This window comes from Nerophis lumbriciformis, linkage group LG26, assembly GCF_033978685.3.
Source record: "Nerophis lumbriciformis linkage group LG26, RoL_Nlum_v2.1, whole genome shotgun sequence".
In the NCBI taxonomy this organism is placed as follows: domain Eukaryota; kingdom Metazoa; phylum Chordata; class Actinopteri; order Syngnathiformes; family Syngnathidae; genus Nerophis; species Nerophis lumbriciformis.
This window is the reverse complement of record NC_084573.2, coordinates 39528336-39600424: the sequence shown is the minus strand read 5'-3', so window position 1 is coordinate 39600424 and position 72089 is coordinate 39528336. Positions and strand designations below refer to the sequence as shown.

Genomic DNA, 72089 nt, shown 5'->3' with positions numbered 1-72089 from the left:
ACTACACTACTGTATTTAATGTTGTCATTATGGTGGTACTTAATGAATACTTAGGTCTACTACACTACTGTATTTTAATGTTGTCATTATGGTGGTACTTAATGAATACTTAGGTCTACTACACTACTGTATTTAATGTCATGATGGTGGTACTTAATGAATACTTAGGTCTACTACACTACTGTATTTAATGTTGTCAATATGGTGGTACTTAATGAATACTTAGATCTACTACACTACAGGTACAGGTAAGAAGGATTTCGGTTCACTTTCTGGAGGAAAAGGGACATTTGTTGGCTAATGGAGTAATTTGGTTTTCTATTTAGTTGCTTTTTCCAGTATGTGCTAAGTGATGTTGCCAGTGTTATGCAGCGACCAACAGACTTCTGTGGCAAAACGCACAAAATTGACAATGAACCGAATATTAAGAAAGGCATATGAAGCCAACAGATGGACAAATATGCTTTAAATGGAACATTTATTTACCTTAGCGAGGACGCTGACTCTCTCCACTTGTCGCCGGTTGATTCTTGACCTTACGCCAGCTTCCTGCATGGAACACAATGCATTCTGGGTATTGTAGTACATATTGACAGTGGTCGTTCATAAGCAAATGTGCAGGCTTACGTTTGAAAATAAACCTTGATGTGACTTATTGATTTAATCATTTAGTGTTATATTTATGTTATGTAACTGTATATATCACTTATTTTAACAGCCTGTTATTAAAAAATGTTCGAAAAAACTACAATCATGGCGACGTGTGACGTTTAATATATGCGCCGACACCAGCTGTTCGTTACGAGACGAGCGAAATAGTAGCCGTGTCCAACTTCGTCAGCTGCATCCTTCCACGGACCCAGCCCACGCGTGGGCCCCGTGGGCCCCCGGACGGACCCAGACCACTCGTGGGCCCCCGGACGCAGTCCTCCCGCTGCGGCAAGAGAGCGACGAGATTTGTCGCGGTCTCGCCTTCGCAACACTTCCTGGTTGTGTCACGTGGTCACATTCTCGCGCTTGCGCTGTGGCGGGCAGGCCCGAAAAAGTGGAGGACAGAAAGACGTGGTCAGCCAGCAAAATATGAAATTATGAATCAAAAGTTGTTTTAGATGCATCAACAGTAAATCTTATATTTCCAAACATTAAATAGTACAATATTTTTAAAATCACTTAGTAATTACTTACCTATTTTGTAAAGCACTCTCGCCAACTTTTTTATTATGAAAATTGGCTTTAAATGTCAGCAATAATAGATTGTTACATTTTAATGTATTATTTTGCATTAATTAATTCTTGTTCCGAACTGGCCAGACCATGGTTCTCTTCATAAAGCAATTATAAATGTTTTTAATATATTAGGACTATTGTTCTATAGTTATGACTTAAATGCAAACGAGGGTTTGTAGTTAGAAGAACATAGTGTAGTCGACTTAAATATTCATTAAGTACCACCATAATGACAACAATACAGTAGTATAGTAGACCTAAGTATTCATTAAGTACCACTATCATGACATTAAATACAGTAGTGTAGTAGACCTAAGTATTCATTAAGTACCACCATGATGACAACATTAAATACAGTAGTGTAGTAGACCTAAGTATTCATTAAGTACCACCATAAAGACAACATTAAATAAAGTAGTGTAGCAGACCTAAGTATTCATTAAGTACCACCATAATGACAACATTAAATACAGTAGTGTAGTAGACCTAAGTATTCATTAAGTACCACCATAATGACAACATTAAATACAGTAGTGTAGTAGACCTAAGTATTCATTAAGTACCACCATAATGACAACATTAAATACAGTAGTGTAGTAGACCTAAGTATTCATTAAGTACCAACATAATGACAACATTAAATACAGTAGTGTAGTAGACCTAAGTATTCATTAAGTACCACCATAATGTCAACAATACAGTAGTATAGTAGACCTAAGTATTCATTAAGTACCACCATAATGACAACATTAAATACAGTAGTGTAGTCGACTTAAGTATTCATTAAGTACCACCACAATGACGTCAAATACAGTAGTGTAGTAGACCTAAGTATTCATTAAGTACCACCATAATGACAACATTAAATACAGTAGTGTAGTAGACCTAAGTAATCATTAAGTACCACCATCATGACAACATTAAATACAGTAGTGTAGTAGACCTAAGTATTCATCAAGTACCACCATAATGACAACATTAAATACAGTAGTGTAGTAGACCTAAGTATTCATTAAGTACCACCATAATGACAACATTAAATACAGTAGTGTAGTAGACCTAAGTATTCATCAAGTACCACCATAATGACAACATTAAATACAGTAGTGTAGTAGACCTAAGTATTCATTAAGTACCACCATCATGACATTAAATACAGTAGTGTTGTAGACCTAAGTATTCATTAAGTACCACCATATTGACAGCATTAAATACAGTAGTGTAGTAGACCTACGTATTCATCAAGTACCACCATAATGACAACATTAAATACAGTAGTGTAGTAGACCTAAGTATTCATTAAGTACCACCATGATGACAACATTAAATACAGTAGTGTAGTAGACCTAAGTATTCATTAAGTACCACCATCATGACAACATTAAATACAGTAGTGTAGTAGACCTAAGTATTCATTAAGTACCACCATCATGACAACATTAAATACAGTAGTGTAGTAGACCTAAGTATTCATTAAGTACCACCATCATGACAACATTAAATACAGTAGTGTAGTAGACCTAAGTATTCATTAAGTACCACCATAATGACATTAAAATACAGACATTGTAAGACCAATAAATTACCTAAAAACAAGAGTTATAAATACAAAATAAGTTATGGTAGGTCAAAGGCCATATACTAAAAATGTGTGTTAAGAGGGGTCTTACAGTGACGGTTCTTGTTAAATATTAAATGTGCAGTGTGTGGTGCTCGAAATCTCCGACACACAAAGCTGAGTCTATTCCACGCCACTGTGGAGTCGGTCCTCCTGTATGGCTGCAAAAGCTGGACCCTGACAACCACCCAGCAGAAGTCTCTAGATGGGTGCTACACCAGAATGATAGAGCTGTTCTGAATGTGGACCAGAACATCCACATCACCAATAAGGACCTGTGCGGGCAACTGCCGAGGCTCAGCAAGAAGGTAACAGCTAGGAGGATGAGGCTGGCCGGCCACTGCCACAGACATCAGGAGCTCCCAGCCAGCAGGTTGGTCCTATGGGAACCAACGCACGGGGATTGATGGCGAGGACGTCCCGCGCTAACGTAGGTGGACATCCTGAAGAAAGATGCGGGAACTGAAAGCTCTACGGAGCTGGCCAGGTGTATGGAGAACCGGAATGATTGGAGACTCTGATGGAAACTCGTCTGAGAGAGAGCAGTGGTCAGTGGTCAGTAGTTACGGGTTGAAACTAACTCTAGACGACTGAAAATGTGTTTTAAGACGGAACTTACAGTGACGGTGCTTCTTAAATGTGCAGTGGTAGGTAGTTAAACAAGTTGAAACTAACACTAAACTAAAATGGTATGGTAATGACACATTTTGAAGGTACCAAATGGTATGGCAGTGACACATTTTGAAGGTACCAAATGGTATGGTAGTGACACATTTGGTGCAGGAGGTGCAGGTTCGACTCCCAGCGGTTTTGTCAGAAAGAGGATTTAGTGTAAAAACAAAGTCAAAGACTAAGGCCATGAGCATGCATTTGAATTACCGTATTTTCCGCACTATAAGGCGCACCTAAAAACCACAAATTTTCTCAAAAGCTGACAGTGCGCCTTATAACCCGGTGCGCTTTATATATGGATTAATATTAAGATTCATTTTCATAAAGTTTCGGTCTCGCAACTACGGTAAACAGCCGCCATCTTTTTTCCCCGTAGAAGAGGAAGTGCTTCTTCTTCTACGCAAGCAACCGCCAAGGTAAGCACCTGCCCCCATAGAACAGGAAGCGCTTCTTCTTCTACTGTAAGCAACCACCCGAAGAAGAAGAAAAAGTGCGCGAATATTACGTTTCATTTCCTTTGTGTGTTTACATCTGTAAAGACCACAAAATGGCTCCTACTAAGCGACAGGTTTCCGGTTCATGAAAAGACGCAATCTCTCCATCCGCACACGGACTACTATTTCACAGCAACTGCCTAAAGACTTTCAAGAAAAGCTGGCTACTTTCCGTGCATATTGTAAAAACAAGATAGCTGAAAAAAAGATCCGGCCAGAGAACATTATCAACATGGACGAGGTTCCACTGACTTTTGATATTCCTGTGAACCGCACTGTGGATACAACGGGAGCACGTACGGTGAATATTCGCACCACAGGGAATGAGAAGTCATCCTTCACTGTGGTTCTAGCTTGCCATGCTAATGGCCAGAAACTTCCACCCATGGTGATATTCAAAAGGAAGACCTTGCCAAAAGAGACCTTTCCAGCCGGCGTCATCATAAAAGCTAACTCGAAGGGATGGATGGATGAAGAAAAGATGAGCGAGTGGTTAAGGGAAGTTTACGCGAAGAGGCCGGGTGGCTTTTTTCACGCAGCTCCGTCCATGTTGATATACGACTCCATGCGCGCCCACATCACGCTGGTTTTTAATATATTATTAAAGTTTGACTGACCTATCTGACTGTTTTTTTGACATTCCTTTAGCGCAGTTAGATGCGGCTTATAACACGGGGCGTCTTATAGGTGGACAAAGTTTTGAAATATGCCGTTCATTGAAGGCGCGGCTTATAACCCAGGGCGGCTTATGGTGCGGAAAATACGGTACCTAAAAACAACAGTTATAAATACAAAATAAGTTATGGTAGGTCAAAGGCCATATACTAAAAATGTGTGTTAAGAGGGGTCTTACAGTGACGGTTCTTGTTAAATGTTAAATGTGCAGTGTGTGGTGCTCGAATCTCTGACACACAGAGCTGAGTCTATTGCAGGCCACTGTGGAGTCGGTCCTCCTGTATGGCTGCGAAAGCTGGACCCTGACAACCACCCAGCAGAAGTCTCTAGATGGGTGCTCCACCAGAATGATAGAGCTGTTCTGAATGTGGACCAGAACATCCACATCACCAACAAGGACCTGTATGGGCAACTGCTGAAGCTCAGCAAGAAGGTAACAGCTAGGAGGATGAGGCCACAGACATCGGGAGCTCCTAGACAGCAGGTTGGTCCTATGGGAACCAAAGCATGGGCATTGATGGCGAGGACGTCCCGCGCTAATGTACGTGGACATCCTGAAGAAAGATGCGGGAGCTGAAAGCTCTACGGAGCTGGCCAGGTGTATGGAGAACCGGAATGATTGGAGACTCAGATGGAAACTCGTCTGAGGACGTCTGAGAGAGAGCAGTGGTCAGTGGTCAGTAGTTACAGGTTGAAACTAACTCTAGACGACTGAAAATGTGTTTTAAGACGGAACTTACAGTGACGGTGCTTGTTAAATGTGCAGTGGTCGGTAGTTAAACAGGTCGAAACTAACACTAGACTAAAATGGTATGGTAATGACACATTTTGAAGGTACCAAATGGTATGGCAGTGACACATTTTGAAGGTACCAAATGGTATGGTAGTGACACATTTGGTGCAGGAGGTGCAGGTTCGACTCCCAGCGGTTTTGTCAGAAAGAGGATTTAGTGTAAAAACAAAGTCAAAGACTAAGGCCATGAGCATGCATTTGAATTACCGTATTTTCCGCACTATAAGGCGCACCTAAAAACCACAAATTTTCTCAAAAGCTGACAGTGCGGCTTATAACCCGGTGCGCTTTATATATGGATTAATATTAAGATTCATTTTCATAAAGTTTCGGTCTCGCAACTACAGTAAACAGCCGCCATCTTTTTTCCCCGTAGAAGAGGAAGTGCTTCTTCTTCTACGGCAAGCAACCGCCAAGGTAAGCACCCGCCCCCATAGAACAGGAAGCGCTTCTTCTTCTACTGTAAGCAACCACCCGCCCGCGTAGAAGAAGAAAAAGCGCGCGGATATTACCGTACGTTTCATTTCCTTTGTGTGTTTACATCTGTAAAGACCACAAAATGGCTCCTACTAAGCGACAGGGATCCGGTTCATGAAAAGACGCAATCTCTCCATCCGCACACGGACTACTATTTCACAGCAACTGCCTAAAGACTTTCAAGAAAAGCTGGCTACTTTCCGTGCATATTGTAAAAACAAGATAGCTGAAAAAAAGATCCGGCCAGAGAACATTATCAACATGGACGAGGTTCCACTGACTTTTGATATTCCTGTGAACCGCACTGTGGATACAACGGGAGCACGTACGGTGAATATTCGCACCACAGGGAATGAGAAGTCATCCTTCACTGTGGTTCTAGCTTGCCATGCTAATGGCCAGAAACTTCCACCCATGGTGATATTCAAAAGGAAGACCTTGCCAAAAGAGACCTTTCCAGCCGGCGTCATCATAAAAGCTAACTCGAAGGGATGGATGGATGAAGAAAAGATGAGCGAGTGGTTAAGGGAAGTTTACGCGAAGAGGCCGGGTGGCTTTTTTCACGCAGCTCCGTCCATGTTGATATACGACTCCATGCGCGCCCACATCACGCTGGTTTTTAATATATTATTAAAGTTTGACTGACCTATCTGACTGTTTTTTTGACATTCCTTTAGCGCAGTTAGATGCGGCTTACAACACGGGGCGGCTTATAGGTGGACAAAGTTTTGAAATATGCCGTTCATTGAAGGCGCGGCTTATAACCCAGGGCGCCTTATGGTGCGGAAAATACGGTATTCTAAATGATTGAAAATCATGAAGTCTTAAAACATTCAATTAAACAACTATGAACACTTTTACAACCAAACACGTAGAACTCTTTAAACTACACTAGATCCTGCTTATTCGCACTTTGGCAAAGATTTTTTCAGGAAACTTAACTCAATTTAAGTAAAGTGTTTCGGGGGCCACATTTGAGGCCCTGACTTCTTATATTAGGGTTATTTTGAATATTCCGGACAACCGGCGTCCTCTACAGTAGACATTTGATTTTGGTCTATGTATTTTGTCAGAATTGAGAAGAACGTTCTTCTGTTTTAAAGACCTTCTGCAAAACAACTAGTCAAAGATCACATATAGGAATTTTCTGCAAAAATGAGTGCCTCACAAGTTTTTGGAACTGAACCAGTTGAAAAGGCCAAATGATGAAAGGAGAGGACCTAAAATGGAACCTTGGGGAACACCACTAGTATAACTGAAGAAGTGGAACAAATGACTGCGTCTGAGGTAAGCAACAACTTGGTTACATAAATGCCAAAATGGAGACCATTCAAAGGGGTGCCTTGAGAAACGCCTACAAAATTGTAAATCCCAAATCCGGACCCGTGTCTTTGGTGTGCTCTGAAGGTTAAATGTCAATGCAATGATCTGCCAATGTGTTTCCACTGGTCCAGATTCCTCTATACAACAAGGACACGCTACTGTTTTTAGGAATTTGGCCGCCAGTTCAATAGCCCTGGTTTAGAGGGTCTAACATAGGCATTTTTAGGGCTTTACAGTGGAACCTCGATTTACCAACTTACTTGGTTCTTCAACGTGGTTCGCCAACCCAAACGTTTTTATAGTCAGTCAATCAATCAATGTTTACTTATATAGCCCTAAATCACAAGTGTCTTAAAGGGCTGCACAAGCCACAACGACATCCTCACCTCAGATCCCACATTAGGGCAAGGAAGAACTCAACCCAATGGGATGACAATGAGAAACCTTGGAGGGGACCGCAGATGTGGGGACCCCCCCATGGGCGATTGGTGCAATGGACGTCGAGTGGATAAAGCATAATATTATGAGAGCCCAGTCCATAGTGGATCTAACATAATAGTGTGAGAGTCTATAGTGGAAATAACATAATAGTGAGAGTCCAGTCCATAGTGGCTCTAACATAATAGTGTGAGAGTCCAGTCCATAGTGGATCTAACATAATAGTGAGAGTCCAGTCCATAGTGGATCTCACATAATATTGTGAGAGTCCAGTCCATAGTGGATCTAACATAATAGTGTGAGAGTCCAGTCCATAGTGGATCTAACATAATAGTGAGAGTCCAGTCCATAGTGGATCTCACATAATATTGTGAGAGTCCAGTCCATAGTGGATCTAACATAATAGTGTGAGAGTCCATAGTGGAAATAACATAATAGTGAGAGTCCAGTCCATAGTGGATCTAACATAATAGTGTGAGAGTCCATAGTGGAAATAACATAATAGTGAGAGTCCAGTCCATAGTGGATCTAACATAATAGTGTGAGTCCAGTCCATAGTGGATCTAACTTAATAGTGAGAGTCCAGTCCATAGTGGATCTAACTTAATAGTGAGAGTCCAGTCCATAGTGGATCTAACATAATATTGTGAGAGTCCAGTCCATAGTGGATCTAATATAATAGTGTGAGAGTCCAGTCCATAGTGGATCTAACATAATAGTGTGAAAGTCCAGTCCATAGTGGATCTAATATAATAGTGTGAGAGTCCAGTCCATAGTGGATCTAACATAATAGTGTGTGAGTCCAGTCCATAGTGGATCTAACATAATATTGTGAGAGTCCAGTCCATAGTGGATCTAACATACCGGTAATAGTGCCAGTCCAGTCCATAGTGGATCTAACATAATAGTGTGAGAGTCCATAGTGGAAATAACATAATAGTGAGAGTCCAGTCCATAGTGGATCTAACATAATAGTGTGAGTCCAGTCCATAGTGGATCTAACTTAATAGTGAGAGTCCAGTCCATAGTGGATCTAACATAATATTGTGAGAGTCCAGTCCATAGTGGATCTCACATGATAGTGTGAGAGTCCAGTCCATAGTGGATCTAACATAATAGTGAGAGTCCAGTCCATAATGGATCAAACATAATAGTGTGAGAGTCCATAGTGGAAATAACATAATAGTGAGAGTCCAGTCCATAGTGGATCTAACATAATATTGTGAGAGTCCAGTCCATAGTGGATCTAACATAATAGTGAGAGTCCAGTCCATAGTGGATCTAACATAATAGTGTGAGTCCAGTCCATAGTGGATCTAACATAATAGTGAGAGTCCAGTCCAAAGTGGATCTAACATAATATTGTGAGAGTCCAGTCCATAGTGGATCCAACATAATAGTGCCAGTCCAGTCCATAGTGGATCTAACATAATAGTGAGAGTCCAGTCCAAAGTGGATCTAACATAATATTGTGAGAGTCCAGTCCATAGTGGATCCAACATAATAGTGCCAGTCCAGTCCATAGTGGGGCCAGCAGGAGATCACCTGGAGTGGAGACAGGTCAGCAGTGCAGAGACGTCCCCAACTGATGCACTTTGGACAGCTAGCGGTTCATCTGTGGTCACTGAATCTGTGCAGAATTTCAGAGCAGAAAAGAGACGGCAGATCAACTGGTCTAAAAGGGGGGTCTATTTAAAGACTAGAGCAGGGGTCGGGAACCTTTTTGGCTGAGAGAGCCATGAAAGCCAAATATTTTAAAATGTATTTCCGTGAGAGCCGTATAATAATTTTTAACAATGAATACAACTAAATGCGTGCATTTTTAAGTAAGACCAACATTTTTAGAGTATAATAAGTCTCTTATCTTACCATTAATGCGACTTCTGGTGCTGCATGGTTTTGCTGATGGCTTTGGAGTCTGGTTGATACGTGGTTGTTTTTAAAATTACCAGCGGAATTATTCATTACTTAAGTGTTAAGCAGAGCCAGCTGCAGTCATCAAAAGAGCTACATCTGGCTCTAGATCCATAGGTTCCCTACCCCTGGGCTAGAGTACCGTATACAAATTAGTTTTAAGATGAGACTTAAATGCTTCTACTGATGTATTATCTCTAGCTGTTACCAGGAGGGCATTCCAGAGTTCTGGAGCCCCATCAGAAAACGCTCCATAGCCCGCAGACTTTTTTGGGGCTCTGGGAATCCCTAATAAGCCGGAGTTCTTAGAATAGTGAAACAGACTTCCCCATAAGAAACAATGTTAACATGAATAATGGAGCCTTGACAAAAGTCCCTATTTTATATTAAAAAAAATGCACACTTTAAAGACACTATGTGTGTATGTCTGTATGTACAGGTAAAAGCCAGTAAATTAGAATATTTTGAAAAACTTGATTTATTTCAGTAATTGCATTCAAAAGGTGTAACTTGTACATTATATTTATTCATTGCACACAGACTGATGCATTCAAATGTTTATTTCATTTAATTTTGATGATTTGAAGTGGCAACAAATGAAAATCCAAAATTCCGTGTGTCACAAAATTAGAATATTACTTAAGGCTAATACAAAAAAGGGATTTTTAGAAATGTTGGCCAACTGAAAAGTATGAAAATGAAAAATATGAGCATGTACAATACTCAATACTTGGTTGGAGCTCCTTTTGCCTCAATTACTGCGTTAATGCGGCGTGGCATGGAGTCGAAGAGTTTCTGGCACTGCTCAGGTGTTATGAGAGCCCAGGTTGCTCTGATAGTGGCCTTCAACTCTTCTGCGTTTTTGGGTCTGGCATTCTGCATCTTCCTTTTCACAATACCCCACAGATTTTCTATGGGGCTAAGGTCAGGGGAGTTGGCGGGCCAATTTAGAACAGAAATACCATGGTCCGTAAACCAGGCACGGGTAGATTTTGCGCTGTGTGCAGGCGCCAAGTCCTGTTGGAACTTGAAATCTCCATCTCCATAGAGCAGGTCAGCAGCAGGAAGCATGAAGTGCTCTAAAACTTGCTGGTAGACGGCTGCGTTGACCCTGGATCTCAGGAAACAGAGTGGACCGACACCAGCAGATGACATGGCACCCCAAACCATCACTGATGGTGGAAACTTTACACTAGACTTCAGGCAACGTGGATCCTGTGCCTCTCCTGTCTTCCTCCAGACTCTGGGACCTCGATTTCCAAAGGAAATGCAAAATTTGCATGGTTGGGTGATGGTTTGGGGTGCCATGTCATCTGCTGGTGTCGGTCCACTCTGTTTCCTGAGATCCAGGGTCAACGCAGCCGTCTACCAGCAAGTTTTAGAGCACTTCATGCTTCCTGCTGCTGACCTGCTCTATGGAGATGGAGATTTCAAGTTCCAACAGGACTTGGCGCCTGCACACAGCGCAAAATCTACCCGTGCCTGGTTTACGGACCATGGTATTTCTGTTCTAAATTGGCCCGCCAACTCCCCTGACCTTAGCCCCATAGAAAATCTGTGGGGTATTGTGAAAAGGAAGATGCAGAATGCCAGACCCAAAAACGCAGAAGAGTTGAAGGCCACTATCAGAGCAACCTGGGCTCTCATAACACCTGAGCAGTGCCAGAAACTCATCGACTCCATGCCACGCCGCATTAACGCAGTAATTGAGGCAAAAGGAGCTCCAACCAAGTATTGAGTATTGTACATGCTCATATTTTTCATTTTCATACTTTTCAGTTGGCCAACATTTCTAAAAATCACTTTTTTGTATTAGCCTTAAGTAATATTCTAATTTTGTGACACACGGAATTTTGGATTTGCATTTGTTGCCACTTCAAATCATCAAAATTAAATGAAATAAACATTTGAATGCATCAGTCTGTGTGCAATGAATAAATATAATGTACAAGTTACACCTTTTGAATGCAATTACTGAAATAAATCAAGTTTTTCAAAATATTCTAATTTACTGGCTTTTACCTGTATATATCAAACCAACAAGCGGGAAATGACTCAACAATCTCTTTTTTTATCCAAACACAACAACAACAACAGCTGGTCTAACTGTCAATGCAACACACACTAAAGTGCTCTCCAAAACGTTACCAAACATGCTCCTACAGGAAGGAAAATAACTTTACCATGTGTCCTTGAATATTTGTGGCATTTATTGAACAGTCTGGAAATGGTAAACAAGTATAGCATCACCTTCCAGCCAGCGCTAGCGTTAGCACAAATTAGCAGCGTGAGGCGGTCCTCCGTTGGCCTGTTTCCCGGTACTAAATTCTCATTCTCTGTAATAAAGGTCTCCTCTAGCATTTTTAATACAGTTCAAAACTTGGTAAGGTAGAAAGCCACCTGCGCCGATAAAATCTTTGAAGCGGCAGCTTTGTCTGAGCAGCCTCGCCGTGCCGTACCACGGCTTTGAATGAAGGCTCCTCTTTTTAAACGTTTCCAAAGACCCACGGCTCGCCTTAAATTGTTCTTCCATACTGGGTTCAAGCATGGTCACTTTTGGACATGGAGTCGCCATGTAAATGGTGAGTCTTCTCCCAAATGATAGCCTCCGAAATGCTATCGCCGGCTAGCTGCTTCTCCTTTATCCACACTAGCGACAGCTCTTTCACCTGGTCTTGCACTTCTTCTACATCCTTGCAAAGATATTTAAAGTCAGCAACCTTACATCCATCCATCCATCTTCTTCCGCTTATCCGAGGTCGGGTCGCGGGGGCAGCAGCTTAAACAGGGAAGCCCAGACTTTCCTCTCCCCAGCCACTTCGTCCAGCTCCTCCCGGGGGATCCCGAGGCGTTCCCAGGCCAGCCGGGAGACATAGTCTTCCCAACGTGTCCTGGGTCTTCCCCGTGGCCTCCTACCGGTTTGGAAGTGCCCTAAACACCTCCCGAGGGAGGCGTTCGGGTGGCATCCTGACCAGATGCCCGAACCACCTCATCTGGCTCCTCTCGATGTGGAGGAGCAGCGGCTTTACTTTGAGCTCCCCCCGGATGACAGAGCTTCTCACCCTATCTCTAAGAGAGAGCCCCGCCACCCGGCGGAGGAAACTCATTTCGGCCGCCTGTACCCGTGATCTTGTCCTTTTGGTCATAACCCAAAGCTCATGACCATAGGGGAGGATGGGAACGTAGATCGACCGGTAAATTGAGAGCTTTGCCTTCCGGCTCAGCTCCTTCTTCACCACAACGGATCGATACAGCGTCCGCATTACTGAAGATGCCGCACCGATCCGCCTGTCGATCTCACGATCCACTTTTCCCTCACTCGTGAACAAGACTCCTAGGTACTTGAACTCCTCCACTTGGGGCAGGGTCTCCTCCCCAACCCGGAGATGGCACTCCACCCTTTTCCGGGCAACCTTACAAACGTCCTTTTTGGATAATAGTTGCAATTGTGGACTTGTTTCTTCCACATTTGTGAGCCAATCTGTCGCTAACTCCTCAAAGTATGCAAACTGGATGTGACCTTGGGGGCCCGCCTCTTTGAAATGGCGTGTACAGGAAGCAAAGTCATCAAAATGGCAGAACCCACAGAGAAAATGAATAAATAAATCATACGATCGGACACCGAGACATGGTTCAGACACCTCCATCTAAACCTTCCACTGTGTATGGGTGTGTCTATTACTCACAAATGAACATAATCTCCGTAAATAAATGACATTTGTAATGTTGCATGTTCTATTCTGTAGCAACAGTCACCCTTGATTCAATGATTTTCAAAGGGTGTTTGGAACAAGTGGTAGAGAAGTAGGGCCTTAGTGTACCACTCCACTGCTTTTTAAACCTATGGATCAGAGCGTTGCCATTGGCATCAGAGAAAGTCAGACACCCTCTCTCCCAGTCTAACTGAATTCTGATTCTGGATGGTCTTCTCCTGAGTGTCAGAGGTGAACTGTGGCCGGGAGAAGCGCGATACACACCAGAGGAGAGTGACACTGTCCACAGACCACCACTTGGTTCACCAGGGTTGTCATCCAGTCTCCACCAGTCTTTCCTATTGATACTGTCGCTGGCCACCCCCAAAGACCAGTGACTGTTGTCTCCGACTTCCACCTCCCAGAGATGGCTCCCAGAGCTGAATCCCACGGAAGCCAAGATGCCCTGTGGGTTGACACATCTATCGGTGTTGTCTGGAAGAGGCTGTTCATCACACACCGACACAGTGGACAGGTCAGCAGACACAGTCAGACACGATGAGCCTGTGTTGGGGTCCAAGGTCACCGGAACTGTGGAATAAGGAGGGACACACAATGTCATCAAAACATTGGATGGATACTAAATATGTATATTGTAGCGGTTGATTTAAGGACATAATTCACCACACCTGTTATTTGAGTTTGTCATCATTCACTGTACTGTTCTATTGTGCATATGACAATGTTGTTCTTTGTGTGCAGTTAAGAGCGAGTAATTCGGCGCGGCCCCTTTAAGTGGCCGTCAGTAGATTCTCGCAAAGGTGGGGGTTTGTTGTTCCCGCGAGATTTGAGTTTTTTGTTGTGATATCATTCATTCTTGCTTGTGCTTGGAAGAATAAACGACGCACACGTTTTTGTGTGTCAACTATACTTAAAGTTGTCTTGCTTTCACGCCACGAGCACAACAATATACAGGTAAAAGCCAGTAAATTAGAATATTTTGAAAAACTTGATTTATTTCAATAATTGCATTCAAAAGGTGTAACTTGTACATTATATTTATTCATTGCACACAGACTGATGCATTCAAATGTTTATTTCATTTAATTTTGATGATTTGAAGTGGCAACAAATGAAAATCCAAAATTCCGTGTGTCACAAAATTAGAATATTGTGTAAGGGTTACATTTTGAAGACACCTGGTGCCACAAACTAATCAGCTGATTAACTCAAAACACCTGCAAATGGCTTTAAATGGTCTCTCAGTCCAGTTCTGAAGCCTACACAAACATGGGGAAGACTTCAGATTTGACAGCTGTCCAAAAGGCAACCATCGACACATTGCACAAGGAGGGAAAGACACAAAAGGTTATTGCTGAAGAGGCTGGCTGTTCTCAGAGCTCTGTGTCCAAACACATTAATGGAGAGGCAAAGGGAAGGAAAAACTGTGGTCAGAAAAAGTGTACAAGCGATAGGGATCACCGCGCCCTGGTCAAGATTGTGAAAAAAACCCCATTCAAAAATGTGGGGGAGATTCAGAAGGAGTGGACAGCTGCTGGAGTCAGTGCTTCAAGATCCACCACCAAGAGACGCTTGAAAGACATGGGTTTCAACTGCCGCATACCTCGTGTCAAGCCACTGTTGACCAAGAAACAGCGCGAAAAGCGTCTCACCTGGGCTAAGGAAAAAAAGAGCTGGACTGCTGCTGAGTGGTCCAAAGTCATGTTTTCTGACGAAAGCAAATTTTGCATTTCCTTTGGAAATCGAGGTCCCAGAGTCTGGAGGAAAACAGGAGAGGCACAGGATCCACGTTGCCTGAAGTCTAGTGTAAAGTTTCCACCATCAGTGATGGTTTGGGGTGCCATGTCATCTGCTGGTGTCGGTCCACTCTGTTTCCTGAGATCCAGGGTCAACGCAGCCGTCTACCAGCAAGTTTTAGAGCACTTCATGCTTCCTGCTGCTGACCTGCTCTATGGAGATGGAGATTTCAAGTTCCAACAGGACTTGGCGCCTGCACACAGCGCAAAATCTACCCGTGCCTGGTTTACGGACCATGGTATTTCTGTTCTAAATTGGCCCGCCAACTCCCCTGACCTTAGCCCCATAGAAAATCTGTGGGGTATTGTGAAAAGGAAGATGCAGAATGCCAGACCCAAAAACGCAGAAGAGTTGAAGGCCACTATCAGAGCAACCTGGGCTCTCATAACACCTGAGCAGTGCCAGAAACTCATCGACTCCATGCCACGCCGCATTAACGCAGTAATTGAGGCAAAAGGAGCTCCAACCAAGTATTGAGTATTGTACATGCTCATATTTTTCATTTTCATACTTTTCAGTTGGCCAACATTTCTAAAAATCACTTTTTTGTATTAGCCTTAAGTAATATTCTAATTTTGTGACACACGGAATTTTGGATTTGCATTTGTTGCCACTTCAAATCATCAAAATTAAATGAAATAAACATTTGAATGCATCAGTCTGTGTGCAATGAATAAATATAATGTACAAGTTACACCTTTTGAATGCAATTACTGAAATAAATCAAGTTTTTCAAAATATTCTAATTTACTGGCTTTTACCTGTATATATCAAACCAACAAGCGGGAAATGACTCAACAATCTCTTTTTTTATCCAAACACAACAACAACAACAGCTGGTCTAACTGTCAATGCAACACACACTAAAGTGCTCTCCAAAACGTTACCAAACATGCTCCTACAGGAAGGAAAATAACTTTACCATGTGTCCTTGAATATTTGTGGCATTTATTGAACAGTCTGGAAATGGTAAACAAGTATAGCATCACCTTCCAGCCAGCGCTAGCGTTAGCACAAATTAGCAGCGTGAGGCGGTCCTCCGTTGGCCTGTTTCCCGGTACTAAATTCTCATTCTCTGTAATAAAGGTCTCCTCTAGCATTTTTAATACAGTTCAAAACTTGGTAAGGTAGAAAGCCACCTGCGCCGATAAAATCTTTGAAGCGGCAGCTTTGTCTGAGCAGCCTCGCCGTGCCGTACCACGGCTTTGAATGAAGGCTCCTCTTTTTAAACGTTTCCAAAGACCCACGGCTCGCCTTAAATTGTTCTTCCATACTGGGTTCAAGCATGGTCACTTTTGGACATGGAGTCGCCATGTAAATGGTGAGTCTTCTCCCAAATGATAGCCTCCGAAATGCTATCGCCGGCTAGCTGCTTCTCCTTTATCCACACTAGCGACAGCTCTTTCACCTGGTCTTGCACTTCTTCTACATCCTTGCAAAGATATTTAAAGTCAGCAACCTTACATCCATCCATCCATCTTCTTCCGCTTATCCGAGGTCGGGTCGCGGGGGCAGCAGCTTAAACAGGGAAGCCCAGACTTTCCTCTCCCCAGCCACTTCGTCCAGCTCCTCCCGGGGGATCCCGAGGCGTTCCCAGGCCAGCCGGGAGACATAGTCTTCCCAACGTGTCCTGGGTCTTCCCCGTGGCCTCCTACCGGTTTGGAAGTGCCCTAAACACCTCCCGAGGGAGGCGTTCGGGTGGCATCCTGACCAGATGCCCGAACCACCTCATCTGGCTCCTCTCGATGTGGAGGAGCAGCGGCTTTACTTTGAGCTCCCCCCGGATGACAGAGCTTCTCACCCTATCTCTAAGAGAGAGCCCCGCCACCCGGCGGAGGAAACTCATTTCGGCCGCCTGTACCCGTGATCTTGTCCTTTTGGTCATAACCCAAAGCTCATGACCATAGGGGAGGATGGGAACGTAGATCGACCGGTAAATTGAGAGCTTTGCCTTCCGGCTCAGCTCCTTCTTCACCACAACGGATCGATACAGCGTCCGCATTACTGAAGATGCCGCACCGATCCGCCTGTCGATCTCACGATCCACTTTTCCCTCACTCGTGAACAAGACTCCTAGGTACTTGAACTCCTCCACTTGGGGCAGGGTCTCCTCCCCAACCCGGAGATGGCACTCCACCCTTTTCCGGGCAACCTTACAAACGTCCTTTTTGGATAATAGTTGCAATTGTGGACTTGTTTCTTCCACATTTGTGAGCCAATCTGTCGCTAACTCCTCAAAGTATGCAAACTGGATGTGACCTTGGGGGCCCGCCTCTTTGAAATGGCGTGTACAGGAAGCAAAGTCATCAAAATGGCAGAACCCACAGAGAAAATGAATAAATAAATCATACGATCGGACACCGAGACATGGTTCAGACACCTCCATCTAAACCTTCCACTGTGTATGGGTGTGTCTATTACTCACAAATGAACATAATCTCCGTAAATAAATGACATTTGTAATGTTGCATGTTCTATTCTGTAGCAACAGTCACCCTTGATTCAATGATTTTCAAAGGGTGTTTGGAACAAGTGGTAGAGAAGTAGGGCCTTAGTGTACCACTCCACTGCTTTTTAAACCTATGGATCAGAGCGTTGCCATTGGCATCAGAGAAAGTCAGACACCCTCTCTCCCAGTCTAACTGAATTCTGATTCTGGATGGTCTTCTCCTGAGTGTCAGAGGTGAACTGTGGCCGGGAGAAGCGCGATACACACCAGAGGAGAGTGACACTGTCCACAGACCACCACTTGGTTCACCAGGGTTGTCATCCAGTCTCCACCAGTCTTTCCTATTGATACTGTCGCTGGCCACCCCCAAAGACCAGTGACTGTTGTCTCCGACTTCCACCTCCCAGAGATGGCTCCCAGAGCTGAATCCCACGGAAGCCAAGATGCCCTGTGGGTTGACACATCTATCGGTGTTGTCTGGAAGAGGCTGTTCATCACACACCGACACAGTGGACAGGTCAGCAGACACAGTCAGACACGATGAGCCTGTGTTGGGGTCCAAGGTCACCGGAACTGTGGAATAAGGAGGGACACACAATGTCATCAAAACATTGGATGGATACTAAATATGTATATTGTAGCGGTTGATTTAAGGACATAATTCACCACACCTGTTATTTGAGTTTGTCATCATTCACTGTACTGTTCTATTGTGCATATGACAATGTTGTTCTTTGTGTGCAGTTAAGAGCGAGTAATTCGGCGCGGCCCCTTTAAGTGGCCGTCAGTAGATTCTCGCAAAGGTGGGGGTTTGTTGTTCCCGCGAGATTTGAGTTTTTTGTTGTGATATCATTCATTCTTGCTTGTGCTTGGAAGAATAAACGACGCACACGTTTTTGTGTGTCAACTATACTTAAAGTTGTCTTGCTTTCACGCCACGAGCACAACAATATACAGGTAAAAGCCAGTAAATTAGAATATTTTGAAAAACTTGATTTATTTCAATAATTGCATTCAAAAGGTGTAACTTGTACATTATATTTATTCATTGCACACAGACTGATGCATTCAAATGTTTATTTCATTTAATTTTGATGATTTGAAGTGGCAACAAATGAAAATCCAAAATTCCGTGTGTCACAAAATTAGAATATTGTGTAAGGGTTACATTTTGAAGACACCTGGTGCCACAAACTAATCAGCTGATTAACTCAAAACACCTGCAAATGGCTTTAAATGGTCTCTCAGTCCAGTTCTGAAGCCTACACAAACATGGGGAAGACTTCAGATTTGACAGCTGTCCAAAAGGCAACCATCGACACATTGCACAAGGAGGGAAAGACACAAAAGGTTATTGCTGAAGAGGCTGGCTGTTCTCAGAGCTCTGTGTCCAAACACATTAATGGAGAGGCAAAGGGAAGGAAAAACTGTGGTCAGAAAAAGTGTACAAGCGATAGGGATCACCGCGCCCTGGTCAAGATTGTGAAAAAAACCCCATTCAAAAATGTGGGGGAGATTCAGAAGGAGTGGACAGCTGCTGGAGTCAGTGCTTCAAGATCCACCACCAAGAGACGCTTGAAAGACATGGGTTTCAACTGCCGCATACCTCGTGTCAAGCCACTGTTGACCAAGAAACAGCGCGAAAAGCGTCTCACCTGGGCTAAGGAAAAAAAGAGCTGGACTGCTGCTGAGTGGTCCAAAGTCATGTTTTCTGACGAAAGCAAATTTTGCATTTCCTTTGGAAATCGAGGTCCCAGAGTCTGGAGGAAAACAGGAGAGGCACAGGATCCACGTTGCCTGAAGTCTAGTGTAAAGTTTCCACCATCAGTGATGGTTTGGGGTGCCATGTCATCTGCTGGTGTCGGTCCACTCTGTTTCCTGAGATCCAGGGTCAACGCAGCCGTCTACCAGCAAGTTTTAGAGCACTTCATGCTTCCTGCTGCTGACCTGCTCTATGGAGATGGAGATTTCAAGTTCCAACAGGACTTGGCGCCTGCACACAGCGCAAAATCTACCCGTGCCTGGTTTACGGACCATGGTATTTCTGTTCTAAATTGGCCCGCCAACTCCCCTGACCTTAGCCCCATAGAAAATCTGTGGGGTATTGTGAAAAGGAAGATGCAGAATGCCAGACCCAAAAACGCAGAAGAGTTGAAGGCCACTATCAGAGCAACCTGGGCTCTCATAACACCTGAGCAGTGCCAGAAACTCATCGACTCCATGCCACGCCGCATTAACGCAGTAATTGAGGCAAAAGGAGCTCCAACCAAGTATTGAGTATTGTACATGCTCATATTTTTCATTTTCATACTTTTCAGTTGGCCAACATTTCTAAAAATCCCTTTTTTGTATTAGCCTTAAGTAATATTCTAATTTTGTGACACACGGAATTTGGGATTTTCATTTGTTGCCACTTCAAATCATCAAAATTAAATGAAATAAACATTTGAATGCATCAGTCTGTGTGCAATGAATAAATATAATGTACAAGTTACACCTTTTGAATGCAATTACTGAAATAAATCAAGTTTTTCAAAATATTCTAATTTACTGGCTTTTACCTGTATATATTTGTGGAGGTTGTCCTCCAGTGGGTTCCTCAGACCACCAAACACCGGCATAAGAGCCCGGATCAGGGTTAGAACACTGTTTTATTTTTTATAAGTTAGTGCAGCGGGTTGATTTCCAGCAACTGTCTTTTCGTGTCCGTTTCTTGCTCGCTCTCACTCCAGCTCCAACAACGTCTCTCATCCTGGCTGCTGCTAATAAAGGCGGCCTAGTGGTTAGTGTCCGCCCTGAGATCAGTAGGTTGTGAGTTCAAACCCCGGCCGAGTCATACCAAAGACTATAAAAATGGGAGCCATTACCTCCCTGCTTGGCACTCAGCATCAAAGCTTGGAATTGGGGGTTAAATCACCAAAAATGGGGGTGATCAAGTGTGATGGGTCAAATGCAGAGAATAATTTTGCCACACGTAGTGTGTGGGTGTGACAATCATTGCTACTTTAACTTTACATGTTCATTCATGTACATCGTATCATGTCACAAACTTAGAACAACTTCTATGAGGACTTTTATTGTGCATCTATAAACAAGCTCATTGGTGTGTCAGACTCAAGGAGATCTGGCCCTCCACCTCATTTTATATGGCCCGCAAAAGCCTGGAAATAATATGTGTAAAAAAAAATACTTTACTTTCTTATTTTCTTACTAAAGGTATTAGGGTTTTTTTCCGAGTTTGCCAGGGGAAAGAAATAGTGTCCAATATTGCAACAAATGTTATATTATCTTTGTTGGTCAAAATCCAAATAAATACTTAAATATCTGCTTACTTATGGTTTCGAAGCAAGTTGTTCATCAAATTGTACACTATAAAAATTAGCAATAGATTTTACTATACAATTTAGGGAGGTTTTTTTACAGTACCGTATTTTCCGCACCATAAGCCGCCCTGGGTTATAAGCCGCGCCTTCAATGAACGGCATATTTCAAAACTTTGTCCACCTATAAGCCGCCCCGTGTTATAAGCCGCATCTAACTGAGCTAAAGGAATGTCAAAAAAACAGTCAGATAGGTCAGTCAAACTTTAATAATATATTAAAAACCAGCGTGATGTGGGCGCGCATGGAGTCGTATATCAACATGGACGGAGCTGCGTGAAAAAAGCCACCCGGCCTCTTCGCGTAAACTTACCTTAACCACTCGCTCATCTTTTCTTCATCCATCCATCCCTTCGAGTTAGCTTTTATGATGACGCCGGCTGGAAAGGTCTCTTTTGGCAAGGTCTTCCTTTTGAATATCACCATGGGTGGAAGTTTCTGGCCATTAGCATGGCAAGCTAGAACCACAGTGAAGGATGACTTCTCATTCCCTATGGTGCGAATATTCACCGTACGTGCTCCCGTTGTATCCACAGTGCGGTTCACAGGAATATCAAAAGTCAGTGGAACCTCGTCCATGTTGATAATGTTCTCTGGCCGGATCTTTTTTTCAGCTATCTTGTTTTTACAATATGCACGGAAAGTAGCCAGCTTTTCTTGAAAGTCTTTAGGCAGTTGCTGTGAAATAGTAGTCCGTGTGCGGATGGAGAGATTGCGTCTTTTCATGAACCGGAAACCTGTCGCTTAGTAGGAGCCATTTTGTGGTCTTTACAGATGTAAACACACAAAGGAAATGAAACGTAATATCCGCGCGCTTCTTCTTCTTCTTCTACGCGGGCGGGTGGTTGCTTACAGTAGAAGAAGAAGCGCTTCCTGTTCTATGGGGTCGGGTGCTTACCTTGGCGGTTGCTTGCGTAGAAGAAGAAGCACTTCCTCTTCTACGGGGAAAAAAGATGGCGGCTGTTTACCGTAGTTGCGAGACCGAAACTTTATGAAAATGAATCTTAATATTAATCCATATATAAAGCGCACCGGGTTATAAGCCGCACTGTCAGCTTTTGAGTAAATTTGTGGTTTTTAGGTGCGGCTAATAGTGCGGAAAATACGGTATATTGCATAAATAGAAAAAACAAACCAATGTTTTTTTACAGTAAAATTCTGCCGACTGAGCTGGCAGTTTTTTTTTTTTTAAATCCAGTTGATTTTATGGCACCACATTTTATTATGGTAAAAAAACTGGCAGCTGAGTTGCCAAAATAAAATTAAACAGCGGTGCTGTATTTCTATTTACAGTAATATGTTGTAAAAATAATAATAAAACACCATATATTTTACAGTAAAAGTCTGGCAACTAAGCTGCCAGTTTTGAAAAAAACAATGCTCAAACACACAGATTTTTTTTACTCTTTACGTAAAAAAAAAAAAAAAGGAAAATATTTAAATTCATGAATGATTTACTGTTACAAGCGGCCCTCTATTGGCAGCCATGACTGCAGTGTGGCCCTCAATGAAAACAAGTTGGACACCCCTGCTCTAGAGGGACAGGCCAAAGTTAAGTCGGAGAAAATGCAGTCCTTTATAAATGATTTAATGTTTCTCTCCGGCCCGGGAGCAAATGCTTCACGGACCGGTACCCCGGTGGTTGGGGACCCACTGGTCTACATAACATGTCATGGTGCTTCTTTGCTAGAAATGTTACAAGGATGATGTTTTACACGTCATCTTCAAGTCGCTTTCTCACCTTCTCTTTAGGATGCGCTCTGTTGTGGGCGGTCTTATCTACGTGCCTCCACTCTGACTAAGCCCTCTACCCATCAGCCATGTTGTAGTTTTTAGCACTTCCATGCGGAGTCTATTGTAATTAGGTCCCATTCCTGGCCCAAACTAAGTCCTGTTCTTGAGTTACTCACAATAGTGGATGACTCCCAGCATCGTCTCCCAGACATGATGCTGCATGCAGCTCTGGTACTTGGGGACATCCATCAGAGTTCCGAATTCCTCTTTGTACTTGTCAACTCCGTGGGGAGTCCTGAGACAAACAACGTCAGATAAGACACTGCAGTAATACCACATAATTTTTACTGCAACTAAACATTGCAGGACATTCATATTTTGTGCAGGAATTGTTATGTTACAGCCTTATTACAAAATGGTATACATTCATTTTTGTCCTCAACATTCTACACACAATACCCCATAAAATGTGCATTGTATTTGAAATGTTTAATCTATTAAAACTAATAAAACTCCAAAAATGCAGCAATGTACAGAAAGTGCCCAAAAATAGTTGTGCCAAGCTAATGGCATCGTATTCAAAAAGACTAATTGTTGCCGAAGGTTTTGATTGATTGATTGAGACTTTTATTAGTAGGTTGCACAGTGAAGTACATATTCCGTACAATTGACCACTAAATGGTAACACCCAATAAGTTTTTCAACATTCCCAAATTATGTCGGCTCTATTGATAACCTCACTAACAACTTTGACAATGCCCTGCGCAAAACCATTGATAGTATAGCACCGCTAAAACAAAAAAGGGCCCCTAAAAGGCGCACCCCATGGTTTACAGAAGAAACCAGAGCTCATAAATTATCATGTAGAAAGTTGGAACGCAAATGGCGCGCGACCAAGCTTGAGGTTTTCCATCAAGCATGGAGTGATAGTTTAATATCGTATAAACGCATGCTTACCTTAGCTAAAGCTAAATATTACTCAAATCTCATCCGCCTCAACAAAAACGACCCTAAATTTTTGTTTAGTACAGTAGCATCGCTAACCCAACAAGGGACTCCTCCCAATAGCTCCACCCACTCGGCAGATGACTTTATGAATTTCTTTAATAAGAAAATTGAACTCATTAGAAAGGAGATTAAAGACAACGCATCCCAGCTACAACTGGGTTCTATGAACACAGATACAACTGTATCTACGACGGATACTGCAATACAAAATAGTCTCTCTCTTTTTGATGAAATAACATTAGAGGAACTATTACAGCGTGTAAGTGGGATAAAACAAAAACAACATGTTTACTTGACCCACTTCCTGGGAAACTTATCAAGGAGCTTTTTGTATTATTAGGTCCATCAGTGCTAAATATTATAAACGTATCACTTTCCTCTGGCACTGTTCCCCTAGCATTCAAGAAAGCGGTTATTCATCCTCTGCTCAAAAGACCTAACCTTGATCCTGACCTCATGGTAAACTACCGACCGGTGTCCCACCTTCCCTTTATTTCGAAAATCCTCGAAAAAATTGTCGCACAGCAGCTAAATGAACACTTAGTGTCTAACAATCTCTGTGAACCTTTTCAATCCGGTTTCAGGGCAAATCACTCTACGGAGACAGCCCTCGCAAAAATGACTAATGATCTACTGCTAACGATGGATTCTGATGCGTCATCTATGTTGCTGCTTCTTGATCTTAGCGCTGCTTTCGATACCGTCGATCATAATATTTTATTAGAGCGTATCAAAACACATATTGGTATGTCAGACTTAGCTTTGTCGTGGTTTAACTCTTATCTTACTGACAGGATGCAATGCGTCTCCCATAATAATGTGACCTCGGACTATGTTAAGGTAACGTGCGGAGTTCCTCAGGGTTCGGTTCTTGACCCACATATGCGGTCCTCTCCAAGGTTTCTCATAGTCATTCACATCGACGTCCCACTGGGGTGAGTTTTTCCTTGCCCTTATGTGGGCTTTGTACCGAGGATGTCGTTGTGGCTTGTGCAGCCCTTTGAGACACTTGTGATTTAGGGCTATATAAATAAAGATTGATTGATTGATTGAACTTGTTTAAGTCAGGGTCCACTTAAATTGATTCATGATACAGATATATACTATCAGATATATACTATCATCATAATACAGTCATCACACAAGATAATCACATTGAATTATTTACAATCCGGGGTGTGGAGGGGGGGGGAGATTAGGTTTGGTTGTTATCATCAGTCATCAACAATTGAGAACAGAGAAATGGATATTGGGACAGTGTAGGTCTGACTTGGTAGGATATGGACAGAAAGTAGTGGGGGGGGGAGAGAGAGAGAGAGAGAGGTGCATCAACAAAGTGTTAGTATTAATAGTAATTAGTACTAGTAATACTTAAAAACATGTGATTTTATTTTTTTTATCTTTAATAAATTTGCAATTTTTTTTTTTTTTTTTAAATTTTTTACGTTGTCATTAATTTGTTGTGTTTTGGAATGAAGCTGTAACATACTAAAAGGTGGGAAAAGGTGAAGCGCTGCGAATGCTATCCGGCAGTACATCATCAAAATGAACTTTCAAATATGTTGTGAAAATCGCAGGATTGACAAGTTAAGCGGAATCGTGGACAATTGGTTTTTGAAATGTGAACTTTTGCAAACCGCAACAATGTGGGGGAAAAAAAACAGTAAAAAGGCAGAAGAATATTGTATCATCTGTATTATATTGCATCGTGTATTGCATTTAATGTATTTGATTATTTATTCTATCACCGAATAAGTTGTTGATAAATGCAATTAACGTCACTATGACAATTGTATATCCTTTTCTTTTACGGCTACAGTTGTTACTTTGTGCTAATCATGTGATGCCATTCAGTGTCAGGCATATTGGGAATGAACTAAATCATTACCATTACGGTACATCTAACTTTTTAGCTTATTTACCTATATTAGTTATAGTTTTTTCTAAACAAAATGCAGCTATTTTTTTTATTTTACTGTATTGTATACATACACTGCTTGTCTGTTTTATCCAGTGCTTTCATGTTTTCCAGTGCTTTCATGTTTTTATTTCTATTTTAATTTTCTATTATGTATTCTAACTTTCTATTTTTATTTTTTTACCTTTTTATTTTATTTTTTTACCTTTTTATTTTATTTTTTTATATACTTTGTAGCACTTTTGAGATTTAAAAAATGTATAAATGTAATTCATTATTATTTCATTATTATTGTATTCATATATATTTTCAGACAGTACACTTTATGATAATTGTTTATACATTTAAAACACTTCTAAATGGTGGTTCTTTGCTCAAAATGTTGCATAAATCATGTTTTACAAGACCGTCTTCAAGCTGCGTCTTCTGGGAAAACATGACCATATATGGAGATACCCATATACCGTATTTTCCGCACTATTAGCCGCACCTAAAAACCACAAATTTACTCAAAAGCTGACAGTGCGGCTTATAACCCGGTGCGCTTTATATATGGATTAATATTAAGATTCATTTTCATAAAGTTTAGGTCTCGCAACTACGGTAAACAGCCGCCATCTTTTTTCCCCGTAGAAGAGGAAGTGCTTCTTCTTCTACTGTAAGCAACCACCCGCCCCCATAGAAGAAGAAGCGCGGGTATTACGTTTCATTTCCTTTGTGTGTTTACATCTGTAAAGACCACAAAATGGCTCCTATTAAGCGACACACTGTGGTTCTAGCTTGCCATGCTAATGGCCAGAAACTTCCACCCATGGTGATATTCAAAAGGAAGACCTTGCCAAAAGAGAACTTTCCAGCCGGCGTCATCATAAAAGCTAACTTGAAGGGATGGATGGATGAAGAAAAGATGAGCGAGTGGTTAAGGGAAGTTTACGCGAAGAGGCCGGGTGGCTTTTTTCACGCAGCTCCGTCCATGTTGATATACGATTCCATGCGCGCCCACATCACAGATGGTGTCAAAAAACAAGTGAAGCACACAAATACAACACTCGCCATCATTCCGGGTGGATTAACCAAAGAACTCCAACCGCTCGATATTGGTGTCAACAAGGCATTTAAAGCATGACTGCGAACGGCGTGGGAACAATGGATGACCGAAGGCGAACACACATTCACTAAGACAGGGAGACAGCGCCGGACGACATACGCCAACATCTGCCAGTGGATCGTAAATGCCTGGGCGGATATTTCGGTCTCAACTGTGGTCCGAGCTTTCCGGAAGGCAGGATTCACGGAACTGCTGGAAAAACAACAGCGACACTGACTCTGATGACTTCGACGAGACGGAGCCGGCCATTTTGGAACCGTATTCGCCCAACTTTTTAATTCGGACACCGAAGGAGAAGAATTCGAGGGATTTATGAATGAAGAATAACTTCAGAAAGTGAGTGTTATGTTTATTTTGTGTGTTGTGACATTAACGTTCGAGCAACATTATGTTGCTATTGCTCTGCACTATTTTGAATTTTCTATGTTTGTGATTGCACATTTGCACATTACCGTACATTTTGGGAGTGAACAGAGTTGTTGGAACGCTGGTTTTTAATATATTATTAAAGTTTAACTGACCTATCTGACTGTTTTTTTGACATTCCCTGTAGCGCAGTTAGATGCGGCTTATAACACGGGGCGGCTTATGGTGCGGAAAATACGGTACTTTTCATTTTTGTCGCCAAAACTTACTGTAATTTTAGTCGGCTAAATGTTGAGGAATTTAGTCGACTTAAACTAGACTAAAACTAAATCCATTTAGGTGACTGGAACGAAAAGAAATGTTTTGGTCAAAAGACTGCGACAAATAAACCAAAATTGGCATCAAAAGATAAGAAAACAAATATGCAAGATATTTTACATGAATGAGTGGTGTTATGGGTTATGCCATCATTTTTTCTGGAAGCACAAATGGGTCTGGGTTCTAATGGGCTGGTGCATCACTGATTGTGAGTGTAAACGCACTCGAGGCTCACCTTTTAGAGGCACTTCTGTAATTCTGAAGGAAAAGAGACAAAGTTGAATCAATCAGATGCAGAGAACAAAACAAAGCAAAATGGAAATAAATAGTTTCTTGCTTAGTTTAGTGTCATGCAGTCAACGGGGTTTTTTTCTACTTGGACTTGAAATATTGTCTGACATGGAAACATTTCATTGGACTGAATTCTGTCTACTTTTGCACTGCTTTATACGATTACACTCCAGTGATGTCCTATTCGGATTTTTTTTGGTCAAACCCGATCTTTGACATTACAAAGAAAAAAAGCGACTTCTAATGTGAATGCAATCTGACCCGCATGCGGCTATGACATCATGGCGTCGCACACAATGCAGTGTTTAAGGTAGTAAACCCGGCTTCCGTTTGTGGCAATTTTAAGGACTTTGTGCAATCAAAGGCAACATTTTTGTAACCAAATGATTGTACGTAGAAAATTCAAAAGGAAAAGGACAGTTTCACAGAATAATTTGCCTGGATGTCTGCTTGAAGAGCGCGTCTGTGGGTGAGCAGTCAGAGACAGAAATGGTCAATCTTTCATGTGAGTTCCTCAATGGCGCAGCAGTGGAAATGGTAAGCAGCACCAAGTTCCTGGGGGTGCAGATAACTGACAATATGACCTGGTCCCTACATCTTGTAAAAAGAGCTCAGCAGCGCATGTACTTTTTGCGGAGTATGAAAAGAGCACAGCTCCCTCCCCCCATTCTCAGCACATTCTACAGAGGCACTGTAGAGAGCAACAACATCTCTGTCTGGACTGGAGCCTGCAGTGCCTCAGACTGGAGGTATCTGCAGAGAGTGGTGAGGACGGCGGAAAAGATCATCAGGACTCCTCTTCCTCCTATCCAGGAGATGGCAAAAAGCCGCTGCCTGACCAGGGCTCAGAAAATCTGCAGAGACTCCTCCCACCCCCACCAAGGACTGTTTTCACTGCTGGACTCTAGAAAGAGGTTCCGTAGCAGAACCTCCAGGTTGTGTAACAGCTTCTTCTCTCAGGCCATAAGACTGTTGAACGTAACATAATAATTCCCTCAATTCCCCCCAAAAAATTGATTAACTGGCTGGAATATAAAGACAATATAACATACATCCATAAACGTGAATGCATATGCAAGAGTGCAACATATTTATCTGTACAGTAATCTATTTATTTACAGGTAAAAGCCAGTAAATTAGAATATTTTGAAAAACTTGATTTATTTCAGTAATTGCATTCAAAAGGTGTAACTTGTACATTATATTTATTCATTGCACACAGACTGATGCATTCAAATGTTTATTTCATTTAATTTTGATGATTTGAAGTGGCAACAAATGAAAATCCAAAATTCCGTGTGTCACAAAATTAGAATATTACTTAAGGCTAATACAAAAAAGGGATTTTTAGAAATGTTGGCCAACTGAAAAGTATGAAAATGAAAAATATGAGCATGTACAATACTCAATACTTGGTTGGAGCTCCTTTTGCCTCAATTACTGCGTTAATGCGGCGTGGCATGGAGTCGATGAGTTTCTGGCACTGCTCAGGTGTTATGAGAGCCCAGGTTGCTCTGATAGTGGCCTTCAACTCTTCTGCGTTTTTGGGTCTGGCATTCTGCATCTTCCTTTTCACAATACCCCACAGATTTTCTATGGGGCTAAGGTCAGGGGAGTTGGCGGGCCAATTTAGAACAGAAATACCATGGTCCGTAAGCCAGGCACGGGTAGATTTTGCGCTGTGTGCAGGCGCCAAGTCCTGTTGGAACTTGAAATCTCCATCTCCATAGAGCAGGTCAGCAGCAGGAAGCATGAAGTGCTCTAAAACTTGCTGGTAGACGGCTGCGTTGACCCTGGATCTCAGGAAACAGAGTGGACCGACACCAGCAGATGACATGGCACCCCAAACCATCACCCAACCATGCAAATTTTGCATTTCCTTTGGAAATCGAGGTCCCAGAGTCTGGAGGAAGACAGGAGAGGCACAGGATCCACGTTGCCTGAAGTCTAGTGTAAAGTTTCCACCATCAGTGATGGTTTGGGGTGCCATGTCATCTGCTGGTGTCGGTCCACTCTGTTTCCTGAGATCCAGGGTCAACACAGCCGTCTACCAGCAAGTTTTAGAGCACTTCATGCTTCCTGCTGCTGACCTGCTCTATGGAGATGGAGATTGCAAGTTCCAACAGGACTTGGCGCCTGCACACAGCGCAAAATCTACCCGTGCCTGGTTTACGGACCATGGTATTTCTGTTCTAAATTGGCCCGCCAACTCCCCTGACCTTAGCCCCATAGAAAATCTGTGGGGTATTGTGAAAAGGAAGATGCAGAATGCCAGACCCAAAAACGCAGAAGAGCTGAAGGCCACTATCAGAGCAACCTGGGCTCTCATAACACCTGAGCAGTGCCAGAAACTCATCGACTCCATGCCACGCCGCATTAACGCAGTAATTGAGGCAAAAGGAGCTCCAACCAAGTATTGAGTATTGTACATGCTCATATTTTTCATTTTCATACTTTTCAGTTGGCCAACATTTCTAAAAATCCCTTTTTTGTATTAGCCTTAAGTAATATTCTAATTTTGTGACACACGGAATTTTGGATTTTCATTTGTTGCCACTTCAAATCATCAAAATTAAATGAAATAAACATTTGAATGCATCAGTCTGTGTGCAATGAATAAATATAATGTACAAGTTACACCTTTTGAATGCAATTACTGAAATAAATCAAGTTTTTCAAAATATTCTAATTTACTGGCTTTTACCTGTATATCTGCACCTTATTGCTTTTTTATCCTGCGCTACCATGAGCTAATGCAACGAAATTTCGTTCTTATCTGTACTGAAAAGTTCAAATTTGAATGACAATAAAGGAAGTCTAAGTCTAAAACATTTTATTCACACCTTTTTTACTGCTCCGTTGGCAACTATTTATTCTAGAACCGTCTATGTTGGCGAATAACAATGGCGCTTATCGCTTTTTGATGAAGGCGACCTGGGCGCTCCCATTGAGAAGGCATATCATCGTATTGTGGTGCATCATTCACCACACCGGTTTACTTGACTTTGTCCTCATTATTCACTGTCATTGTAACAATGTTCTTCTTCTTCAGCAATCATATATGCAGTTAAGAGTGAGTCATTCGGTGCGGCCCCTTTGAGTGACCGTCAGGAGATTTACCCAAAGGTGGGGGTTTGTTGTGACCGCCATTTTGAGTCGCTTGATGTTAGGAGTCTTTAGTCTTGTCTTTGATGGAATAAACGGTGCACACGTTTTTGTGTGTCAAAGATAGTTCAAGTTGTCATGCTTTCGCGTTACAAGCACAACAATATCCGATTTATTTCCACATACGAAAGAGGTATGGGTCGGGTGTGAAAAAGTCGGGATTGCTCTGTTCACACGGACAAATGAAGTGTTTGTATTTATAATTTACTTCATTTATTAGGGCCCGCATGGCCCATTGTATAAGGACTTCCAAAGGGTGTCCTTATGCAATGGGACATAAAGACCTATTGAATTTATTGAATTTATTATGCAATGGGACATAAGGACCTATTGAATTTGTAAGGTTTTATTACGGTATTCTTTATTCTTCCGCCGCCACATTAAACTGTAATTTGACCCACTTAACATGCTTCAAAACTCACCATATTTGACCCACACATCAGGACCTGCGAAAATTGCGCTCTAGCGCCCCCTAGGGGAAAAAAACTAGACTGCCTGTAACTCCCACTAGGAAAGTCGGAGAGACATGAAACAAAAACCTCTATGTAGGTCTGACTTAGACCTACATTTCATAATAGTACATTCTCTGGCTAAAATCAACAGGAAGTTGGCAATTCCCCCTTCAAGACAAAAAAGTACTAAAAACAGTCACTTTTGCCTCTTTGAACTGTAATTTGACCCCCTTAACATGCTTCAAAACTCACCAAACTGAACGCACACATCAGCACTGGCAAAAATTGTGATCTAATAAAAAAACCTAACCCCAAATCTCAAAATTGTGCTCTAGCGCAATTTTTTTAATAAAAACGCACAAAAAACTGCTCCTCGGATGAAAAAACTGACAAAACTGCCTGTAAATCCCACTGGGAAGGTTGGAGAGACATGAAACAAAAACCTCTATGTAGGTCTCACTTAGGCCTACATTTCATAAATTGACAACCCCCAGCAAAAATCAACAGGAAGTTTGCTATTCCCCCTTCAAAACAAAATTTTTGTAAAAAACGGTCACCTTTCTTCAAAATCTATCTCCTCTGAGCGCGTTTGTCGTTTCGGCTTCAAACTAACACAGGAGAGAGATGAAACCCTTGTGTATAAAATAACAGAACAGCGTTTTAAATAACTGCTCCGGTTTTGATTTTATGACCCTTCAAAGACCCGCTGCGCTGATGCTGCTGCGCTGCTGTTTTTTTAAGATGGCTGCTTAAAAGCAGGAAGCACCAGCGTGCCCACAAAATGCAGACAAGGTAGGTACACTAGACAAAAGTCTTGGGACACTTATGACTACCACCGGACAAAAGTATTGGGACACTTAGGCCGAAAACTGGACAAAAGTATTGGGACACTTAGACCGAAAACTGGACAAAAGTATTGGGACACTTGGGACTACAACTTGCCAAAAGTATTGGGACACTTAGGACTACAACTTGCCAAAAGTATTGGGACACTTGGGACTAAAACTGGACAAAAGTATTGGGACACTTAGGACTAGCACCTGCCAAATACGCGGGCCCGACCAACGCTGCTTGCAGCTTTAATTATCTATTTTATTTCCTCGTTGATCTAAATATATTACTTGGTTTATTATCTAACTACGTTTCATCTGTTTATACATACTGAACAAGTTCCAACACTTGTAGCATCATACCTCTTCATCCTTTTCATTTACTATTTTAGTTCTCAGTTTTGGTTCTTTTGCTGATTCCTCCAGATGTTCTTGAGCGTGACAAAGGCAGCTCTGGCCTTGCCGACTCGGTCCGTTCCCAGGTAGGCCAAAGACTCCACCTCCCCGATGGACTCTCCACTGGCAGTGGTGGAGATTTTCATCAGCTTTGTCGTCTTTCTGTTGGTTCTGAGCTCTGTGTTGGCTGATTTGGTCTCCAGGCGGGTGGTCTGGCTGCGGTTGTGTGCCAGGTCGTCAGCAAAGTCGAGGTCGTCCAGCTGCGTCCACTGAATAACCGTTTTGTGATACAGTATGATTTAAAAAGCCTCTGAAATAAGCAGGAATGAACCTCCTTCCAGATTCAATTGGATTGGATTTGTATTGGAAAGCGTGGAATTTGGGGAAAATGTGAGAAATTTGGGGATTGGGAAAATTGTTAGGCGGAATGTTGTTGCCGGATTTTGTCACGGAAAATGTGGTAATTTTTGGAATGTACCGTATACATATGATGGAGCTAAATATTTCCATGGCAGAATGGTTAAGAAATGTGTAACAGGGTGTAATAGAAACAACGTTAGGCGCATAACAACATATCCACACAGGTACCACAATAATAATTACCGTATTTTCCGCACTATTAGCCGCACCTAAAAACCACAAATTTACTCAAAAGCTGACAGTGCGGCTTATAACCCGGTGCGCTTTATATATGGATTAATATTAAGATTCATTTTCATAAAGTTTCGGTCTCGCAACTATGGTAAACAGCCGCCATCTTTTTTCCCCGTAGAAGAGGAAGTGCTTCTTCTTCTACGCAAGCAACCGCCAAGGTAAGCACCCGCCCCCATAGAACAGGAAGCGCTTCTTCTTCTACTGTAAGCAACCACCCGCCCCCGTAGAAGAAGAAGAAGAAGAAGCGCGCGGATATTACGTTTCATTTCCTTTGTGTGTTTACATCTGTAAAGACCACAAAATGGCTCCTACTAAGCGACAGGTTTCCGGTTCATGAAAAGACGCAATCTCTCCATCCGCACACGGACTACTATTTCACAGCAACTGCCTAAAGACTTTCAAGAAAAGCTGGCTACTTTCCGTGCATATTGTAAAAAGAAGATAGCTGAAAAAAAGATCCGGCCAGAGAACATTATCAACATGGACGAGGTTCCACTGACTTTTGATATTCCTGTGAACCGCACTGTGGATACAACGGGAGCACGTACGGTGAATATTCGCACCACAGGGAATGAGAAGTCATCCTTCACTGTGGTTCTAGCTTGCCATGCTAATGGCCAGAAACTTCCACCCATGGTGATATTCAAAAGGAAGACCTTGCCAAAAGAGACCTTTCCAGCCGGCGTCATCATAAAAGCTAACTCGAAGGGATGGATGGATGAAGAAAAGATGAGCGAGTGGTTAAGGGAAGTTTACGCGAAGAGGCCGGGTGGCTTTTTTCACGCAGCTCCGTCCATGTTGATATACGACTCCATGCGCGCCCACATCACGCTGGTTTTTAATATATTATTAAAGTTTGACTGACCTATCTGACTGTTTTTTTGACATTCCCTTTAGCGCAGTTAGATGCGGCTTATAACACGGGGCGGCTTATAGGTGGACAAAGTTTTGAAATATGCCGTTCATTGAAGGCGCGGCTTATAACCCAGGGCGGCTTATGGTGCGGAAAATACGGTACCGTATTTTTCGGAGTACAAGTCGCTCCGGAGTATAAGTTGCACCGGCCGAAAATGCATAATAAAGAAGGAAAAAAACACAAGTTGCACTGGAGTACAAGTCGCATTTTTTGGGGAAATGTATTTGATAAAAGCCAACAGCAAGAATAGACATTTGAAAGGCAATTTAAAATAAATGAAGAATAGTGAACAACAGGCTGAATAAGTGTACGTTATATGAGGCATAAATAACCAACTGGTATGTTAACGTAACATATTATGGTAAGAGTCATTCAAATAACTATAACATATAGAACATGCTATACAATCTGTCACTCCTAATCGCTAAATCCCATGAAATCTTATACGTCTAGTCTCTTACGTGAATGACATCAATAATATTATTTGATATTTTACGCTAATATGTTCATCATTTCACACATAAGTCGCTCCTGAGTATAAATCGCACCCCCGGCCAAACTATGAAAAAAACTGCAACTTATAGTCTGAAAAATACGGTACTAGTTGTTATTCACACCATGTATGTGATTATTGGTATTACCTTCAGAAAAAAGATGTCCTCTGATTCCATAACTTCTTCCAGTTCTCCGATACTGGCCTTTAAGATTCGTATGTCATTGCTCAGCTTGCTTATCTTTTGCTCGACCCTCTGAATCTTCTCTTCCTCTTCCTGCTTCAACTCTGATGTCAGTGCGGCCTCCTCGTCACGTAGGAACTGCTGCATCTTCTCAAACTCCTCCCTCAAGACTTGGGTAATTGTCACTGATTGGCTCTGTGAACAAGATCAACATGGTTATCAAATCCATGAAAAATACTTTCAGTTTGATTGTTGGCTGTAATGTGTTTCTACATAACAGGATGAGATGTGTACATTAGGGCTGTTTTAAAACGACTTCAAAACCCTCCATCAACACTTTATATACACACTGATCGATGTTTTGTATACACGCTGCAAGTAAATATATATATATATATATATATACACACACACACACATGTATTTAGATATTTATACCTTTATGTATACACACACATATACATATATATATATCAATCAATGTTTACTTATATAGCCCTAAATCACGAGTGTCTCAAAGGGCTGCACAAGCCACAACTCCACAAATATATACATATATGTATATATATATATATATATATATATATATATATCCATCCATCCATTTTCTACCGCTTGTCCCTTGTTTGGGGTCGCTGGAGCCTATCTCAGCTGCATTCTGGGGGTACATACATACATATATATATATATATATATATACATACATACATATACATACATACATATATATACATACATAAATATATATATATATACATACATATATATATATATATATACATACATACATATATATATATATACATACATATATATATATACATACATATATATATATATACATACATATATATATATACATACATATATATATATACATACATACATATATATACATACATAAATATATATATATATATATATATACATACATATATATATATATATACATACATATATATATACATACATATATATATACATACATATATATATATATACATACATATACTGTATATATATACATACATACATATATACATACACACTAGAGATGCGCGGATAGGCAATTATTTCATCCGCAACCGCATCATAAAAGTCGTCAACCATCCGCATCCACCCGAATTAACATTTAATCAACACCGCACCCGCCCGTTGTTATATATCTAATATAGACGATGCAAGGCATTAGTGAGGTTATAAAGCTTTTGCCTGTTAAAGAAAGGAGACTGATCCAATGCAGCAATCATCTGGGAGCCGCGCTGAGCGCACCTCCAAGCGCGTGGAGGTGCGATGTCCCTCGCACCCGCGGTGCGCGCTGAAGCCTCGGGCGCGAGCCCGGGTGGAGCCATCCTACTCGTCGCGGCCTAGCCCTCGCGGCTCTCGCTGCCGGCGACGGCCGGGTATGGGGCCGACGCTCCAGCGCCATCCATTTTCAGGGCTAGTTGATTCGGCAGGTGGGTTGTTACACACTCTTTAGCGGGTTCCGACTTCCATGGCCACCGTCCTGCTGTCTATATCAACCAACACCTTTTCTGGGGTCTGATGAGCGCAGGTAAGCTGCGCGGGCAGAGCGCGCGGAGTGACCCCTGTTACGAGCCCCCGGCCACGGGGGTGGCGGGCAGGTAAGCTGCTTACCTGCTGCGCGTGACGCCGGCCGCGGCGAAGGCGGACGAGGCGGGGTGTCGTGCGGTGGGCGCGGTGGTGACCCTGGACGTGCGTCGGGCCCTTCTCGCGGATCACCTCAGCTACGGCTCCCGGTGGGGCCCTCTCGGGGGAAGGGGCCTTGGTCCCGGACCCCGGCGAGGCGTCCCTTCTCCGCTCCGTAAAAGTGTCCATCTCTTTTTTCTTTTCTTCTTCTGTTGTGGCATATGCTGCAGGTGCCTGCTCGTTTTTCGTATGTGGGTAACAACATTTAACTATGTATATATATTTACCAATTGGTTTAACTGCCACCCGCCTGAATCTATTTAAAATCTAATTTTTTTTTATTTCAACCGCCCGACCCGACCCGACCCGACCCGACCCGGGGATAAAATCTAATTTTATTTTATTTCAACCGCCCGAACCGCGGATAATCCACGGACTCCGCGGTTGTGTCCGCAAACCGCGCATCTCTAATACACACACACACACACACACACACACACACACACACACACACACACACACACACACACACACACACACACACACACACACACACCCCCCCCCCCCCCCCCCCCCCCCCCCCCGTATTTTTCGGAGTATAAGTCGCACCGGCCGAAAATGCATAATAAAGAAGGAAAAAAACATTTATAAGTCGCACTGGAGTATAAGTCGCATTTTTTGGGGAAATGTATTTGATAAAAGCCAACAGCAAGAATAGACATTTGAAAGGCAATTTTAAATAAATGAAGAATAGTGAACAACAGGCTGAATAAGTGTACGTTATATGAGGCATAAATAACCAACTGGTATGTTAACGTAACATATTATGGTAAGAGTCATTCAAATAACTATAACATATAGAACATGCTATACAATCTGTCACTCCTAATCGCTAAATCCCATGAAATCTTATACGTCTAGTCTCTTACGTCAATGACATCAATAATATTGTTTGATATTTTACGCTAATGTGTTCATCATTTCACACATAAGTCGCTCCTGAATATAAGTTGCACCCCCGGCCAAACTATGAAAAAAAACTGCAACTTATAGTCAGAAAAATACGGTATATATACATATATATATATATATATACATACATATATATATATATATATACACACATACATATATCAGTGTTTCCCACACATTCATTTATTTGTGGCGGCCCGCCACGAAAGAATTACGTCCGCCACAAATGGATTTTTCGGCTTTTGACTCGCTCGACCGCTCATAACAGCAATGGGACTCTGTCTGTGAATGTACCTTGTAGTTACAACTCCGGTGCAGTAGGTGGCGGTAGCCTACTATGCATTGTAACTCTGCCAATAGCACTTAATTCACCTGGTGGGCCAGAAGAAGAAGAAGAAGACGGCGGAGTAAAAGAACGGACCGACCGGATCAAAATACGAGTGTAATATAGGTTGTAGGTAGATAAGTTATAGCTGCATCGCTCGCGGCTCGTCATATATTTAACGTTAATCCGCGATTTCACCGAGTGTTTCACTCACGGTGAGCAGCCTGACGCTGCTTCATTAACACCGCCGCTGTTGTCACGTGTTACCATACCGACGAGCTAACGTGTCTAGGTAATAACCCTGTTGTCAATAAACACACGTGGAGACGGTGCTTCAGATACTGCATTAATAATGAAGCTAAATTGTCCACTGCAGCATGTGAATGCAATGAAAAGAATAAAATCTGAGCCAACCAGCTGTTAAAATGTTGTCCAGGTTAATGTTTTGGCCATTAAAGGCCCTTCATTTCAAGATTTCAACTGTGATCGGGCTTTAAACAGGTGGCTGACCTGTTCAGATGGGTGTAACTCAGGGGTGCTCACACTTTTTCTGCAGGCGAGCTACTTTTCAATTGATCAAGTCGTGGGGATCTACCTCATTCATATATATAATTCATATTTACTTATTTATGAAATATATGTTTTTGTTAACAAGTTAAAGGTGTTTAATGATAATGCAAGCATGTTTAACACATATAGTTAATACTGTTAATAAATTAAAGGTGTTTAATGATAATACAAGTATGTTTAATACATATAGTTAATATTGTTAACAAGTTAAAGGTGTTTAAAGATAATACAAGCATGTTTAACACATATTGTTAATAAATTAAAGGTGTTTAATAATAATACAAGTATGTTTAATACATATAGTTAATATTGTTAACAAGTTAAAGGTGTTTAATGACAATACAAGCATGTTTAACACATATAGTTAATATTGTTAACAAGTTAAAGGTGTTTAAAGATAATACAAGCATGTTTAACACATATAGTTAATATTGTTAACAAGTTAAAGGTGTCTAAAAATAATACAAGCATGTTTAACACATATAGATTCCTTTCTTTCATGAAGACAAGAATATAAGTTGGTGTATTACCTGATTGTGATGACTTGCATTGATAGGAATCAGACAGTGGTGATGATAACGTCCGCATTTTCGAATGGAGGAGAAAAAAAGTCCTCCTTTCTGTCCAATACCACATGAAAGTGGTTGGTTTTTGGCATCTTATTTGTCCAGCTTCCATACTTCTTTGTATACACTTTACAAGAAATACATTGTCGGCAAACTCCGTAGCTTGCTAGCTTGTGCACGCCAGCTTTCTGAGACTCTTATTTTGTTAGCGCAACTGTGCAGTCGGTCTTTGGAGTTTTGACGACAGGTACGGCGCCAGAGTCTGTTGAAATAAAGTGTTTCTCGCCTTCCTGTCGGTAATTTTAATGAGCTAAATATGTACATAAAGTGTTGTACTTATATTCCAACTCCGCGTTCTTCTTGGTCATCGCCGCTGCCGCCGTCACCCCCCGCCCCCCGACCACACCACCACAAATAGATTCCTGTCCTGTGGGAAACACTGTGTATATATATACATATACATACATATATATATATACATATATTTATACATATTAACACACACACACACACACACACACACATTATATATAATGTATAACAGACATGGTCATATTTGCCATAACCTATGGATTAGAAGCAGGTACTTTTTTCTTACATTTTGAACCCTGCGGCTTATAAAACAGTGCAGCTAATTTGTGGATTTCTCTCTAATAACAGCCATAATGATAAATGATAAATGGGTTGTATTTGTATAGCGCTTTTCTACCTTCAAGGTACTCAAAGCGCTTTGACACTACTTCCACATTTACCCATTCACACACACATTCACACACTGATGGAGGGAGCTGCCATGCAAGGCGCTAACCAGCAGCCATCAGGAGCAAGGGTGAAGTGTCTTGCTCAGGACACAACGGACATGACGAGGTTGGTACTAGGTGGGGATTGAACCAGGGACCCTCGGGTCGCACACGGCCATTCTCCCACTGCGCCACGCCGTCCCATAAGAAAATTATATTTAAAAAAACAGCAAGCAAATACACCTAGAAAGTGTTTTATTGTATGGATCGTATGGAATTTTCATTCATCACTCCAAGCAACTTTTGTAAGTTTTACAATATAACTAAAACTATCTATTCTTACTGGACCATCCCATGTGTGATATCTGTAGGAGTGTTTTTGTGCATATTTGTACGCGCTATCGTAATGTAATGAAGCTAGCATCGTTAGCAGTAGCTAATATGCTAGCACATTTACAAGTGTCTGTGTTAGTATTATTAACTTACAACAGCATTATTTTTGTATTGTTTCACTTTCACAAAGTCCTCAGCAAATTCACCAAGACGTCACCGTGGAGTTATTGAGTCTGTTTAGCTGATTGGAGAGCTAGCTTGCGCAGCTAGTGGGTCCATGACCATGACTTCTGTTTTGTTTGATCAGCCGTTTTACTGCCCTGTTACAGACAAATAAGGTATGTAAATAAACATTTACATGCGGCTTATAGTCCGGTGCGGCAAATATATGGGAAAAAAATTGTTTCTTCTAAAATTAAGTGGCTATGACTTACAGGTAAAAGCCAGTAAATTAGAATATTTTGAAAAACTTGATTTATTTCAGTAATTGCATTCAAAAGGTGTAACTTGTACATTATATTTATTCATTGCACACAGACTGATGCATTCAAATGTTTATTTCATTTAATTTTGATGATTTGAAGTGGCAACAAATGAAAATCCAAAATTCCGTGTGTTACAAAATTAGAATATTACTTAAGGCTAATACAAAAAAGGATTTTTAGAAATGTTGGCCAACTGAAAAGTATGAAAATTAAAAATATGAGCATGTACAATACTCAATACTTGGTTGGAGCTCCTTTTGCCTCAATTACTGCGTTAATGCGGCGTGGCATGGAGTCGATGAGTTTCTGGCACTGCTCAGGTGTTATGAGAGCCCAGGTTGCTCTGATAGTGGCCTTCAACTCTTCTGCGTTTTTGGGTCTGGCATTCTGCATCTTCCTTTTCACAATACCCCACAGATTTTCTATGGGGCTAAGGTCAGGGGAGTTGGCGGGCCAATTTAGAACAGAAATACCATGGTCCGTAAACCAGGCACGGGTAGATTTTGCGCTGTGTGCAGGCGCCAAGTCCTGTTGGAACTTGAAATCTCCATCTCCATAGAGCAGGTCAGCAGCAGGAAGCATGAAGTGCTCTAAAACTTGCTGGTAGACGGCTGCGTTGACCCTGGATCTCAGGAAACAGAGTGGACCGACACCAGCAGATGACATGGCACCCCAAACCATCACCCAACCATGCAAATTTTGCATTTCCTTTGGAAACCTGGGCTCTCATAACACCTGAGCAGTGCCAGAAACTCATCGACTCCATGCCACGCCGCATTAACGCAGTAATTGAGGCAAAAGGAGCTCCAACCAAGTATTGAGTATTGTACATGCTCATATTTTTCATTTTCATACTTTTCAGTTGGCCAACATTTCTAAAAATCCCTTTTTTGTATTAGCCTTACACAATATTCTAATTTTGTGACACACGGAATTTTGGATTTTCATTTGTTGCCACTTCAAATCATCAAAATTAAATGAAATAAACATTTGAATGCATCAGTCTGTGTGCAATGAATAAATATAATGTACAAGTTACACCTTTTGAATGCAATTACTGAAATAAATCAAGTTTTTCAAAATATTCTAATTTACTGGCTTTTACCTGTATATCCCGGTGTGCTCTATGGTCCGGAAAATACGATAATATGTACAATGTTTACTGTATTTTGGGCGCATTTATTTAATTGCCCATAATAGCGCACTTCCTACTTCCGGCAACAAACGAGCGTGTTTTTTTTAATCATGGCAGCCTTGGCAATAGGCGACTAAGACCTCTATTATACATTGCTGGCTACCTAAAACGAGCTGATTACAATTTAGAATGCAAAAAATAGCAAAAAGCACGTGTTCTTGTCCCTTGTAAAGATTGCGAACGATTCTCCAAAAAAGTGCAATTCCCCTTAAATCAAATTTTAATTACGTAAACAAATAATCACCTGTGATTAGTCATGAGTAATCCAAATTCTAAAATGCGATTAATTAAAATGAATCCTTGGTATATTTTTTGAATACTGTGTGTGACTATTATCAGGTCATAACGTAGTGTTTCAAGTATTTGATTAATATTTTTCATTTCTCATGTTTATTTTCACACATTTCTGTACGTTGTTGTTGTGTCGGATTATAATCACGATCAAAACAAGATCATTCAATAATATTGAAAATTTTCATTACTAATAGTATTGTATCTGTATTTATTTGGTATCAAATGGACACCAAAATGCACAGTATCACCCAGCCGTCCGATCCAGTTGTATTTTCCCACATTCTGTTCGAACTTGATTTCTCATGTCATTGCTGAAGATGTACCATGATGTGAGTTGCCGTGTCCTCCAACTTTCCTTTCACCGTGGTTAGGTTCTCCAGTGTCTCCCGGGCCCCTCTGAGGGTCGCTCTCATCTGCCTCTACAAGCAGAAGATTGTTACATTCCTTCCTGTCCTGGACAAAAACAGCCAACAAGCACTACAATTTAGTCATTTCACATTTTGGCTGGGTTGTGTTCCAAACCAGTGACCACGGCGGAACTAAAAGACCCCCCTTGGTCTGCAGAGAGTCTGGAATGGCAATAACATCAACTGCACATTTTATTACAAATGTTTCTATATTCAGTTTTAGCTACTGTAATTTCCGGATAATAAGCCGCTACTTTGAACCATGCGATGAAATTTCCGGACGGGTCACGGTGGACCAGTGAAATCCTTCACGTTAAACCAAACACATTCACAATATTGTTCAGTCAGCCATTTAGTGTGTTATGCACTCACCCTTACCATGGAGAAGAAATGCACGCTGCAAACAACGGCGTTCGACCGGAAAGCCACGTCCACCAAAGCACCAGAAAAGGCCGTAACTCTTTCACGAAAAACCAGGTTGAGAAAAGGCTAGATGAAGCAACCCCGATACAGAAGAAGACGACATCAGCAAGAGGACGAAGACCTCCGGTTCAGAGGACTGTTTGGTTCAATTTGTGAATAAACATAAGCCTAAATAAAATGTTTCATGTTTCAATGTGTACACCTGCCGCTCATAGGTAGCATATGTACAAAATCCAATATGTCTACAACCAACCAAATCGGATTATTTTGCCCTCAAGTGACACAGATCTGATTTATTTTGCCAGTCTAAACGCTCCATAGTGCTTCCAATCTAATTTCTTTGGCATCAGATTCAGGCCACATCAGGAGGTCGTCCTGAATCTGAACTTTTCAAATGTGACTTCATTCTAAACCCGCATGTGACCCGGAAGTGGATATTTCATCACAACATCCGGTTTTGGTGAGCAAAGTCTATTTAAAGCGAGCTAATTTTCGGTGCATCACTTGTAAATATTGCGCAAATAATAAACTGTATGTAATCTATGAATATGTATTTAGATTCAGAAGGAATTGTGATGATTGAAGGACCGGAATTGACGCTGTGGCGTATTTGTTTACATGTGAGATGCAAAATAAAGCTTGTGTAGATGTACGTCTATTTAACAGCCATTAAAAAATTACAACCCTCCCAAATATATACACTATACATATATCCATACTTTACTTTAATGTAATAAAACACTCATTTTTAAGGCGTTGACAATTGTATTTTATTTTGTAGTAGTAGCCACTTCCTCCCGGTCAACTTCCTTTGTTTTCACTTTATTGAACTGAGCATGCAAGTGACGTCGAGGCCACATTGGGTTCTCATTGGGGCCACATGACATTTTACAGTCAGTTGGAATAAATCACATTTCAATGTGGCCTCGACGTCACTTGCATGCATTGCGGACACATTGGGATCTCATTGCGGACACATTGGGGTCTCATTGCGGACACATTGGGATCTCATTGCGGACACATTGGGGTCTCATTGCGGACACATTGGGATCTCATTGCGGCCACATTGGGATCTCATTGCGGACACATTGGGATCTCATTGCGGACACATTGGGGTCTCATTGCGGACACATTGGGATCTCATTGCGGACACATTGGGGTCTCATTGCGGACACATTGGGATCTCATTGCGGACACATTGGGGTCTCATTGCGGACACATTGGGATCTCATTGCGGACACATTGGGGTCTCATTGCGGACACATTGTGGTCTCATTGCGGACACATTGGGATCTCATTGCGGACACATTGGGGTCTCATTGCGGACACATTGGGATCTCATTGCGGACACATTGGGGTCTCATTGCGGACACATTGGGATCTCATTGCGGCCACGTTGGGGTCTCATTGCGGACACATTGGGATCTCATTGCAGCCACATTGGGATCTCATTGCGGCCACGTTGGGATCTCATTGCGGCTCATTGCGGACACATTGGGATCTCATTGCGGACACATTGGGATCTCATTGCGGACACATTGGGATCTCATTGCGGCCACATTGGGGTCTCATTGCGGACACATTGGGATCTCATTGCGGCCACATTGGGATCTCATTGCGGACACGTTGGGGTCTCATTGCGGACACATTGGGGTCTCATTGCGGCCACATTGGGATCTCATTGCGGCCACATTGGGATCTCATTGCGGCCACATTGGGATCTCATTGCGGACACATTGGGATCTCATTGCGGACACATTGGGGTCTCATTGCGGACACATTGGGATCTCATTGCGGACACATTGGGGTCTCATTGCGGACACATTGGGATCTCATTGCGGCCACGTTGGGGTCTCATTGCGGACACATTGGGATCTCATTGCGGCCACATTGGGATCTCATTGCGGCCACGTTGGGGTCTCATTGCGGCCACGTTGGGGTCTCATTGCGGCCACATTGGGATCTCATTGCGGCCACATTGGGGTCTCATTGCGGACACATTGGGATCTCATTGCGGACACATTGGGATCTCATTGCGGACACATTGGGATCTCATTGCGGACACATTGGGATCTCATTGCGGACACATTGGGATCTCATTGCGGCCACATTGGGGTCTCATTGCGGACACATTGGGATCTCATTGCGGCCACATTGGGATCTCATTGCGGACACGTTGGGGTCTCATTGCGGACACATTGGGGTCTCATTGCGGCCACATTGGGATCTCATTGCGGCCACATTGGGATCTCATTGCGGCCACATTGGGATCTCATTGCGGCCACATTGGGATCTCATTGCGGACACATTGGGATCTCATTGCGGCCACGTTGGGGTCTCATTGCGGACACATTGGGATCTCATTGCGGACACATTGGGATCTCATTGCGGACACATTGGGATCTCATTGCGGACACATTGGGATCTCATTGCGGCCACGTTGGGGTCTCATTGCGGACACATTGGGATCTCATTGCGGACACGTTGGGGTCTCATTGCGGCCACATTGGGGTCTCATTGCGGACACATTGGGATCTCATTGCGGCCACATTGGGATCTCATTGCGGCCACATTGGGATCTCATTGCGGACACATTGGGGCCTTTGCACATTTACACTGAAGTCTGATAAAAATGACATTTTACAGTCAGCTGGAATAGATCACATTTCAATGTCAATGTCACTTGCATGCGCACTTCCATAAAGTGAAAACAAAGGAAGGTGACCGGGAGGAAGAAGTTGCCAGCCAACCAACACCATTCCATCTGAAAACCGGTCCTTGTTTTATGCTAATTACATACCTGCCAACTTTTGAAATCAGAAAAACCTAGTAGCCAGGGTCCAGGGGCCGCAGGCCCCGGTAGGTCCAGGACAAAGTCCTGGTGGGGGGTTCAGGCTTCGCCCCCCGACGCAAAATGATTATTAGCATTCAGACAGGTTAGAATGTTGCTAAAACCATCACTTTTCTATCAGTCACAGTGACTTTTCAAAACAAAAATATTACAGCAAAAATCATATGGGTTGATTGACATGTTTATTCTGTAAGCTAACTTCAATAGTTTGAAATTATTTTGACAGTTAATGCCAGTTATCCTGTCAACCTTTCACAAGACTTCAATTTGTTAATTGAAAGTATAAACAGTATAAACACTTTTTACAGTAAACAAATGGTAAAACAGTACTAAACAATTCCATTAAAAAAAATTGGTGTTATTATTAACTTTTTATTATTAACTTTCTATCCAAGCTTGTATAATCTACAGCCTTGTTCAATTGTATAAAATATTCTGTGCCCAAAATTCACATTTCTATCACAATTATCATACTGTAAACATGGTAAGCTAACTTCATTAAAATTAATAGTCCTGTCAATAGCATGGAATTACAATTCAAATGTAGTTTTTTTGTAAACCTTTCAAAAGAATTCAAAATATGAAAAATTAATGAAAATTAATTTAAGCCATCAGACACTTGAAAAGTGGCACATCACATCTCTAATGTAATCATTTGAACTTTTCAACAGAAATAGCACTGCAAAAATATTAAGGACATACTTCTGTATTTTGGTAGTTATGCTGTCAACATTTAACAAGATTTCTTCAACTTGGACTTGAAAGCATAAATAGTATAAACACTTTTAACAGTACTAAACAATTCCAATAGATAACATTGGTGTCATTACCTTTTTGTGGCTAAAATCCGAAAAACGTTGAAAGTTTTCCACTTGTATCGCTAGCAACGGCATTAGACTTGTGTTTTTTTGTCCCAACGTGGTCTTTTACATCGCTAATTCCTCCGTGTCCGATTGAAAAATCTTGTCTGCACAAGGTGCAATTCGCGTAGTTTTCACCCTTTTTGGAACGGATAATTATTCCCGGATAGGCTTTTGAATATTCTTCACGGAATGACTGCAGTTTTCTTTTCGGTTTAAGACTCGTTTGCCATTTTTCTCCGGCTGATTCCATGATCGTTCGCTCGTTTGGAAACAATGGCAACTGGTGCCTCGTGCTTGGCAGCGGTGCTATAAATAGCCTCGCGCATTTTAAAAAAAATATTTTTTTTAAATTAATGAAAACCGTATTTTTTATCACTGCAACCGTAACCCGGAATAGGTTGATGAAAACCGTACTAATTACGGGAAAACCGGAGTAGTTGGCAGGTATGTAATTAGCAATGATTTTGGATGTCATCAAAGATGGCGCCGGTCGTACATTCCTATGTATTTTCTTTCTTTATTGTCTTTTCGCTTTCACCTTTTGGAATGTCATAACACCTGCTGACAACACTCCGGAGTGGGTGCGACTAATAAAGTACGCTCTATGGTCAGGGTGGGTGCAACTTATAAGGTACGCTCTATAGTCAGGGTGGGTGCAACTTATAATAAGGTACGCTCTATAGCAGGGGTGGGCAATTAATTTTTACCGGGGGCCGCATTAGCAACCCGAGCACTGCTGGAGGGCCACATCGACAATATTTCAATTACATTTTGCTCAATATTATTTTTGATATACCATAAGATAAATAATAATAATAATTTCATTAATAATTAATAACAATAATGCTTTCATTTAACCTAACTTAACTTTATACCAAAAGCAGATTGCTTTTGATGGTTTTATTTTTAACACTGTCTTACACTACACTTCCTGATGTATAATACAATGCAAAAATGTCCATTTCTGCACAGGGTTAATTTAAAGTTTATCCTGCATCCTCTTTAAAAAAGTCCCTACATTTTTCCCCGTCAGATTTGGACAACCATCTGTTGTCACACCTGCCAGCTTGTCCCATTTCAACATGTCCAAACACGCATTTACCTATGTGAACAAGTCATTACCTGTGGTTGTCCCTTTTAATTGACTGCATGGCTGCCAGCTCTTCCGTGATTTGAAAGTCTGCAGTTATCCCACGTAAGAAGATGAGCAGCTGGGCGGTGTCACGTACATCGCAGCTCTCATCCAAAGCCAGCGAAAAAAAAGTCAAAGTCGGCCGTTCTGTTCTTCAGCTGAAGCTCCAAATTTCCGGGCATATCAGCACAACAGAGTCCAATAAGCACTTCTTAATAAACTCTCCATCAGAAAACGCCTTACTTTTTCTGGCGATTTAGTGAGAAATGACGAAACTTGTCCTGATGGCTGCATCTCTGGGGGTGTGAAATATGACAAGATTACGGTATTTTTCCTCGTGCTTCGTCATGTAGTGGCGGTTCAAATTATATTCTTTAAACACAGCAACCTGTGTACCACACATTAAGCACACAGCTTTACCTTTATTTTCTGTAAAAAAAATACTTGGCAGTCCATGTCTTGTTGAAAACAAGGCATTCGTCATCAACTTTTCTCTTTTTAGCGTCTCGGGTTTAAACCGTGCATTACTTCTCGCTGTGCACCTTCCCTCACGGGTTACACACGGACATACGTCCATAAATAACACTTTTCAAAATAAAAGCAGCACAGTTGTATTGCGCGCACAACATAGATGTTTTTTAAACTTTATTTTGTAATTTGTGATTGCCGCTGTTCACATTCACTCACAATCACGCACGCGCATACGTCCACACGGAAGTAATACAAATAACGCTTTTCAAAACAAAAGCAGCACCGTTGTAATTATTATTTGCAAAAAAAAAATAAAGTTTATGAGTTTGAACATCAAATATCTTGTCTTTGTAGTGCATTCAATTGAATATGGGTTGAAAAGGATTTGCAAATCATTGTATTCCGTTTATATTTACATCTAACACAATTTCCCAACTCATATGGAAATGGGGTTTGTATATTAAAATTGTTTTCAAAAGAACAACAAGCAAATACACTGAGAAGGTGTTTTATTGTTAGTGCTATGGTGCCATTTTTTGGACGAGTTCAGTCATTGCAGGTTCTGCAGTGTCCTTCCATTTAGTGCCTTCGACCGGAAGTAGAGTGCCGTACAGTCTTCTAGCCATCCATAGCATTTCTACTCGTATAGATTTCCAATTCATAACTCTAAACAACGTTTGTATGTTTGACAATATATCTAAAACTGTGGATACCTACTAAACCTGTCTGTAGGAGTGTTTTCATGCGTATTTGTACGTGCAAATGTAATGCAATAAGGCTAGCGGCGTCGAGAGCATTGCAAACTTACAGCTGCCTTCTTTTTGTATTGTTTCAGTTTCACACATTTTTCAGTAAATTCACCAAAACGTCACCGTGGAGTTATTGAGTCTGTTCATTTGATTGGAGGGTTAGCTTCCGCAGCTAGTGGGTCCATGACGATGACTTCTGTTTTGTTTGGTTGGCTGTTTTACTACCATATTAGTTTTATGTTTGAAAACAATCAAGGTATGTAAATAAACTTTTACAGAATATTTCTGTGCAAATAACTAATTTTGCAACGTATATATCTGAAACTTATAGTCTGGTGCGACTAATATATGGAAACATTATTTTCCCTAAAGTTTAGTGGGTGCGGCTAATATACCGGTGCGCTCTATAGTCCATAAAATACGGTAGTCTTGTTTTGTACATTCCAGGGAACTCGCATCCTCTACAGTATAAATTGGATTTTGTCAGTTACAGGAGCACTGCTGTTTTAAGGAGCTTCTGCAATAAAGCTAGATTAAAGTTTATTTAATCCAAGTCACTGTGCGTTACAATTTTTTATTTTCCCTCGTAAAAATACATTTCATTTCTTCTTGCCGTCTTGGAAAGTGACGTCACGTAAGCAACACGTCACGTTTTTAGCATGAGGATGACACACGTGTGCGACACCGAAGTAAACAACAATGGAGGGCGGAGAGAGAAGCGCGTTTTCAAGTTGGAAATACAGTCATTATTTGGAGCTAAAGAAGTTGGTCGGGCAGTATGTTGTCGAGGAAATGCGGCACAGTTGACTCGCCCTCGTTCCGTGCCATAATAAACAAGATCCTGGCTACGATCAAGACAGAACATCCTTTTCGTCTTACCTGGAGATGGAGTATGCACAGATGGAGAGCAAGCCGAACTGAATGAGGAATAGACATTCTGACAAGAGGTTTGAGAGGCTTTTGTTAATGAGTTACAACCACTAGTTTACTCACCCCACGCCACTGTTTGACTCATAAATGGATTATAGCAATAAATGGTAAATGGTAAATGGGTTATACTTGTATAGCGCATACCTGCCAACTTTTGAAATCAGAAAAACCTAGTAGCCAGGGTCCAGGGGCCGCAGGCCCCGGTAGGTCCAGGACAAAGTCTTGGTGGGGGGTTCAGGCTTCGCCCCCCGACGCAAAATGATTATTAGCAATCAGACAGGTTAAAATGTTGCTAAAACCATCACTTTTCTATCAGTCACAGTGACTTTTCAAAACAAAAATATTACAGCAAAAATCATATGGGTTGATTGACATGTTTATTCTGTAAGCTAACTTCAATAGTTTGAAATTATTTTGACAGTTAATGCCAGTTATCCTGTCAACCTTTCACAAGACTTCAATTTGTTCATTGAAAGTATAAACACTTTTTACAGTAAACAAATGGTAAAACAGTACTAAACAATTCCATTAAAAAAAAATTGGTGTCATTATTAACTTTCTGTCCAAGCTTGTATAATCTACTGCCTTGTTCAATTGTATAAAATATTCTGTGCCTAAAATTCACATTTCTATCACAATGATCATACTGTAAACATGGTAAGCTAACTTCATTAAAATTAATAGTCCTGTCAATAGCATGGAATTACAATTCAAATGTAGTTTTTTTGTAAACCTTTCAAAAGAATTCAAAATATGAAAAATTAATGAAAATTAATTGAAGCCATCAGACACTTGAAAAGTGGCACATCACATCTCTAATGTAATCATTTGAACTTTTCAACAGAAATAGCACTGCAAAAATATTAAGGACATACTTCTGTATTTTGGTAGTTATGCTGTCAACATTTAACAAGATTTCTTCAACTTGGACTTGAAAGCATAAATAGTATAAACACTTTTAACAGTACTAAACAATTCCAATAGATAACATTGGTGTCATTACCTTTTTGTGGCTAAAATCCGAAAAACGTTGAAAGTTTTCCACTTGTATCGCTAGCAACGGCATTAGACTTGTGTTTTTTTGTCCCAACGTGGTCTTTTACATCGCTAATTCCTCCGTGTCTGATCGAAAAATCTTGTCTGCACAAGGTGCAATTCGCCTAGTTTTCACCCTTTTTGGAACGGATAATTATTCCCGGATAGGCTTTTGAATATTCTTCACGGAATGACTGCAGTTTTCTTTTCGGTTTAGGACTCGTTTGCCATTTTTCTCCGGCTGATTCCATGATCGTTCGCTCGTTTGGAAACAATGGCAACTGGTGCCTCGTGCTTGGCAGCGGTGCTATAAATAGCCTCGCGCATGGCATTCGGAATGGCTCGATAGGAAGTTACGGGAAGCAGTGTCGATTGTCATTGTTGTTACGCGATTTCGTGAATAAAACTCGAAAAAATTTTTTTTTTTTTAATTAATGAAAAACCGTATTTTTTATCACTGCAACCGTAACCCGGAATAGGTTGATGAAAACCGTACTAATTACAGGAAAACCGGAGTAGTTGGCAGGTATGCTGCTGTGCTTATGATCAATACAACACTCAAAAATTTGTTTGGCATGTCCTTGTAACATAAATGGCATTTACCACCCTGTTTTCAAGTATCTCTGAGGATTTATGTCGTGAACTTACTCTTAAAACTAAAGTTACTGTATTTTGCTTCGTCACCGTGGTTACCGTTGGACCGATGTCCGCCATTTTAGAAAAAAACAATGAATGTGACTAGTTTTTAACTCATAAACTCAACAAAACAGACCTTAGCTTGACATTGCTTACTCTAAAAGGTACAGAATAAACTCTACAATTTTACAAATATTCCAAAAATATATATATATATACAAAAACCCTTTTTACTGTTTTTATCTACTTTTAAATCATGTTTTTAATCGCTGTTTAATAATCTATGGATTATATTTATAATGGCATCTAACACCCTATTTTCAAGTATCTCTGAGGATTTATGCTGTGAACTTACTCTTAAAACTAAAGTTACTGTATTGTGCTTCATCACCATGGTTACGTCTGCCATTTTAGAAAACAACCCAGAAGGTGACTCTTTTTTAACTCATAAACTTAACAAAACAGACCATAGCTTGACATTGCTTACTCTAAAAGGTACAGAAGAAACTACAATTTTACAAATATTACAATATATATATATATACAAAAATCCTTTTTACTGTTTTTATCTACCTTTAAATCATGTTTTTAACCAGTTTAATAATATATGGATTATATTTATAATGGCATTTAACACCCTATTTTCAAGTATCTCTGAGGATTTATGTGGTGAACTTACTCTTAAAACTAAAGTTACTGTATTTTGCTTCGTCACCGCGGTTACCGTTGGACCGCCGTCCGCCATTTTAGAAAACAACAATGAATGTGACTAGTTTTTAACTCATAAACTCAACAAAACAGACCTTAGCTTGACATTGCTTACTCTAAAAGGTACAGAATAAACTCTACAATTTTACAAATATTCCCAAAAAATATATATACATACAAAAACCCTTTTAACTGTTTTTATCTACCTTTAAATCATGTTTTTAACCAGTTTAATAATCTATGGATTATATTTATAATGGCATTTAACACCCTGTTTTCAAGTATCTCTGAGGATTTATGTCGTGAACTTACTCTTAAAACTAAAGTTACTGTATTTTGCTTCATCACCATGGTTACGACGTCCGCCATTTAAGAAAACAACCCAGAACGTGACTCTTTTTTTAACTCATAAACTTAACAAAACAGACCATAGCTTGACATTGCTTACTCTAAAAGGTACAGAAGAAACTACAATTTTACAAATATTACAATATATATTATATATATACAAAAACCCTTTTTACTGTTTTTATCTACCTTTAAATCATGTTTTTAACCAGTTTAATAATCTATGGATTATATTTATAATGGCATTTAACACCCTATTTTCAAGTATCTCTGAGGATTTATGTTGTGAACTTACTCTTAAAACTAAAGTTACTGTATTTTGCTTCGTCACCGCGGTTAACCGTTGGACCGACGTCCGCCATTTTAGAAAAAAAAACAATGAATGTGACTCGTTTTTAACTCATAAACTCAACAAAACAGACCTGAGCTTGACATTGCTTACTCTAAAAGGTACATAATAAACTCTACAATTTTACAAATATTCCAAAAAATACATATATATATATATATATACAAAACCCCTTTTTACTGTTTTTATCTACCTTTAAATCATGTTTTTAATCACTGTTTGATAATCTATGGATTATATTTATAATGGCATTTAACACCCTATTTTCAAGTATCTCTGAGGATTTATGTCGTGAATTTACTCTTTAAACTAAAGTTACTGTATTTTGCTTCATCACCATGGTTACGACGTCTGCCATTTTAGAAAACAACCCAGAACGTGACTCTTTTTTTTAACTCATAAACTTAACAAAACAGACCATAGCTTGACATTGCTTACTCTAAAAGGTACAGAAGAAACTACAATTTTACAAATATTACAATATATATATATACAAAAATCCTTTTTACTGTTTTTATCTACCTTTAAATCATGTTTTTAACCAGTTTAATAATATATGGATTATATTTATAATGGCATTTACCACCCTATTTTCAAGTATCTCTGAGGATTTATGTCGTGAACTTACTCTTAAAACTAAAGTTACTGTATTTTGCTTCGTCACCGCGGTTACCGTTGGACCGATGTCCGCCATTTTAGAAAACAACAATGAATGTGACTAGTTTTTAACTCATAAACTCAACAAAACATACCTTAGCTTGACATTGCTTACTCTAAAAGGTACAGAAGAAACTACTCTTTTACAAATATTCCAAATTATATATATACAAAAAACATAATTACTGTTTTTATCTACCTTTAAATCATGTTTTTAATCACTGTTTAATAATCTATGGATTATATTTATAATGGCATTTAACACCCTATTTTCAAGTATCTCTGAGGATTTATGTCGTGAATTTACTCTTTAAACTAAAGTTACTGTATTTTGCTTCATCACCATGGTTACGTCTGCCATTTTAGAAAACAACCCAGAACGTGACTTTTTTTAACTCATAAACTTAACAAAACAGATATAGCTTGACATTGCCTACTCTAAAAGGTACAGAAGAAACTACAATTTTACAAATATTACGATATATATATATATATATATACAAAAACCCTTTTTACTGTTTTTATCTACCTTTAAATCATGTTTTTAACCAGTTTAATAATCTATGGATTATATTTATAATGGCATTTAACACCCTGTTTTCAAGTATCTCTGAGGATTTATGTTGTGAACTTACTCTTAAAACTAAAGTTACTGTATTTTGCTTCGTCACCGTGGTTACCGTTGGACCGACTTCCGCCATTTTAGAAAAAAAACAATGAATGTGACTCATTTTTAACTCATAATCTCAACAAAACAGACCTTAGCTTGACATTGTTACTCTAAAAGGTACGGAATAAACTCTACAATTTTACAAATATTCCAAAAAAATATATATATACAAAAACCCTTTTTACTGTTTTTATCTACCTTTAAATCATGTTTTTAATCACTGTTTAATAATCTATGGATTATATTTATAATGGTATTTACCACCCTATTTTCAAGTATCTCTGAGGATTTATGTCGTGAACTTACTCTTAAAACTAAAGTTACTGTATTTTGCTTCGTCACCGCGGTTACCGTTGGACCGACGTCAGCAATTTTAGAAAAAAACAATGAATGTGACTCGTTTTTAACTCATAAACTCAACAAAACAGACCTTAGCTTGACATTGTTACTCTAAAAGGTACAGAATAAACTCTACAATTTTAAAAATATTCCAAAAAAATATATATATACAAAAACCCTTTTTACTGTTTTTATCTACCTTTAAATCATGTTTTTGATCACTGTTTAATAATCTATGGATTATATTTATAATGACATTTACCACCCTATTTTCAAGTATCTCTGAGGATTTATGTCATGAACTTACTCTTAAAACTAAAGTTACTGTATTTTGCTTCGTCACCGTGGTTACCGTTGGACCGACTTCCGCCATTTTAGAAAAAAAACAATGAATGTGACTCATTTTTAACTCATAATCTCAACAAAACAGACCTTAGCTTGACATTGTTACTCTAAAAGGTACGGAATAAACTCTACAATTTTACAAATATTCCAAAAAAATATATATATACAAAAACCCTTTTTACTGTTTTTATCTACCTTTAAATCATGTTTTTAATCACTGTTTAATAATCTATGGATTATATTTATAATGGTATTTACCACCCTATTTTCAAGTATCTCTGAGGATTTATGTCGTGAACTTACTCTTAAAACTAAAGTTACTGTATTTTGCTTCGTCACTGCGGTTACCGTTGGACCGACGTCAGCAATTTTAGAAAAAAACAATGAATGTGACTCGTTTTTAACTCATAAACTCAACAAAACAGACCTTAGCTTGACATTGTTACTCTAAAAGGTACAGAATAAACTCTACAATTTTAAAAATATTCCAAAAAAATATATATATACAAAAACCCTTTTTACTGTTTTTATCTACCTTTAAATCATGTTTTTGATCACTGTTTAATAATCTATGGATTATATTTATAATGACATTTAACACCCTATTTTCAAGTATCTCTGAGGATTTATGTCGTGAATTTACTCTTTAAACTAAAGTTGCATTGTCACCGCGGTTACCTTTGGACCGACGTCCGCCATTTTAGAAAACAATGAATGTGACTCGTTTTTAACTCATAAACTCAACAAAACATATCTTAGCTTGACATTTCTTAGTCGAAAAGGTACAGAATAAACTCCACTACTGCGTGTACGTGTTATATGCGAACCAGCTTACCTGCAAAACAATAAAAAGAGCGTTACAAGCGGAGATTGATGCCTCGCCTTTTCTCATATCAGTACTGACTTCTTCTCCAGGCCAGCTGCTGATACTAAAGGCGCCAAGCGCCCTCTGCTGGTGTAACTAAATATTGCATGCTGCATAAGACAACATAGGGAACATTGACATCTCAAACAAATGACTCTATAAACAGTATTTAAATCGAGTTTTTAATAGGGGGAAACTATTTTAATCAAAGTAAATCACTTACATTGCAAAAAGTCAGTGTTCAAAAACAAGAAAAAAAAAGAGGGGTATTTTACTTGAACTAAGGAAAATTATCTGCCAATAGAACAAGAAAATTTGGCTTGTCAAGACTTTCCAAAACCAGTAAAATTAGCTTACTTCAATGAACCCAAAAATACCTTAAAATAAGAATATTCTCACTAATAACAAGTGCACTTTTCTAGGTCGAAAAAACAAATATGAGACCTTTTTGCTCAATATGTTGACATCCATCCATCCATCTTCTTCCGCTTATCCGAGGTCGGGTCGCGGGGGCAGCAGCCTAAGCAGGGAAGCCCAGACTTCCCTCTCCCCAGCCACTTCGTCCAGCTCCTCCCGGGGGATCCCGAGGCGTTCCCAGGCCAGCCGGGAGACATAGTCTTCCCAACGTGTCCTGGGTCTTCCCCGTGGCCTCCTACCGGTCGGACGTGCCCGAAACACCTCCCTAGGGAGGCGATCGGGTGGCATCCTGACCAGATGCCCGAACCACCTCATCTGGCTCCTCTCGATGTGGAGGAGCAGCGGCTTTACTTTGAGCTCCTCCTAGAGCTTCTCACCCTATCTCTAAGGGAGAGCCCCGCCACCCGGCGGAGGAAACTCATTTTGGTCGCTTGTACCCGTGATCTTGTCCTTTCGGTCATAAGTCCATTTCTCAGATGATATAATTGTTGATGACTGAAGTATGCTGATAGCAACCCAACATACCCCCCACGCCCCACCCCTGCCCCAATCCCCTCCACATCCCACACCCCGGATTGTAAATAATGTAAATAATTCAATGAATATACTCTGCCCTTTGTCACCGATTCTGTTCATAACCTTTATGGACAGAATTTCTAGGCGCAGTCAAGGCGTTGAGGGTATCTGGTTTGGTGGCTGCAGGATTAGGTCTCTGCTTTTTGCAGATGATGTGGTCCTGATGGCTTCATCTGGCCAAGATCTTCAGCTCTCACTGGATCGGTTCGCAGCCGAGTGTGAAGCGACTGGGATGGGAATCAGCACCTCCAAATCCGAGTCCATGGTTCTCGCCCGGAAAAGGGTGGAGTGCCATCTCCGGGTTGGGGAGGAGATCTTGCCCCAAGTGGAGGAGTTCAAGTACCTCGGAGTCTTGTTCACGAGTGAGGGAAGAGTGGATCGTGAGATCGACAGGCGGATCGGTGCGGCGTCTTCAGTAATGCGGACGCTGTATCGATCCGTTGTGGTAAAGAAGGAGCTGAGCCAGAAGGCAAAGCTCTCGATTTACTGGTCGATCTACGTTCCCATCCTCACCTATGGTCATGAGCTTTGGGTCATGACCGAAAGGACAAGATCACGGGTACAAGCGGCCGAAATGAGTTTCCTCCGCCGGGTGGCGGGTCTCTCCCTTAGAGATAGGGTGAGAAGCTCTGCCATCCGGGGGGAGCTCAAAGTAAAGCCGCTGCTCCTCCACATCGAGAGGAGCCAGATGAGGTGGTTCGGGCATCTGGTCAGGATGCCACCCGAACGCCTCCCCTCGGGAGGTGTTTCGGGCACGTCCGACCGGTAGGAGGCCACGGGGAAGACCCAGGACACGTTGGGAAGACTATGTCTCCCGGCTGGCCTGGGAACGCCTCGGGATCCCCCGGGAGGAGCTGGACGAAGTGGCTGGGGAGAGGGAAGTCTGGGCTTCCCTGCTTAAGCTGCTGCCCCCGCGACCCGACCTCGGATAAGCGGAGGAAGATGGATGGATGGATGGATGGATACTCTGATGATTAACTTGTGTGATGACTGTATTATGCTGATAGTATATATTTGTACCATGAATTGATTAACTTGGATCCCGACTTAAACAAGTTGAAAAACTTATTGGGGTGTTACCATTTAGTGGTCAATTGTAGGGAATATGTACTGTACTGTGCAATCTACTAATACAAGTTTCAATCAATCAATCAAAATCGTTCAGTCGTTACATATTTTGAAACATCATCAAGTTTTATTGTCATTAAGACATCTCCAGCCAAAATGTGATGACATTTGTACATTGAAAGTACATCCTGGGTTTTTCTGACCTTACAAAGAAGAAGAGCCTCTTCAATGGAGCAGCACCGGCGCGGTCCCGGGTCGCTCATGCGGCACTTGTGGCAGAGCAGCTCTTCCTTCTCCAGACAAAACTCTCTGAGCGGTTCTCCATGCAGCAGACATTGCTGCTCCACCTCCGGATTACCATCTTCAGCAGCCTTCACCGTCTCCTCGGCAGCGGCCCGTAAAATGGCTTCTTCTGGCCGTGCTGTCCCGGTGTCTCTTCTGGGCTGTCCGTGGAACAAGGCACCCAGCAGACCTTGGAGCACAGAGTCCATCAATTGGGATCCATAGCAGATGGTGCAACCTTCACGACCCATCTCCTTCTGGCTCAGGTCAATGCAACTTGGACATAACTTGTGGCTGCAAGTCAAAGTCACAACACCCAGGGACTGGCAGCCTGGACACTCAGTCTCTTCTTCAGTTTGGGGCGAGGTCTTCTCTTCTTCAGACAAATCCAGATCTGTGGATTCATTTGCGACTACAGCTCGGTCTTCAGAATAACTAAGCTGTTGATCTTGCTGTTGCAGTTTGTTTTCCTGATCAGCCTGACTGCTCTTCTCAGCCATGACTCCGCTTCTAATGACCGTCTAATTTTAGTGCAGTGAGACTGGCTTTTGGCTGAAGTCTTTGTTTGTGTGGTTCTGTCCTGTGTCCACATTAACACAGGCTCCTCCCACTCAGCTGCTGCATACCTCCTCCTTTAATATCATTAAAGGTCATGAAATGACATGACAAAAATACATGGCAGAGTTTGATTACTAGTTCACAGCCTGACAACAAACCCCACTGGCTCCACTGGACTACTTTGGAGATATAGGAAATATTAGTCAGGGTACACATACAAATACAGTTCTCATCATCATCATCGGCGGTCACTCGAAGCGAGTATGACGGTCCTCCTTTATGGAGGATGCCTGTGCGTGACTTTGTTTAACGTGGGGAGACTGGTGCACAGACAGTCACCCCGCAATCCTTGACAGATCCGGGTCAGGGTCCAGTGGCATGGAGTCCAAGACGACTGGGGACACTTTTCTGCTGCAGCCTTCTTCCACCATCCCAGCCGTTGTGACGCTCCATAGGGTTAGCAATCATCCTCCGCCTGTTCCACCGTTGAGGTCTTGGGTTGTTATTTCCCCGTAACTGGGCCCACATGGATGTGGGGGTGCCTTCTTCCGCCATCGCAGCCGTTGTGGTGGTTCATACATCTACCGTCTTCCGCCTGCTCCGCCGTTGAGGTCTTCACCGTATCCCTGGCTAGGGGGCAGTCAGGTACTAGGCCTTTGCCAAGGGCCACCTGGGGTAACAGTAGTAAAGGGGTTAACCTCCTAGTGCCCCAAGACCCCATAGAGGAGCCTCCACTGCCGGATGCACTTTAACGTCATGCCCAGGACACATACAAATACAGTTCTACAGGTACGCTGAACTACTGCCCAGTAATATCACTAAAATGATAGTAGTACGGACACAGGACACATTGGTGAACTGTACCAGACAACTTTTATGAGACCATGGTCACTTTACTGGACATAGGTCACCAACAGAATAGGCAGGTGACAACTTCACTTTCAGCTCATTATTGCTGGAACTAGGGTTGAAGGTAGACCAACAGGTAACTTCGAGTGGAGGTATGATGCATTTCTTCTTTTCCGATTTATAAATGTTGTTACATTGTCGAATACTTGTATTAAACAATCCCAGAGTGTCAAATCGTGATTGGTACACGTAGTTTGGCGGGTTAAGCAAGGTGGATGTACTTTATTGGACTTCAGGTCAAGCTCTCAGCCAGCAGGGGGAGAAGCTCCTCCCCCTTGCATCAGGCCATGAGGAAACACGAAAAGGTAGGACGGACTAATATTGTCATATAATCGTGGCATGCGCATAACAACACAGACGTGCAGCTTTTTTGTATTTTTTTATGCCGCTTCTGAACCGTTCGGAGAGTGTGCAGGCGTACCTAATGTTGTGACCTGGTGAACTTATAAAATGTAAATGAAGTTTATATTCGACAGTGGTGAAAAAAAATATAAACGCCTTTAAGATATATATTTAAGCAGTGGACATTTTCAAAACATATAGAGGGTTTCATTTGCAATCTGCACACTAAAAAATGTTGGGTTAAAAAATAACCCAATTTTAACTCAACTGCTGGTTCAGAGAAGGATGAACCCCTAATTTGAGTTATTTTAACTCAACATTTTGGGTTAATCTTTTCAACCCAACTTTTGCATTGAATTATTTAACCAAAACGTTGAGTTATGATAACTTAATGTTGGGGTATTCCCAACCAAACTATTGGGTTGAATTATTTAACCCAAAAGTTGAGTTATGCTAACTCAATGTTGGTTGATTCATAAAATTCGTTCTATTTTATCCACTAGCGACGCTGAGATCATTATTCATGCGTTCGTTACGTCTCGTCTCGACTACTGTAACGTATTATTTTGGGGTCTCCCTATGTCTAGCATTAAAAGACTACAATTGGTACAAAATGCGGCTGCTAGACTTTTGACAAGAACAAGAAAGTTTGATCATATTACGCCTATACTGTATATACCTTTATATACATATATACATATATATATACCTATACTGGCTCACCTGCACTGGCTTCCTGTGCACTTAAGATGTGACTTTAAGGTTTTACTACTTACGTATAAAATACTACACGGTCTAGCTCCGTCCTATCTTGTCGATTGCATTGTACCATATGTCCCGGCAAGAAATCTGCGTTCAAAGAACTCCGGCTTATTAGTGATTCCCAGAGCCCAAAAAAAGTCTGCGGGCTATAGAGCGTTTTCTATTGGGGCTCCAGTACTATGGAATGCCCTCCCGGTAACAATTAGAGATGCTACCTCAGTGGAAGCATTTAAGTCCCATCTTAAAACTCATTTGTATACTCTAGCCTTTAAATAGCCCCCCTGTTAGACCAGTTGATCTGCCGTTTCTTTTCTTTTCTCCTCTGCTCCCCTCTTCCTTGTGGAGGGGGAAGAGGGGGGGGGGGGGGGGGGGGGGGGCACAGGTCCGGTGGCCATGGATGAAGTGCTGGCTGTCCAGAGTCGGGACCCGGGGTGGACCGCTCGCCTGTGCATCAGCTGGGAACATCTCTGCGCTGCTGACCCGTCTCCGCTCGGGATGGTGTCCTGCTGGCCCCACTATGGACTGGACTCTTACTATTATGTTGGATCCACTATGGACTGGACTCTCACAATATTATGTCAGACCCACTCGACATCCATTGCTTTTGGTCTCCCCTAGAGGCGGTCCGCTCCAAGGTTTCTCATAGTCATTCACATCGACATCCCACTGGGGTGAGTTTTTCCTTGCCCTTATGTGGGCTTTGTACCGAGGATGTGGTTGTGGCTTGTGCAGCCCTTTGAGACACTTGTGATTTAGGGCTATATAAATAAACATTGATTGATAGTAAGCACCATTGACATTTGCAATGTGGTAGTACCAGCACCATTGACATTTGCAATGTGGTAGTACCAGCACCATTGACATTTGCAATGTGGTAGTAAGCACCATTGACATTTGCAATGTGGTAGTACCAGCACCATTGTGATTTGCAGGAAGTAAGCCAGGCCGGTTACTTGCTGCTGAAGTTGACCATCAAGTTGAAGTGAACAGACTTTAACTCTCCGCTCTTTAGATTTTTGTTTGTGATAGAATAAAGTGGAACACTTCCAACTGGAAGAGGCAGATGTTTCATGACCTGGGGTCGGTCTGCGCCTCCTGCATTACTTGCATATGTCCAGCAGATGCCGACATACGACCATGTACACCTTAGAAAGTTCTCCAAATCCTCATATTGGGATTAGTTTTTTTCTGTGTATGAGTGATACAGGCTGTAGAAAATGAATGGATGTGTTTGAGTGATACAGGCGGTGAAGATAATGAGCACTCAATCGCCCCAGGTGGCCCTTGCTTAAGTCACAGAGCCACAGTGAAGGTTTGTCAAGTAAATCCTGAGTCACTATCATGGAACGGAAACGGGATTGTTTACTTTGAAAACTGGTGTGGAATAGTTCAATCTGGTTCTTCATCCACAGGCATGATGTCGTCGTTCCTTCAACACTTATTCAACTTTTTGACTCAGGGCCACATTGGGTCTCTAGGTGGGTAAGGGGCTCATGATGGCATCCTCCACCCCGATGCTTGGACTGCAAGGGGTTCCATTGCTGACAACATCTGCGGGCGAAGTTGGTTGACAATGATCCACTCCTTAGTTTTCATGAGGTGGGAGGTCAGCACAGGTCTGAAGTGGTTTCGGCTCCTTGGGACAAGGTGTTTTTGGTATTTCAACCACTTGTGAGGTCTTCCAGAGGGTGGGGACTGACTTTTTCCAGGCCACGGCTCACAGCAGTTTACTGAGGAACTGATGCCATCTGATCTTGTTCCTTCCCAACTCCCTCCTCACTAAGGGAGACATCAATCAATCAATCAATCAATGTTTATTTATATAGCCCTAAATCACAAGTGTCTCAAAGGGCTGCACAAGCCACAACGACATCCTCGGTACAGAGCCCACATAAGGGCAAGGAAAAACTCACCCCAGTGGGACGTCGATGTGAATGACTATGAGAAACCTTGGAGAGGACCGCATATGTGGGTAACCCCCCCCCCCCTCTAGGGGAGACCGAAAGCAATGGATGTCGAGTGGGTCTGACATAATATTGTGATAGTCCAGTCCATAGTGGATCCAACATAATAGTAAGAGTCCAGTCCATAGTGGATCTAACATAATAGTGTGAGAGACCAGTCCATAGTGGACCTAACATAATAGTGAGAGTCCAGTCCATAGTGGATCTAACAGAATAGTGAGAGTCCAGTCCATAGTGGATCTAACATAATAGTGAGAGTCCAGTCCATAGTGGATCTAACATAATAGTGAGAGTCCAGTCCATAGTGGATCTAACATAATAGTGTGAGAGTCCAGTCCATAGTGGATCCAACATAATAGTAAGAGTCCAGTCCATAGTGGATCCAACATAATAGTAAGAGTCCAGTCCATAGTGGATCCAACATAATAGTAAGAGTCCAGTCCATAGTGGATCCAACATAATAGTGAGAGTCCAGTCCATAGTGGATCTAACATAATAGTGAGAGTCCAGTCCATAGTGGATCTAACATAATAGTGAGAGTCCAGTCCATAGTGGATCCAACATAATAGTAAGAGTCCAGTCCATAGTGGATCCAACATAATAGTGAGAGTCCAGTCCATAGTGGATCTAACATAATAGTGAGAGTCCAGTCCATAGTGGATCTAACATAATAGTGAGAGTCCAGTCCATAGTGGATCCAACATAATAGTAAGAGTCCAGTCCATAGTGGATCCAACATAATAGTGAGAGTCCAGTCCATAGTGGATCTAACATAATAGTGAGAGTCCAGTCCATAGTGGATCCAACATAATAGTAAGAGTCCAGTCCATAGTGGATCCAACATAATAGTGAGAGTCCAGTCCATAGTGGATCCAACATAATAGTAAGAGTCCAGTCCATAGTGGGGCCAGCAGGACACCATCCCGAGCGGAGAGGGGTCAGCAGCGCAGAGATGTTCTCAACCGATGCACAGGCGAGCGGTCCCGACTCTGGACAGCCAGCACTTCATCCATGGCCACCGGACCTGTGCCCCCCCCCCTCCACAAGGAAGAGGGGAGCAGAGGAGAAAAGAAACGAAACGGCAGATCAACTGGTCTAAAAGGGGGGTCTATTTAAAGGCTAGAGTATACAAATGAGTTTTAAGATGGGTGGATGATCGCTGGGGTGGGTGAACTGTGATGGTGGGGTGTGGAGGGTAGGTGTAGACCATGCTGAGGTGCCTCGGCAGCGCTGTCTGTTCGTCCATCTTGTTGGAAAGGGAAGGTAAACACGGTTTGAACTTCCGGTTTCTCTCCAGAAGCTTAACTCTGCAGCCCCGTCTATTCCTCCGTATCTCCACGTGGGCTCCGGCGTGGGAGCAAACTAGCAAGTGGTGTAAACAATTGAGCCATGGGTAAAGGGCTACCCCCCGGGCAGATTAAAAAAGTATTCAAAGTAGGGCAAACGCCACAAAAGTGCCACCCTGCGTTGCACAGTCCCGATGGGGTTTGAACCAAATAGTACAAACTCATGAAAACAAGAGTGAACCGTTAATGGACAAAAAACAGCTTGATTAAAACCAGCTGCCACTTCACCAACGCTGTTTTGAAAAAAAAAAGTATCTTGGTTTGGTAAAGTAATTTATTTGTAGGAACAACACAAGATGCTAATTCAGGCTATTGCAGTATATGACTTTAAAAAGCCAGAATTAGCTGTGCTATTAGGCTATTTTTATTTTATTTTTTTCAATTTAGTTAGGAGCAGCCGTGGATATACGTCAACCATACATGTGCACATTTATGAAGGTATGCCAGTGATGAGCTCTCATTTTCTATCTATAATATTTTGATGGCTTGCTTTATCTCATTGTACAATGAATTTACTGAGACCAGCTGGTTATACAACAGTTGAGATGGCTTAAAATCATCGAATATAAAAACATTTTTGCTGACACATTGACATTACATATCTGATCGAGCAGATGTTTTTTGTTTTTTTACACATTCTGTTTACCTATTCATCCTCACCTATGGTCATGAGCTTTGGGTTATGAGCGAAAGGACAAGATCACGGGTACAAGCGGCCGAAAGGAGTTTCCTCTAAGCCGGGTGGTGGGTCTCTCCCTTAGAGATAGGGTGAGAAGCTCTGTCATTCGGGAGGAGCTCAAAGTAAAGCCGCTACTCCTCCACATGGAGAGGAGCCAGATGAGGTGGTTAGGGCATCTGGTCAGGATGCCACCCGAACGCCTCCCTAGGGAGGTGTTTAGGGCACGTCCGACCGGTAGGAGGCCACGGGGAAGACCCAGGCCATATTGGGAAGACTATGTCTAACCCGGGGGGGGGGAACTTTAAAACAGGGCTGGGCAAATTAAGGCCCGGGGGCCACATGTTCAGTTTTAAATCTGGCCAGCTGGACATTCCCAAATAATTAATAAATGGTTGATTTATATAGGCTAGTAAGGTAAAGTTTTGTACCTGACAAGTTTCGGCTCAGTTGCATTCTTGCCGACCCCCCCCGATTTTCCCAGGAGACTTCCGGATTTCAGAGCCGGGAGACTTCCGGATTTCAGAGCCTCTCGCAGAAACACAGTAATAAACAACAAAGACGACTACTTCCGGACAAATGACGATTCACAACCTTATCTTTTTGAAGTTGAATATACTGAGGATGAACTTCTCGAAGCAAGCACGAAGGAAGAGTGAGACTTTGGAGAAGATGTAAGCCGAGAGAGAGTGAGGTGAAAGTCACTCCAAGCTGCAAAATGTGGAATTTGAAGCCATTAATATTCTTCGATTTTCACCCTTACAATAATAATAAGGGCGTGCCATGATGGTCCAGCAATTAGTGCCCTCTACAATCTGTACAAACAGCGTGCCAGCCCAGCCTCTTGTTATATGCACTTTCTGCTTGCACACGTAAGTGACAGCAAGGCATACTTGGTCAACAGCCACACATGTTACACTGACAGTGGCCATATAAAACAACTTTAACACTCTTACTAATAATGCGCCACACTTTGAACCAAAACCAAACAAGAATGACAAACACATTTTCGAGAAGCGGTAGTTCATCCTCAGTATGTTCAACTTCAAAAAGACAAGGTTGTGAATCACCATTTGTCCGGAAGTAGTCGTCTTTGTTGTTTGTTACTGTGTCTGCCATGATTAGAAAACACACACTTCTTGTTTACACGTAGTTGCCAGAAGTCGGAAGTGCGCTGCTATGGAAACGGAAATAAATGCGCAGAAGAACTAGTTCCGGCCATGATTAAAATGAACAAAATATTTTAAATATTGTACATATTACATATAGTTATGATTGTGTCTATTACTACATTAAATATATATATATATATATATATATATGTATGTGTGGGAAAAAAATCACAAGACTATTTCATCTCTACAGGCCTGTTTCATGAGGGGGGGTACCCTCAATCATCAGGAGATTTTAATGGGAGCATTCGCATACCATGGTTTGTATAGGGCACAGAGTGGGTGGGTACAGGCTGGCGTAGGGGCGTGGTGATTGGCTCATGTGTTACCTAGGAGGTGTTTCCGTCTATGGCGGCATGCTGTCACAATTTCGCTGCGCTTGTTGAGGGATGACAGGTCTGGACGGTAAATAATAAACAGTTTCTCTTTCAAGCATAGGTTGCATCTTTTATTACCACTATTGTAAGGTGTGCTGGATGCAAGAATTTGCCATGTTATTGAATATTCAACATTATTGTCTTTGAGGTCCCAAATGTGTTTGCTGAGTTCTGTGGTATTTCGCAGGTTTTTGTTCCTGAAAGAAGCCTTGTGATTGTTCCATCTGGTTTTGAATTCTCCCTCGGTTAATCCTACATATGTGTCGGATGTGTTAATGTCCTTGCGTATTACCTTAGATTGGTAGACAACTGATGTTTGTAAGCATCCCCCGTTGAGAGGGCAATCAGGTTTCTTTCGGCAGTTACAGTCTTTGTTGGTTTTGGAGTCGCTCTGTCTGGGGGCCGATGGCTCATTTGCAATTGTTTTGTTGTGGTTTGAGATGATTTGTCGTACATTGTTCATGCAGCTGTAGCTCAATATATATATATTCTATATCTAGCTATATATATATATATATATATATATATATATATATATATATATATATATATATATATATATATATATACTTGTAGTGTATATACACAATGTTGATGAATGGTTTTAACGTTGTTTTAGAGGGCTTTGAAGGCTACAACGGTGACTCCCATCTTCCAAGTGTTTTTTATCATCTTTAAAATAAAATAAAAGATAAAAAAAAGATGTATGTTCTTGTCTTTCATAATGATTGTGAAAGTATGACCCTTGTTTTTGGACGAAAAATGACCGACGTAAACCTAGGGGGGGTGGGGGGGGGGGGTGCGTAGTACAGTACAGTGCAGACATTCGCGGGAGAAGCAGCAAATAGGGTGAACGCGAGTCCCTACACAGCTCTGTGCATGCAGTACACCAGGCAGTGAGTGACTGACACAGTCAGCACAGTTCAGTACGTGAACCTGAATCACTTCTGCAGCAGAAGTTCTGTGTGCAGGTCGGCCAATCATGAGTCAGTCAGTAACAGATTCCCCAGCGGCAGATCTCGGTGTGTGTCAGTTCGCCAACGACACAAGCCCTCAGCACCCAATGAACGACGCGCACAGTGACTGAACGAGAGCCTCAATGTGACGTCCTTCTCCGCGACACAGTCAGTTCTCTGTGTCAGTAGGTTCGCGAGTCCTGATTCTGTCGTTCACTGAGTGATTCATGTCGTTAATCCGCGGTGAACGAATCGTTCGCTCAGTCCCTCCCCCCGCCCCCAAGCGTTCGCTGATGTCGAGGGTTCAGTGAGTCACAGAATGCGCCAGTTCCACTCATACCGGCATGGTCGCGGCGCAGCTCAACTGAACTGAGAAAGGAAGGAGTCAGTTCATGAAGTGATTCGGTTCAGTACGTTCACTCAAAAGATTCGTTCGTTCGAACGAATCGTTCGCGAACGACACAACATTACAAGCTGCAGCTCCCGCAAGGGAGCACCCATATAACGCTGAGAAAAACCCTGAAGACACTTAAGACCAAGATAGGCTGCCTGAGGAAACCTTGTACGGCCCTGATGAGACGGAGGAGGACCCAGGCCCGGACACTCCCCACAGTGCCTGGAACCTCCAAGCACCAACGGCGCAACCCCGGGGCAGACCGTCGGAGGGGGGACGCGTGGGACTGATCACCCTCGGCTGGGTCGTCCGGGAGAGGGTGTTTGATTAAGACCTGAAACACCCTATGACCCCGGGAGAATCACTGATGATGTGTCCAGGTTGCACCGTAAGGTGTATTATGAAACCCATCCATCCATCCATCCATCTTCTTCCGCTTATCCGAGGTCGGGTCGCGGGGTCAGCAGCCTAAGCAGGGAAGCCCAGACTTCCCTCTCCCCAGCCACTTCATCCAGCTCCTCCCGGGGGATCCCGAGGCGTTCCCAGGCCAGCCGGGATATATAGTCTTCCCAACGTGTCCTGGGTCTACTCCGTGGCCTCCTACCGGTCGGACGTGCCCTAAACACCTCCCTAGGGAGGCGTTCGGGTGGCATCCTGACCAGATGCCCGAACCACCTCATCTGGCTCTTCTCGATGTCGAGGAGCAGCGGCTTTACTTTGAGCTCCCCCCGGATGACAGAGCTTCTCACCCTATCTCTAAGGGAGAGACCGGCCATCCGGGGGAGGAAACTCATTTGGGCCGCTTGTACCCGTGATCTTGTCCTTTCGGTCATAACCCAAAGCTCATGACCATAGGTGAGGATGGGAACGTAGATCGACCGGTAAATCGAGAGCTTTGCCTTCCGGCTCAGCTCCTTCTTCACCACAACGGATCGATACAGCGTCCGCATTACTGAAGACGCCGCACCGATCCGCCTGTCGATCTCACTATCCACTCTTCCCTCACTCGTGAACAAGACTCTGAGGTACTTGAACTCCTCCACTTGGGGCAAGATCGCCTCCCCAACCCGGAGATGGCACTCCACCCTTTTCCGGGCGAGAACCATGGACTCGGACTTGGAGGTGCTGATTCCCATCCCAGTCGCTTCACACGCGGCTGCGAACCAATCCAGTGAGAGCTGAAGATCCTGGCCAGATGAAGCCATCAGGACCACATCATCTGCAAAAAGCAGAGACCTAATCCTGCAGCCACCAAATGAAACCTATTTTATAAATAGTTTTTGAATCAAATCGTAACTCATGTATTGTGAGTTGAATCGAGTCGTCCATCACAAAGACATTTACGTCCCTAGAATTTACTCATTAATGCCCAGAGTGTAATGCATCCAGAGGCATTGGCGCTCTCCCGCAAAGCACGGGGGAATAACAGGTGCAAACTTCACATGAAAGCTAAAACAAAGGCAATAAATACCTTTCTGGCTACATGTGTGTTCACACACCGCAGAGGTCATGTCAGTGAGACAAAGGAATGCTTTATGGGCTAGCAAACACAGAGGGGGGTGTCAATTAACTGTGGCTATAGAAACGATGTAACATATTATTTGCGCGGTAATGTTCTTCAGATATACTATAAAAACTGCAGACTAACTATGCCCTCCGTCTGTATGTGTGATGAAACAGAGTATCCTGAAACCATTCCAGCATCTGAGGGAAGCTTGACTTTACACTGCAATATGTCAAGCAGCCAATAGAAAAAAATGGCTTCAGCCAGATGTGTAGCCTCAGCTGTGAGACATGCAAAGTATGAATGTGAAACAAGTCTTTTTGTAACCTGGGGCTGGGTATCGGTACTCCACCGAAACAACCCTGCGTCTGTCAAACCATACCTGCAATCGGTTCTTTCTGTACCCAGATCAAGACAAAATGACTGTTTCTATGGTTTTGCTCGCAGCCAATCACTGCAAGCGTTCTTCGATTCGATGCGCCATGTGATCGGTCCACCACCGCAACAACAATAGTTTGTATGGCGGTAAAGAAGGTTGAAGCAGTGCAGAATTGGCTGGTCATCACTCCGAGATGCCGGCAGCAAAACGGTCAAAGGTGTGGTTGTACTACATGCCTGAGGCGCCGGGTACAAATGAATGCATACAATGCGGGAAAACAAGGAATACCAGCAACATGATTAAACACCTCGTCAGGCACGGAGCAAACTTTAGGGTGGAGAACTGTACTGGGTTTAAAAACCAGCATCGTCGTCGTCATCTCAACAGGACACTGCTCCATCCATCCAACCATTTTCTACCGCTTATCCCTTTCCGGGTCGCGGGGGGCGCTGGAGCCTATCTCAGCTACAATCGGGCGGAAGGCGGGGTATGCCCTGGACAAGTCGCCACCTCATCGCAGGGCCAACACAGATAGACAGACAACATTCACACACTAGGGACCATTTAGTGTTGCCAATCAACCTATCCCCAGGTGCATGTCTTTGGAGGTGGGATAGGCCTATCCCCAGGTGTATGTCTTTGGAGGTGGGAGAGGCCTATCCCCAGGTGTATGTCTTTGGAGGTGGGAGAGGCCTATCCCCAGGTGCATGTCTTTGGAGGTGGGAGAGGCCTATCCCCAGGTGCATGTCTTTGGAGGTGGGAGAGGCCTATCCCCAGGTGCATGTCTTTGGAGGTGGGAGAGGCCTATCTCCAGGTGCATGTCTTTGGAGGTGGCAGAGGCCTATCCCCAGGTGTATGTCTTTGGAGGTGGGAGGGGCCTATCCCCAGGTGTATGTCTTTGGAGGTGGGAAAGGCCTATCCCCAGGTGCATGTCTTTGGAGGTGGGAAAGGCCTATCCCCAGGTGCATGTCTTTGGAGGTGGGAAAGACCTATCCCCAGGTGCATGTCTTTGGAGGTGGGAAAGGCCTATCCCCAGGTGTATGTCTTTGGAGGTGGGAGGGGCCTATCCCCAGGTGTATGTCTTTGGAGGTGGGAGGGGCCTATCCCCAGGTGCATGTCTTTGGAGGTGGGAGGGGCCTATCCCCAAGTGTATGTCTTTGGAGGTGGGACAGGCCTATCCCCAGGTGTATGTCTTTGGAGGTGGGAGAGGCCTATCCCCAGGTGTATGTCTTTGGAGGTGGGAGGGGCCTATCCCCAGGTGCATGTCTTTGGAGGTGGGAGAGGTCTATCCCCAGGTGCATGTCTTTGGAGGTGGGACGGGCCTATCCACAGGTGCATGTCTTTGGAGGTGGGAGGGGCCTATCCCCAGGTGCATGTCTTTGGAGGTGGGAGAGGCCTATCCCCAGGTGCATGTCTTTGGAGGTGGGAGAGGCCTATCCCCAGGTGCATGTCTTTGGAGGTGGGAAAGGCCTATCCCCAGGTGCATGTCTTTGGAGGTGGGAAAGGCCTATCCCCAGGTGTATGTCTTTGGAGGTGGGAGGGGCCTATCCCCAGGTGTATGTCTTTGGAGGTGGGAGGGGCCTATCCCCAGGTGTATGTCTTTGGAGGTGGGAGAGGCCTATCCCCAGGTGTATGTCTTTGGAGGTGGGAGAGGCCTATCCCCAGGTGCATGTCTTTGGAGGTGGGAGGGGCCTATCCCCAGGTACATGTCTTTGGAGGTGGGAGGGGCCTATCCCCAGGTACATGTCTTTGGAGGTGGGAGGGGCCTATCCCCAGGTGCATGTCTTTGGAGGTGGGAGGGGCCTATCCCCAGGTGTATGTCTTTGGAGGTGGGAGGGGCCTATCCCCAGGTGTATGTCTTTGGAGGTGGGAGGGGCCTATCCCCAGGTGCATGTCTTTGGAGGTGGGAGGGGCCTATCCCCAGGTGTATGTCTTTGGAGGTGGGAGGGGCCTATCCCCAGGTGTATGTCTTTGGAGGTGGGAGAGGCCTATCCCCAGGTGCATGTCTTTGGAGGTGGGAGGGGCCTATCCCCAGGTACATGTCTTTGGAGGTGGGAGGGGCCTATCCCCAGGTACATGTCTTTGGAGGTGGGAGAGGCCTATCCCCAGGTGCATGTCTTTGGAGGTGGGAAAGGCCTATCCCCAGGTGTATGTCTTTGGAGGTGGGAGGGGCCTATCCCCAGGTGTATGTCTTTGGAGGTGGGAGAGGCCTATCCCCAGGTGCATGTCTTTGGAGGTGGGAAAGGCCTATCCCCAGGTGTATGTCTTTGGAGGTGGGAGGGGCCTATCCCCAGGTACATGTCTTTGGAGGTGGGAGAGGCCTATCCCCAGGTGCATGTCTTTGGAGGTGGGAAAGGCCTATCCCCAGGTGTATGTCTTTGGAGGTGGGAGGGGCCTATCCCCAGGTGTATGTCTTTGGAGGTGGGAGAGGCCTATCCCCAGGTGCATGTCTTTGGAGGTGGGAGAGGCCTATCCCCAGGTACATGTCTTTGGAGGTGGGAGAGGCCTATCCCCAGGTGCATGTCTTTGGAGGTGGGAAAGGCCTATCCCCAGGTGTATGTCTTTGGAGGTGGGAGGGGCCTATCCCCAGGTGTATGTCTTTGGAGGTGGGAGAGGCCTATCCCCAGGTGCATGTCTTTGGAGGTGGGAGAGGCCTATCCCCAGGTGCATGTCTTTGGAGGTGGGAGAGGCCTATC

General features: G+C 42.4%; 2 protein-coding genes across 2 annotated transcripts in view; both read right to left on the bottom strand.

The window, feature by feature from the left end:
* Positions 1-749, bottom strand: part of adck1 (aarF domain containing kinase 1) — a 44666-nt gene extending 43917 nt beyond the window's left edge. The window contains exons 1-2 of the mRNA XM_061986703.2: positions 628-749; positions 487-549 (exon numbers count right to left, since the gene is read on the bottom strand). The gene's annotated coding sequence lies outside the window, so the exon portion shown is untranslated. The remainder of the gene's footprint in view (positions 1-486; positions 550-627) is intronic.
* Positions 750-17595: 16846 nt separating this feature from the next.
* LOC133623469 (E3 ubiquitin-protein ligase TRIM35-like) lies at positions 17596-58554 on the bottom strand. The gene is made up of 6 exons (XM_061986676.1): positions 57976-58554; positions 42257-42352; positions 34768-34998; positions 27658-27680; positions 22881-22999; positions 17596-18163 (listed from the first exon to the last, which is right to left on the bottom strand). Exons 1-6 carry the CDS (start codon positions 58552-58554, stop codon positions 17616-17618), a joined length of 1596 nt encoding a protein of 531 aa, XP_061842660.1. The 3' UTR covers positions 17596-17615.
* Between the last annotated feature and the right edge of the window lie 13535 nt (positions 58555-72089).

Excerpts from the sequence above, each read along its gene's own strand:
- LOC133623469 (XM_061986676.1), bottom strand. The coding sequence starts at position 58,554 with ATGGCTGAGAAGAGCAGTCAGGCTGATCAGGAAAACAAACTGCAACAG. Across the intron at positions 42,353-57,975 it reads AGGCTCTTCTTCTTTGTAAG|AGGCAGATGAGAGCGACCCT; the intron begins GTCAGAAAAACC and ends TTCTGCTTGTAG. Across the intron at positions 27,681-34,767 it reads AGGACATCTTTTTTCTGAAG|AATTACAGAAGTGCCTCTAA; the intron begins GTAATACCAATA and ends CTTTTCCTTCAG.